Consider the following 72,089-nt stretch of genomic DNA (forward strand, 5'->3'; position numbering starts at 1 on the left):
GTGTACATGCAATATCTATACAGTTCTATCTAATCCTTAGTTATGTACACATTCTTAACCAAAATGCATAGAGTACAAAGTAATGCATTCAGCTCAATAGTGTGTAGAGCTGAATTTTGCTGAAAACTAGTATGTGCTAATGATGTAAACCATGTTCTTTTACTTGCCATATGATTTAGAGTAGTATGCAACCAATTTTATCAGTGTGCTACCAATTTTCCAGGAGTTACGCTCAGTAACTCAACTTTTGTACGCAATGGAACATTAGCGTTTACAGAACTAAACAAAGATAATGGCTGTTCCAGTCTGAATATTATGAGGTAGGTTTCTGAATTCAGCTTGCATTTGAGTATTCTATGGTTCTGAGTAGAAGACATGCAATATCTATACAGTTCCAGCTGATCCTGAGTAGTTATCTACATATCCTTAACCAAAATGCATAGAATAGAAAGTAATGCATCTGTACGTAGTGTAGATTTGAATTTTGCTGAAAACCCTTATGTGCTAATGATGTAAACCATGTTCCTTTACTTGCTATATGATTTAGAGTAGTATACAACCAATTTTATCAGTGTGCTACCAATTTTCCAGGAGTTAGTTTCAGTAACTCAGCTTTTGTACGCAATGGAACATTAGCGTTTACAGAACTAAACAAAGATATTGGCTGTTCCAGTCTGAATATTATGAGGTAGGTTTCTGAATTCAGCTTGCATTTGAGTATTCTATGGTTCTGAGTAGAAGACATGCAATATCTATACAGTTCCAGCTCACTCTGAGTAATGATGCACAGATGTTCAACTCAAAATGCATTGAATGGAAGGTAATGCATTCAGCTCAATAGTGTGTAGAGCTGAATTTTGCTGAAAACTAGTATGTGCTAACTTGATGTAAACCTTATTATTTTACTTACCATACAGAACTAATCAAAGATATTGGCTGTTCCATTCTAAATGTTGTGAGGTAGGTTCCTGAATTCAGCTTGCCTTTGAGAATTCCATTGCTTTATGTAGAAGACATGCAATATTTATACAGTTCCAGCTGATGCTGAGTAGTTATGTACACATCCTTAACCAAAATGCTTAGAATACAAATTAATGCATTCAGCTCAATCGAGTGTAGTGTTGAAATTTGCTGAAAACTACTAGGTGCTAACTTGATGTAATCCTTATTATTTTACTTACCATATGATTTAGAGTAGTATGCAACCAATTTTATCAGTTTGCTATCAATATTCGAGGAGTTACGTTCAGTAACTCACCTTTTCAATTCAATGGAATATTAGCATTTACAGAACTAAACCAAGATGTTGGTTGTTCCATTCTAAATGTTATGCGGTAGGTTTTGAATTCAGCTTGCATTTGAGTATTCCATGGTTCTGAGTAGAAGACATGCAATATCTATACCGTTCCAGCTGATCCTGAGTAGTTATGTACACATCCTTAACCAAAATGCATAGAATAGAAAGTAATGCATCAACTCAGTAGTGTAGATTTGAATTTTGCTGAAAACTCTTATGTGCTAATGATGTAAACCATGATCTTTTACTTGCTATATGATTTATACAACCAATTTTATCAGTGTGCCACCAATATTCCAGGAGTTACTTTCAGTAACTCAACTTTTGTACGCAATGCAACATTAGCGTTTACAGAACTAAACAAAGAAATTGGCAGTTCCTGTCTGAATATTATGAGGTAGTTTTCTGAATTCAGCTTACCTTTGAGTATTCCATTGCTTTTGTAGTGTACATGCAATATCTATACAGTTCTATCTAATCCTTAGTTATGTACACATTCTTAACCAAAATGCATAGAATACAAATTAATGCATTCAGCTCAATCGAGTGTAGTGTTGAAATTTGCTGAAAACTACTAGGTGCTAACTTGATGTAATCCTTATTATTTTACTTACCATATGATTTAGAGTAGTATGCAACCAATTTTATCAGTTTGCTATCAATATTCGAGGAGTTACGTTCAGTAACTCACCTTTTCAATTCAATGGAATATTAGCATTTACAGAACTAAACCAAGATGTTGGTTGTTCCATTCTAAATGTTATGCGGTAGGTTTTGAATTCAGCTTGCATTTGAGTATTCCATGGTTCTGAGTAGAAGACATGCAATATCTATACCGTTCCAGCTGATCCTGAGTAGTTATGTACACATCCTTAACCAAAATGCATAGAATACAAAATAATGCATTTCGCTCAATCGTGTAGTTGAAAATTGCTGAAAACTGTGCTCTTGATGTAATCCATGTTATTTTACTTGACATATGATTTAGAGTTGTATGCAAACAATTTTATCAGTGTGTTACCAATTTTCCATGTTAATTTCAGTAACTCACCTTTTGTACGCATTGGAACATTAGCGTTTACGGAACTAAACAAAGATATTGGCTGTTCCACTCTAAATGTTGTGAGGTAGGTTCCTGAATTCAGCATGCCTTTGAGAATTCCATTGCTTTATGTAGAAGACATGCAATATTTATACAGTTCCAGCTGATCCTGAGTAGTTATGTACACATCCTTAACCAAAATGCATAGAATACAAAATAATGCATTTCGCTCAATCGTGTAGTTGAAAATTGCTGAAAACTGTGCTCTTGATGTAATCCATGTTATTTTACTTGACATATGATTTAGAGTTGTATGCAAACAATTTTATCAGTGTGTTACCAATTTTCCATGTTAATTTCAGTAACTCACCTTTTGTACGCATTGGAACATTAGCGTTTACGGAACTAAACAAAGATATTGGCTGTTCCACTCTAAATGTTGTGAGGTAGGTTCCTGAATTCAGCATGCCTTTGAGAATTCCATTGCTTTATGTAGAAGGCATGCAATATTTATACAGTTCCAGCTGATCCTGAGTACTTATGTACACATCCTTAACCAAAATGCATAGAATACAAAGTAATGCATTTAGTTCAATCGTGTAGTTAAAAACTGTGCTAACTTGATGGAAACCATGTTATTTTACTTGCCATATGATTTAGACTAGAATGCAACCAATTTTATCAGTGTGCTACCAATTTTCCAGAAGTTACGTTCAGTAACTCACCTTTTGGAATATTAGCATTTACAGAACTAAACCAAGATGTTGGTTGTTCCATTCTAAATGTTATGCGGTAGGTTTTGAATTCAGCTTGCATTTGAGTATTCCATGGTTCTGAGTAGAAGACATGCAATATCTATACCGTTCCAGCTGATCCTGAGTAGTTATCTACATATCCTTAACCAAAATGCATAGAATAGAAAGTAATGCATCTGTACGTAGTGTAGATTTGAATTTTGCTGAAAACCCTTATGTGCTAATGATGTAAACCATGTTCCTTTACTTGCTATATGATTTAGAGTAGTATACAACCAATTTTATCAGTGTGCTACCAATTTTCCAGGAGTTAGTTTCAGTAACTCAGCTTTTGTACGCAATGGAACATTAGCGTTTACAGAACTAAACAAAGATATTGGCTGTTCCAGTCTGAATATTATGAGGTAGGTTTCTGAATTCAGCTTGCATTTGAGTATTCTATGGTTCTGAGTAGAAGACATGCAATATCTATACAGTTCCAGCTCACTCTGAGTAATGATGCACAGATGTTCAACTCAAAATGCATTGAATGGAAGGTAATGCATTCAGCTCAATAGTGTGTAGAGCTGAATTTTGCTGAAAACTAGTATGTGCTAACTTGATGTAAACCTTATTATTTTACTTACCATACAGAACTAATCAAAGATATTGGCTGTTCCATTCTAAATGTTGTGAGGTAGGTTCCTGAATTCAGCTTGCCTTTGAGAATTCCATTGCTTTATGTAGAAGACATGCAATATTTATACAGTTCCAGCTGATGCTGAGTAGTTATGTACACATCCTTAACCAAAATGCTTAGAATACAAATTAATGCATTCAGCTCAATCGAGTGTAGTGTTGAAATTTGCTGAAAACTACTAGGTGCTAACTTGATGTAATCCTTATTATTTTACTTACCATATGATTTAGAGTAGTATGCAACCAATTTTATCAGTTTGCTATCAATATTCGAGGAGTTACGTTCAGTAACTCACCTTTTCAATTCAATGGAATATTAGCATTTACAGAACTAAACCAAGATGTTGGTTGTTCCATTCTAAATGTTATGCGGTAGGTTTTGAATTCAGCTTGCATTTGAGTATTCCATGGTTCTGAGTAGAAGACATGCAATATCTATACCGTTCCAGCTGATCCTGAGTAGTTATGTACACATCCTTAACCAAAATGCATAGAATAGAAAGTAATGCATCAACTCAGTAGTGTAGATTTGAATTTTGCTGAAAACTCTTATGTGCTAATGATGTAAACCATGATCTTTTACTTGCTATATGATTTATACAACCAATTTTATCAGTGTGCCACCAATATTCCAGGAGTTACTTTCAGTAACTCAACTTTTGTACGCAATGCAACATTAGCGTTTACAGAACTAAACAAAGAAATTGGCAGTTCCTGTCTGAATATTATGAGGTAGTTTTCTGAATTCAGCTTACCTTTGAGTATTCCATTGCTTTTGTAGTGTACATGCAATATCTATACAGTTCTATCTAATCCTTAGTTATGTACACATTCTTAACCAAAATGCATAGAGTACAAAGTAATGCATTCAGCTCAATAGTGTGTAGAGCTGAATTTTGCTGAAAACTAGTATGTGCTAATGATGTAAACCATGTTCTTTTACTTGCCATATGATTTAGAGTAGTATGCAACCAATTTTATCAGTGTGCTACCAATTTTCCAGGAGTTACGCTCAGTAACTCAACTTTTGTACGCAATGGAACATTAGCGTTTACAGAACTAAACAAAGATAATGGCTGTTCCAGTCTGAATATTATGAGGTAGGTTTCTGAATTCAGCTTGCATTTGAGTATTCTATGGTTCTGAGTAGAAGACATGCAATATCTATACAGTTCCAGCTCACTCTGAGTAATGATGCACAGATGTTCAACTCAAAATGCATTGAATGGAAGGTAATGCATTCAGCTCAATAGTGTGTAGAGCTGAATTTTGCTGAAAACTAGTATGTGCTAACTTGATGTAAACCTTATTATTTTACTTACCATACAGAACTAATCAAAGATATTGGCTGTTCCATTCTAAATGTTGTGAGGTAGGTTCCTGAATTCAGCTTGCCTTTGAGAATTCCATTGCTTTATGTAGAAGACATGCAATATTTATACAGTTCCAGCTGATGCTGAGTAGTTATGTACACATCCTTAACCAAAATGCTTAGAATACAAAGTAATGCATTCAGCTCAATCGAGTGTAGTGTTGAAATTTGCTGAAAACTACTAGGTGCTAACTTGATGTAATCCTTATTATTTTACTTACCATATGATTTAGAGTAGTATGCAACCAATTTTATCAGTTTGCTATCAATATTCGAGGAGTTACGTTCAGTAACTCACCTTTTCAATTCAATGGAATATTAGCATTTACAGAACTAAACCAAGATGTTGGTTATGCGGTAGGTTTTGAATTCAGCTTGCATTTGAGTATTCCATGGTTCTGAGTAGAAGACATGCAATATCTATACCGTTCCAGCTGATCCTGAGTAGTTATGTACACATCCTTAACCAAAATGCATAGAATACAAAATAATGCATTTCGTTCAATCGTGTAGTTGAAAATTGCTGAAAACTGTGCTCTTGATGTAATCCATGTTATTTTACTTGACATATGATTTAGAGTTGTATGCAAACAATTTTATCAGTGTGTTACCAATTTTCCATGTTAATTTCAGTAACTCACCTTTTGTACGCATTGGAACATTAGCGTTTACGGAACTAAACAAAGATATTGGCTGTTCCACTCTAAATGTTGTGAGGTAGGTTCCTGAATTCAGCATGCCTTTGAGAATTCCATTGCTTTATGTAGAAGACATGCAATATTTATACAGTTCCAGCTGATCCTGAGTAGTTATGTACACATCCTTAACCAAAATGCATAGAATACAAAATAATGCATTTCGCTCAATCGTGTAGTTGAAAATTGCTGAAAACTGTGCTCTTGATGTAATCCATGTTATTTTACTTGACATATGATTTAGAGTTGTATGCAAACAATTTTATCAGTGTGTTACCAATTTTCCATGTTAATTTCAGTAACTCTCCTTTTGTACGCATTGGAACATTAGCGTTTACGGAACTAAACAAAGATATTGGCTGTTCCACTCTAAATGTTGTGAGGTAGGTTCCTGAATTCAGCATGCCTTTGAGAATTCCATTGCTTTATGTAGAAGGCATGCAATATTTATACAGTTCCAGCTGATCCTGAGTACTTATGTACACATCCTTAACCAAAATGCATAGAATACAAAGTAATGCATTTAGTTCAATCGTGTAGTTAAAAACTGTGCTAACTTGATGGAAACCATGTTATTTTACTTGCCATATGATTTAGACTAGTATGCAACCAATTTTATCAGTGTGCTACCAATTTTCCAGAAGTTACGTTCAGTAACTCACCTTTTGGAATATTAGCATTTACAGAATTCAACCAAGATGTTAGTTGTTCCATTCTAACTGTTATGCCGTAGGGTCCTAAATTCAGCTTGCATTTCAGTATTCCATGGCTCTGAGTAGAAGACATGCAATATCTATACCGTTCCAGCTGATCCTGAGTAGTTATCTACATATCCTTAACCAAAATGCATAGAATAGAAAGTAATGCATCTGTACGTAGTGTAGATTTGAATTTTGCTGAAAACCCTTATGTGCTAATGATGTAAACCATGTTCCTTTACTTGCTATATGATTTAGAGTAGTATACAACCAATTTTATCAGTGTGCTACCAATTTTCCAGGAGTTAGTTTCAGTAACTCAGCTTTTGTACGCAATGGAACATTAGCGTTTACAGAACTAAACAAAGATATTGGCTGTTCCAGTCTGAATATTATGAGGTAGGTTTCTGAATTCAGCTTGCATTTGAGTATTCTATGGTTCTGAGTAGAAGACATGCAATATCTATACAGTTCCAGCTCACTCTGAGTAATGATGCACAGATGTTCAACTCAAAATGCATTGAATGGAAGGTAATGCATTCAGCTCAATAGTGTGTAGAGCTGAATTTTGCTGAAAACTAGTATGTGCTAACTTGATGTAAACCTTATTATTTTACTTACCATACAGAACTAATCAAAGATATTGGCTGTTCCATTCTAAATGTTGTGAGGTAGGTTCCTGAATTCAGCTTGCCTTTGAGAATTCCATTGCTTTATGTAGAAGACATGCAATATTTATACAGTTCCAGCTGATGCTGAGTAGTTATGTACACATCCTTAACCAAAATGCTTAGAATACAAATTAATGCATTCAGCTCAATCGAGTGTAGTGTTGAAATTTGCTGAAAACTACTAGGTGCTAACTTGATGTAATCCTTATTATTTTACTTACCATATGATTTAGAGTAGTATGCAACCAATTTTATCAGTTTGCTATCAATATTCGAGGAGTTACGTTCAGTAACTCACCTTTTCAATTCAATGGAATATTAGCATTTACAGAACTAAACCAAGATGTTGGTTATGCGGTAGGTTTTGAATTCAGCTTGCATTTGAGTATTCCATGGTTCTGAGTAGAAGACATGCAATATCTATACCGTTCCAGCTGATCCTGAGTAGTTATGTACACATCCTTAACCAAAATGCATAGAATACAAAATAATGCATTTCGCTCAATCGTGTAGTTGAAAATTGCTGAAAACTGTGCTCTTGATGTAATCCATGTTATTTTACTTGACATATGATTTAGAGTTGTATGCAAACAATTTTATCAGTGTGTTACCAATTTTCCATGTTAATTTCAGTAACTCACCTTTTGTACGCATTGGAACATTAGCGTTTACGGAACTAAACAAAGATATTGGCTGTTCCACTCTAAATGTTGTGAGGTAGGTTCCTGAATTCAGCATGCCTTTGAGAATTCCATTGCTTTATGTAGAAGACATGCAATATTTATACAGTTCCAGCTGATCCTGAGTACTTATGTACACATCCTTAACCAAAATGCATAGAATACAAAATAATGCATTTCGCTCAATCGTGTAGTTGAAAATTGCTGAAAACTGTGCTCTTGATGTAATCCATGTTATTTTACTTGACATATGATTTAGAGTTGTATGCAAACAATTTTATCAGTGTGTTACCAATTTTCCATGTTAATTTCAGTAACTCACCTTTTGTACGCATTGGAACATTAGCGTTTACGGAACTAAACAAAGATATTGGCTGTTCCACTCTAAATGTTGTGAGGTAGGTTCCTGAATTCGGCATGCCTTTGAGAATTCCATTGCTTTATGTAGAAGGCATGCAATATTTATACAGTTCCAGCTGATCCTGAGTACTTATGTACACATCCTTAACCAAAATGCATAGAATACAAAGTAATGCATTTAGTTCAATCGTGTAGTTAAAAACTGTGCTAACTTGATGGAAACCATGTTATTTTACTTGCCATATGATTTAGACTAGTATGCAACCAATTTTATCAGTGTGCTACCAATTTTCCAGAAGTTACGTTCAGTAACTCACCTTTTGGAATATTAGCATTTACAGAATTCAACCAAGATGTTAGTTGTTCCATTCTAACTGTTATGCCGTAGGGTCCTAAATTCAGCTTGCATTTCAGTATTCCATGGCTCTGAGTAGAAGACATGCAATATCTATACCGTTCCAGCTGATCCTGAGTAGTTATCTACATATCCTTAACCAAAATGCATAGAATAGAAAGTAATGCATCTGTACGTAGTGTAGATTTGAATTTTGCTGAAAACCCTTATGTGCTAATGATGTAAACCATGTTCCTTTACTTGCTATATGATTTAGAGTAGTATACAACCAATTTTATCAGTGTGCTACCAATTTTCCAGGAGTTAGTTTCAGTAACTCAGCTTTTGTACGCAATGGAACATTAGCGTTTACAGAACTAAACAAAGATATTGGCTGTTCCAGTCTGAATATTATGAGGTAGGTTTCTGAATTCAGCTTGCATTTGAGTATTCTATGGTTCTGAGTAGAAGACATGCAATATCTATACAGTTCCAGCTCACTCTGAGTAATGATGCACAGATGTTCAACTCAAAATGCATTGAATGGAAGGTAATGCATTCAGCTCAATAGTGTGTAGAGCTGAATTTTGCTGAAAACTAGTATGTGCTAACTTGATGTAAACCTTATTATTTTACTTACCATACAGAACTAATCAAAGATATTGGCTGTTCCATTCTAAATGTTGTGAGGTAGGTTCCTGAATTCAGCTTGCCTTTGAGAATTCCATTGCTTTATGTAGAAGACATGCAATATTTATACAGTTCCAGCTGATGCTGAGTAGTTATGTACACATCCTTAACCAAAATGCTTAGAATACAAATTAATGCATTCAGCTCAATCGAGTGTAGTGTTGAAATTTGCTGAAAACTACTAGGTGCTAACTTGATGTAATCCTTATTATTTTACTTACCATATGATTTAGAGTAGTATGCAACCAATTTTATCAGTTTGCTATCAATATTCGAGGAGTTACGTTCAGTAACTCACCTTTTCAATTCAATGGAATATTAGCATTTACAGAACTAAACCAAGATGTTGGTTATGCGGTAGGTTTTGAATTCAGCTTGCATTTGAGTATTCCATGGTTCTGAGTAGAAGACATGCAATATCTATACCGTTCCAGCTGATCCTGAGTAGTTATGTACACATCCTTAACCAAAATGCATAGAATAGAAAGTAATGCATCAACTCAGTAGTGTAGATTTGAATTTTGCTGAAAACTCTTATGTGCTAATGATGTAAACCATGATCTTTTACTTGCTATATGATTTATACAACCAATTTTATCAGTGTGCCACCAATATTCCAGGAGTTACTTTCAGTAACTCAACTTTTGTACGCAATGCAACATTAGCGTTTACAGAACTAAACAAAGAAATTGGCAGTTCCTGTCTGAATATTATGAGGTAGTTTTCTGAATTCAGCTTACCTTTGAGTATTCCATTGCTTTTGTAGTGTACATGCACTATCTATACAGTTCTATCTAATCCTTAGTTATGTACACATTCTTAACCAAAATGCATAGAGTACAAAGTAATGCATTCAGCTCAATAGTGTGTAGAGCTGAATTTTGCTGAAAACTAGTATGTGCTAATGATGTAAACCATGTTCTTTTACTTGCCATATGATTTAGAGTAGTATGCAACCAATTTTATCAGTGTGCTACCAATTTTCCAGGAGTTACGCTCAGTAACTCAACTTTTGTACGCAATGGAACATTAGCGTTTACAGAACTAAACAAAGATAATGGCTGTTCCAGTCTGAATATTATGAGGTAGGTTTCTGAATTCAGCTTGCATTTGAGTATTCTATGGTTCTGAGTAGAAGACATGCAATATCTATACAGTTCCAGCTCACTCTGAGTAATGATGCACAGATGTTCAACTCAAAATGCATTGAATGGAAGGTAATGCATTCAGCTCAATAGTGTGTAGAGCTGAATTTTGCTGAAAACTAGTATGTGCTAACTTGATGTAAACCTTATTATTTTACTTACCATACAGAACTAATCAAAGATATTGGCTGTTCCATTCTAAATGTTGTGAGGTAGGTTCCTGAATTCAGCTTGCCTTTGAGAATTCCATTGCTTTATGTAGAAGACATGCAATATTTATACAGTTCCAGCTGATGCTGAGTAGTTATGTACACATCCTTAACCAAAATGCTTAGAATACAAATTAATGCATTCAGCTCAATCGAGTGTAGTGTTGAAATTTGCTGAAAACTACTAGGTGCTAACTTGATGTAATCCTTATTATTTTACTTACCATATGATTTAGAGTAGTATGCAACCAATTTTATCAGTTTGCTATCAATATTCGAGGAGTTACGTTCAGTAACTCACCTTTTCAATTCAATGGAATATTAGCATTTACAGAACTAAACCAAGATGTTGGTTATGCGGTAGGTTTTGAATTCAGCTTGCATTTGAGTATTCCATGGTTCTGAGTAGAAGACATGCAATATCTATACCGTTCCAGCTGATCCTGAGTAGTTATGTACACATCCTTAACCAAAATGCATAGAATACAAAATAATGCATTTCGTTCAATCGTGTAGTTGAAAATTGCTGAAAACTGTGCTCTTGATGTAATCCATGTTATTTTACTTGACATATGATTTAGAGTTGTATGCAAACAATTTTATCAGTGTGTTACCAATTTTCCATGTTAATTTCAGTAACTCACCTTTTGTACGCATTGGAACATTAGCGTTTACGGAACTAAACAAAGATATTGGCTGTTCCACTCTAAATGTTGTGAGGTAGGTTCCTGAATTCAGCATGCCTTTGAGAATTCCATTGCTTTATGTAGAAGACATGCAATATTTATACAGTTCCAGCTGATCCTGAGTAGTTATGTACACATCCTTAACCAAAATGCATAGAATACAAAATAATGCATTTCGCTCAATCGTGTAGTTGAAAATTGCTGAAAACTGTGCTCTTGATGTAATCCATGTTATTTTACTTGACATATGATTTAGAGTTGTATGCAAACAATTTTATCAGTGTGTTACCAATTTTCCATGTTAATTTCAGTAACTCTCCTTTTGTACGCATTGGAACATTAGCGTTTACGGAACTAAACAAAGATATTGGCTGTTCCACTCTAAATGTTGTGAGGTAGGTTCCTGAATTCAGCATGCCTTGGAGAATTCCATTGCTTTATGTAGAAGGCATGCAATATTTATACAGTTCCAGCTGATCCTGAGTACTTATGTACACATCCTTAACCAAAATGCATAGAATACAAAGTAATGCATTTAGTTCAATCGTGTAGTTAAAAACTGTGCTAACTTGATGGAAACCATGTTATTTTACTTGCCATATGATTTAGACTAGTATGCAACCAATTTTATCAGTGTGCTACCAATTTTCCAGAAGTTACGTTCAGTAACTCACCTTTTGGAATATTAGCATTTACAGAATTCAACCAAGATGTTAGTTGTTCCATTCTAACTGTTATGCCGTAGGGTCCTAAATTCAGCTTGCATTTCAGTATTCCATGGCTCTGAGTAGAAGACATGCAATATCTATACCGTTCCAGCTGATCCTGAGTAGTTATCTACATATCCTTAACCAAAATGCATAGAATAGAAAGTAATGCATCTGTACGTAGTGTAGATTTGAATTTTGCTGAAAACCCTTATGTGCTAATGATGTAAACCATGTTCCTTTACTTGCTATATGATTTAGAGTAGTATACAACCAATTTTATCAGTGTGCTACCAATTTTCCAGGAGTTAGTTTCAGTAACTCAGCTTTTGTACGCAATGGAACATTAGCGTTTACAGAACTAAACAAAGATATTGGCTGTTCCAGTCTGAATATTATGAGGTAGGTTTCTGAATTCAGCTTGCATTTGAGTATTCTATGGTTCTGAGTAGAAGACATGCAATATCTATACAGTTCCAGCTCACTCTGAGTAATGATGCACAGATGTTCAACTCAAAATGCATTGAATGGAAGGTAATGCATTCAGCTCAATAGTGTGTAGAGCTGAATTTTGCTGAAAACTAGTATGTGCTAACTTGATGTAAACCTTATTATTTTACTTACCATACAGAACTAATCAAAGATATTGGCTGTTCCATTCTAAATGTTGTGAGGTAGGTTCCTGAATTCAGCTTGCCTTTGAGAATTCCATTGCTTTATGTAGAAGACATGCAATATTTATACAGTTCCAGCTGATGCTGAGTAGTTATGTACACATCCTTAACCAAAATGCTTAGAATACAAATTAATGCATTCAGCTCAATCGAGTGTAGTGTTGAAATTTGCTGAAAACTACTAGGTGCTAACTTGATGTAATCCTTATTATTTTACTTACCATATGATTTAGAGTAGTATGCAACCAATTTTATCAGTTTGCTATCAATATTCGAGGAGTTACGTTCAGTAACTCACCTTTTCAATTCAATGGAATATTAGCATTTACAGAACTAAACCAAGATGTTGGTTGTTCCATTCTAAATGTTATGCGGTAGGTTTTGAATTCAGCTTGCATTTGAGTATTCCATGGTTCTGAGTAGAAGACATGCAATATCTATACCGTTCCAGCTGATCCTGAGTAGTTATGTACACATCCTTAACCAAAATGCATAGAATAGAAAGTAATGCATCAACTCAGTAGTGTAGATTTGAATTTTGCTGAAAACTCTTATGTGCTAATGATGTAAACCATGATCTTTTACTTGCTATATGATTTATACAACCAATTTTATCAGTGTGCCACCAATATTCCAGGAGTTACTTTCAGTAACTCAACTTTTGTACGCAATGCAACATTAGCGTTTACAGAACTAAACAAAGAAATTGGCAGTTCCTGTCTGAATATTATGAGGTAGTTTTCTGAATTCAGCTTACCTTTGAGTATTCCATTGCTTTTGTAGTGTACATGCACGATCTATACAGTTCTATCTAATCCTTAGTTATGTACACATTCTTAACCAAAATGCATAGAGTACAAAGTAATGCATTCAGCTCAATAGTGTGTAGAGCTGAATTTTGCTGAAAACTAGTATGTGCTAATGATGTAAACCATGTTCTTTTACTTGCCATATGATTTAGAGTAGTATGCAACCAATTTTATCAGTGTGCTACCAATTTTCCAGGAGTTACGCTCAGTAACTCAACTTTTGTACGCAATGGAACATTAGCGTTTACAGAACTAAACAAAGATAATGGCTGTTCCAGTCTGAATATTATGAGGTAGGTTTCTGAATTCAGCTTGCATTTGAGTATTCTATGGTTCTGAGTAGAAGACATGCAATATCTATACAGTTCCAGCTCACTCTGAGTAATGATGCACAGATGTTCAACTCAAAATGCATTGAATGGAAGGTAATGCATTCAGCTCAATAGTGTGTAGAGCTGAATTTTGCTGAAAACTAGTATGTGCTAACTTGATGTAAACCTTATTATTTTACTTACCATACAGAACTAATCAAAGATATTGGCTGTTCCATTCTAAATGTTGTGAGGTAGGTTCCTGAATTCAGCTTGCCTTTGAGAATTCCATTGCTTTATGTAGAAGACATGCAATATTTATACAGTTCCAGCTGATGCTGAGTAGTTATGTACACATCCTTAACCAAAATGCTTAGAATACAAATTAATGCATTCAGCTCAATCGAGTGTAGTGTTGAAATTTGCTGAAAACTACTAGGTGCTAACTTGATGTAATCCTTATTATTTTACTTACCATATGATTTAGAGTAGTATGCAACCAATTTTATCAGTTTGCTATCAATATTCGAGGAGTTACGTTCAGTAACTCACCTTTTCAATTCAATGGAATATTAGCATTTACAGAACTAAACCAAGATGTTGGTTATGCGGTAGGTTTTGAATTCAGCTTGCATTTGAGTATTCCATGGTTCTGAGTAGAAGACATGCAATATCTATACCGTTCCAGCTGATCCTGAGTAGTTATGTACACATCCTTAACCAAAATGCATAGAATACAAAATAATGCATTTCGCTCAATCGTGTAGTTGAAAATTGCTGAAAACTGTGCTCTTGATGTAATCCATGTTATTTTACTTGACATATGATTTAGAGTTGTATGCAAACAATTTTATCAGTGTGTTACCAATTTTCCATGTTAATTTCAGTAACTCACCTTTTCTACGCATTGGAACATTAGCGTTTACGGAACTAAACAAAGATATTGGCTGTTCCACTCTAAATGTTGTGAGGTAGGTTCCTGAATTCAGCATGCCTTTGAGAATTCCATTGCTTTATGTAGAAGGCATGCAATATTTATACAGTTCCAGCTGATCCTGAGTAGTTATGTACACAACCTTAACCAAAATGCATAGAATACAAAGTAATGCATTTAGTTCAATCGTGTAGTTAAAAACTGTGCTAACTTGATGGAAACCATGTTATTTTACTTGCCATATGATTTAGACTAGTATGCAACCAATTTTATCAGTGTGCTACCAATTTTCCAGAAGTTACGTTCAGTAACTCACCTTTTGGAATATTAGCATTTACAGAATTCAACCAAGATGTTAGTTGTTCCATTCTAACTGTTATGCCGTAGGGTCCTAAATTCAGCTTGCATTTCAGTATTCCATGGCTCTGAGTAGAAGACATGCAATATCTATACCGTTCCAGCTGATCCTGAGTAGTTATCTACATATCCTTAACCAAAATGCATAGAATAGAAAGTAATGCATCTGTACGTAGTGTAGATTTGAATTTTGCTGAAAACCCTTATGTGCTAATGATGTAAACCATGTTCCTTTACTTGCTATATGATTTAGAGTAGTATACAACCAATTTTATCAGTGTGCTACCAATTTTCCAGGAGTTAGTTTCAGTAACTCAGCTTTTGTACGCAATGGAACATTAGCGTTTACAGAACTAAACAAAGATATTGGCTGTTCCAGTCTGAATATTATGAGGTAGGTTTCTGAATTCAGCTTGCATTTGAGTATTCTATGGTTCTGAGTAGAAGACATGCAATATCTATACAGTTCCAGCTCACTCTGAGTAATGATGCACAGATGTTCAACTCAAAATGCATTGAATGGAAGGTAATGCATTCAGCTCAATAGTGTGTAGAGCTGAATTTTGCTGAAAACTAGTATGTGCTAACTTGATGTAAACCTTATTATTTTACTTACCATACAGAACTAATCAAAGATATTGGCTGTTCCATTCTAAATGTTGTGAGGTAGGTTCCTGAATTCAGCTTGCCTTTGAGAATTCCATTGCTTTATGTAGAAGACATGCAATATTTATACAGTTCCAGCTGATGCTGAGTAGTTATGTACACATCCTTAACCAAAATGCTTAGAATACAAATTAATGCATTCAGCTCAATCGAGTGTAGTGTTGAAATTTGCTGAAAACTACTAGGTGCTAACTTGATGTAATCCTTATTATTTTACTTACCATATGATTTAGAGTAGTATGCAACCAATTTTATCAGTTTGCTATCAATATTCGAGGAGTTACGTTCAGTAACTCACCTTTTCAATTCAATGGAATATTAGCATTTACAGAACTAAACCAAGATGTTGGTTGTTCCATTCTAAATGTTATGCGGTAGGTTTTGAATTCAGCTTGCATTTGAGTATTCCATGGTTCTGAGTAGAAGACATGCAATATCTATACCGTTCCAGCTGATCCTGAGTAGTTATCTACATATCCTTAACCAAAATGCATAGAATAGAAAGTAATGCATCTGTACGTAGTGTAGATTTGAATTTTGCTGAAAACCCTTATGTGCTAATGATGTAAACCATGTTCCTTTACTTGCTATATGATTTAGAGTAGTATACAACCAATTTTATCAGTGTGCTACCAATTTTCCAGGAGTTAGTTTCAGTAACTCAGCTTTTGTACGCAATGGAACATTAGCGTTTACAGAACTAAACAAAGATATTGGCTGTTCCAGTCTGAATATTATGAGGTAGGTTTCTGAATTCAGCTTGCATTTGAGTATTCTATGGTTCTGAGTAGAAGACATGCAATATCTATACAGTTCCAGCTCACTCTGAGTAATGATGCACAGATGTTCAACTCAAAATGCATTGAATGGAAGGTAATGCATTCAGCTCAATAGTGTGTAGAGCTGAATTTTGCTGAAAACTAGTATGTGCTAACTTGATGTAAACCTTATTATTTTACTTACCATACAGAACTAATCAAAGATATTGGCTGTTCCATTCTAAATGTTGTGAGGTAGGTTCCTGAATTCAGCTTGCCTTTGAGAATTCCATTGCTTTATGTAGAAGACATGCAATATTTATACAGTTCCAGCTGATGCTGAGTAGTTATGTACACATCCTTAACCAAAATGCTTAGAATACAAATTAATGCATTCAGCTCAATCGAGTGTAGTGTTGAAATTTGCTGAAAACTACTAGGTGCTAACTTGATGTAATCCTTATTATTTTACTTACCATATGATTTAGAGTAGTATGCAACCAATTTTATCAGTTTGCTATCAATATTCGAGGAGTTACGTTCAGTAACTCACCTTTTCAATTCAATGGAATATTAGCATTTACAGAACTAAACCAAGATGTTGGTTGTTCCATTCTAAATGTTATGCGGTAGGTTTTGAATTCAGCTTGCATTTGAGTATTCCATGGTTCTGAGTAGAAGACATGCAATATCTATACCGTTCCAGCTGATCCTGAGTAGTTATGTACACATCCTTAACCAAAATGCATAGAATAGAAAGTAATGCATCAACTCAGTAGTGTAGATTTGAATTTTGCTGAAAACTCTTATGTGCTAATGATGTAAACCATGATCTTTTACTTGCTATATGATTTATACAACCAATTTTATCAGTGTGCCACCAATATTCCAGGAGTTACTTTCAGTAACTCAACTTTTGTACGCAATGCAACATTAGCGTTTACAGAACTAAACAAAGAAATTGGCAGTTCCTGTCTGAATATTATGAGGTAGTTTTCTGAATTCAGCTTACCTTTGAGTATTCCATTGCTTTTGTAGTGTACATGCAATATCTATACAGTTCTATCTAATCCTTAGTTATGTACACATTCTTAACCAAAATGCATAGAATACAAATTAATGCATTCAGCTCAATCGAGTGTAGTGTTGAAATTTGCTGAAAACTACTAGGTGCTAACTTGATGTAATCCTTATTATTTTACTTACCATATGATTTAGAGTAGTATGCAACCAATTTTATCAGTTTGCTATCAATATTCGAGGAGTTACGTTCAGTAACTCACCTTTTCAATTCAATGGAATATTAGCATTTACAGAACTAAACCAAGATGTTGGTTATGCGGTAGGTTTTGAATTCAGCTTGCATTTGAGTATTCCATGGTTCTGAGTAGAAGACATGCAATATCTATACCGTTCCAGCTGATCCTGAGTAGTTATGTACACATCCTTAACCAAAATGCATAGAATACAAAATAATGCATTTCGCTCAATCGTGTAGTTGAAAATTGCTGAAAACTGTGCTCTTGATGTAATCCATGTTATTTTACTTGACATATGATTTAGAGTTGTATGCAAACAATTTTATCAGTGTGTTACCAATTTTCCATGTTAATTTCAGTAACTCACCTTTTGTACGCATTGGAACATTAGCGTTTACGGAACTAAACAAAGATATTGGCTGTTCCACTCTAAATGTTGTGAGGTAGGTTCCTGAATTCAGCATGCCTTTGAGAATTCCATTGCTTTATGTAGAAGACATGCAATATTTATACAGTTCCAGCTGATCCTGAGTAGTTATGTACACATCCTTAACCAAAATGCATAGAATACAAAATAATGCATTTCGCTCAATCGTGTAGTTGAAAATTGCTGAAAACTGTGCTCTTGATGTAATCCATGTTATTTTACTTGACATATGATTTAGAGTTGTATGCAAACAATTTTATCAGTGTGTTACCAATTTTCCATGTTAATTTCAGTAACTCACCTTTTGTACGCATTGGAACATTAGCGTTTACGGAACTAAACAAAGATATTGGCTGTTCCACTCTAAATGTTGTGAGGTAGGTTCCTGAATTCAGCATGCCTTTGAGAATTCCATTGCTTTATGTAGAAGGCATGCAATATTTATACAGTTCCAGCTGATCCTGAGTACTTATGTACACATCCTTAACCAAAATGCATAGAATACAAAGTAATGCATTTAGTTCAATCGTGTAGTTAAAAACTGTGCTAACTTGATGGAAACCATGTTATTTTACTTGCCATATGATTTAGACTAGTATGCAACCAATTTTATCAGTGTGCTACCAATTTTCCAGAAGTTACGTTCAGTAACTCACCTTTTGGAATATTAGCATTTACAGAACTAAACCAAGATGTTGGTTGTTCCATTCTAAATGTTATGCGGTAGGTTTTGAATTCAGCTTGCATTTGAGTATTCCATGGTTCTGAGTAGAAGACATGCAATATCTATACCGTTCCAGCTGATCCTGAGTAGTTATCTACATATCCTTAACCAAAATGCATAGAATAGAAAGTAATGCATCTGTACGTAGTGTAGATTTGAATTTTGCTGAAAACCCTTATGTGCTAATGATGTAAACCATGTTCCTTTACTTGCTATATGATTTAGAGTAGTATACAACCAATTTTATCAGTGTGCTACCAATTTTCCAGGAGTTAGTTTCAGTAACTCAGCTTTTGTACGCAATGGAACATTAGCGTTTACAGAACTAAACAAAGATATTGGCTGTTCCAGTCTGAATATTATGAGGTAGGTTTCTGAATTCAGCTTGCATTTGAGTATTCTATGGTTCTGAGTAGAAGACATGCAATATCTATACAGTTCCAGCTCACTCTGAGTAATGATGCACAGATGTTCAACTCAAAATGCATTGAATGGAAGGTAATGCATTCAGCTCAATAGTGTGTAGAGCTGAATTTTGCTGAAAACTAGTATGTGCTAACTTGATGTAAACCTTATTATTTTACTTACCATACAGAACTAATCAAAGATATTGGCTGTTCCATTCTAAATGTTGTGAGGTAGGTTCCTGAATTCAGCTTGCCTTTGAGAATTCCATTGCTTTATGTAGAAGACATGCAATATTTATACAGTTCCAGCTGATGCTGAGTAGTTATGTACACATCCTTAACCAAAATGCTTAGAATACAAATTAATGCATTCAGCTCAATCGAGTGTAGTGTTGAAATTTGCTGAAAACTACTAGGTGCTAACTTGATGTAATCCTTATTATTTTACTTACCATATGATTTAGAGTAGTATGCAACCAATTTTATCAGTTTGCTATCAATATTCGAGGAGTTACGTTCAGTAACTCACCTTTTCAATTCAATGGAATATTAGCATTTACAGAACTAAACCAAGATGTTGGTTGTTCCATTCTAAATGTTATGCGGTAGGTTTTGAATTCAGCTTGCATTTGAGTATTCCATGGTTCTGAGTAGAAGACATGCAATATCTATACCGTTCCAGCTGATCCTGAGTAGTTATGTACACATCCTTAACCAAAATGCATAGAATAGAAAGTAATGCATCAACTCAGTAGTGTAGATTTGAATTTTGCTGAAAACTCTTATGTGCTAATGATGTAAACCATGATCTTTTACTTGCTATATGATTTATACAACCAATTTTATCAGTGTGCCACCAATATTCCAGGAGTTACTTTCAGTAACTCAACTTTTGTACGCAATGCAACATTAGCGTTTACAGAACTAAACAAAGAAATTGGCAGTTCCTGTCTGAATATTATGAGGTAGTTTTCTGAATTCAGCTTACCTTTGAGTATTCCATTGCTTTTGTAGTGTACATGCAATATCTATACAGTTCTATCTAATCCTTAGTTATGTACACATTCTTAACCAAAATGCATAGAGTACAAAGTAATGCATTCAGCTCAATAGTGTGTAGAGCTGAATTTTGCTGAAAACTAGTATGTGCTAATGATGTAAACCATGTTCTTTTACTTGCCATATGATTTAGAGTAGTATGCAACCAATTTTATCAGTGTGCTACCAATTTTCCAGGAGTTACGCTCAGTAACTCAACTTTTGTACGCAATGGAACATTAGCGTTTACAGAACTAAACAAAGATAATGGCTGTTCCAGTCTGAATATTATGAGGTAGGTTTCTGAATTCAGCTTGCATTTGAGTATTCTATGGTTCTGAGTAGAAGACATGCAATATCTATACAGTTCCAGCTGATCCTGAGTAGTTATCTACATATCCTTAACCAAAATGCATAGAATAGAAAGTAATGCATCTGTACGTAGTGTAGATTTGAATTTTGCTGAAAACCCTTATGTGCTAATGATGTAAACCATGTTCCTTTACTTGCTATATGATTTAGAGTAGTATACAACCAATTTTATCAGTGTGCTACCAATTTTCCAGGAGTTAGTTTCAGTAACTCAGCTTTTGTACGCAATGGAACATTAGCGTTTACAGAACTAAACAAAGATATTGGCTGTTCCAGTCTGAATATTATGAGGTAGGTTTCTGAATTCAGCTTGCATTTGAGTATTCTATGGTTCTGAGTAGAAGACATGCAATATCTATACAGTTCCAGCTCACTCTGAGTAATGATGCACAGATGTTCAACTCAAAATGCATTGAATGGAAGGTAATGCATTCAGCTCAATAGTGTGTAGAGCTGAATTTTGCTGAAAACTAGTATGTGCTAACTTGATGTAAACCTTATTATTTTACTTACCATACAGAACTAATCAAAGATATTGGCTGTTCCATTCTAAATGTTGTGAGGTAGGTTCCTGAATTCAGCTTGCCTTTGAGAATTCCATTGCTTTATGTAGAAGACATGCAATATTTATACAGTTCCAGCTGATGCTGAGTAGTTATGTACACATCCTTAACCAAAATGCTTAGAATACAAATTAATGCATTCAGCTCAATCGAGTGTAGTGTTGAAATTTGCTGAAAACTACTAGGTGCTAACTTGATGTAATCCTTATTATTTTACTTACCATATGATTTAGAGTAGTATGCAACCAATTTTATCAGTTTGCTATCAATATTCGAGGAGTTACGTTCAGTAACTCACCTTTTCAATTCAATGGAATATTAGCATTTACAGAACTAAACCAAGATGTTGGTTGTTCCATTCTAAATGTTATGCGGTAGGTTTTGAATTCAGCTTGCATTTGAGTATTCCATGGTTCTGAGTAGAAGACATGCAATATCTATACCGTTCCAGCTGATCCTGAGTAGTTATGTACACATCCTTAACCAAAATGCATAGAATAGAAAGTAATGCATCAACTCAGTAGTGTAGATTTGAATTTTGCTGAAAACTCTTATGTGCTAATGATGTAAACCATGATCTTTTACTTGCTATATGATTTATACAACCAATTTTATCAGTGTGCCACCAATATTCCAGGAGTTACTTTCAGTAACTCAACTTTTGTACGCAATGCAACATTAGCGTTTACAGAACTAAACAAAGAAATTGGCAGTTCCTGTCTGAATATTATGAGGTAGTTTTCTGAATTCAGCTTACCTTTGAGTATTCCATTGCTTTTGTAGTGTACATGCAATATCTATACAGTTCTATCTAATCCTTAGTTATGTACACATTCTTAACCAAAATGCATAGAATACAAATTAATGCATTCAGCTCAATCGAGTGTAGTGTTGAAATTTGCTGAAAACTACTAGGTGCTAACTTGATGTAATCCTTATTATTTTACTTACCATATGATTTAGAGTAGTATGCAACCAATTTTATCAGTTTGCTATCAATATTCGAGGAGTTACGTTCAGTAACTCACCTTTTCAATTCAATGGAATATTAGCATTTACAGAACTAAACCAAGATGTTGGTTGTTCCATTCTAAATGTTATGCGGTAGGTTTTGAATTCAGCTTGCATTTGAGTATTCCATGGTTCTGAGTAGAAGACATGCAATATCTATACCGTTCCAGCTGATCCTGAGTAGTTATGTACACATCCTTAACCAAAATGCATAGAATACAAAATAATGCATTTCGCTCAATCGTGTAGTTGAAAATTGCTGAAAACTGTGCTCTTGATGTAATCCATGTTATTTTACTTGACATATGATTTAGAGTTGTATGCAAACAATTTTATCAGTGTGTTACCAATTTTCCATGTTAATTTCAGTAACTCACCTTTTGTACGCATTGGAACATTAGCGTTTACGGAACTAAACAAAGATATTGGCTGTTCCACTCTAAATGTTGTGAGGTAGGTTCCTGAATTCAGCATGCCTTTGAGAATTCCATTGCTTTATGTAGAAGACATGCAATATTTATACAGTTCCAGCTGATCCTGAGTAGTTATGTACACATCCTTAACCAAAATGCATAGAATACAAAATAATGCATTTCGCTCAATCGTGTAGTTGAAAATTGCTGAAAACTGTGCTCTTGATGTAATCCATGTTATTTTACTTGACATATGATTTAGAGTTGTATGCAAACAATTTTATCAGTGTGTTACCAATTTTCCATGTTAATTTCAGTAACTCACCTTTTGTACGCATTGGAACATTAGCGTTTACGGAACTAAACAAAGATATTGGCTGTTCCACTCTAAATGTTGTGAGGTAGGTTCCTGAATTCAGCATGCCTTTGAGAATTCCATTGCTTTATGTAGAAGGCATGCAATATTTATACAGTTCCAGCTGATCCTGAGTACTTATGTACACATCCTTAACCAAAATGCATAGAATACAAAGTAATGCATTTAGTTCAATCGTGTAGTTAAAAACTGTGCTAACTTGATGGAAACCATGTTATTTTACTTGCCATATGATTTAGACTAGAATGCAACCAATTTTATCAGTGTGCTACCAATTTTCCAGAAGTTACGTTCAGTAACTCACCTTTTGGAATATTAGCATTTACAGAACTAAACCAAGATGTTGGTTGTTCCATTCTAAATGTTATGCGGTAGGTTTTGAATTCAGCTTGCATTTGAGTATTCCATGGTTCTGAGTAGAAGACATGCAATATCTATACCGTTCCAGCTGATCCTGAGTAGTTATCTACATATCCTTAACCAAAATGCATAGAATAGAAAGTAATGCATCTGTACGTAGTGTAGATTTGAATTTTGCTGAAAACCCTTATGTGCTAATGATGTAAACCATGTTCCTTTACTTGCTATATGATTTAGAGTAGTATACAACCAATTTTATCAGTGTGCTACCAATTTTCCAGGAGTTAGTTTCAGTAACTCAGCTTTTGTACGCAATGGAACATTAGCGTTTACAGAACTAAACAAAGATATTGGCTGTTCCAGTCTGAATATTATGAGGTAGGTTTCTGAATTCAGCTTGCATTTGAGTATTCTATGGTTCTGAGTAGAAGACATGCAATATCTATACAGTTCCAGCTCACTCTGAGTAATGATGCACAGATGTTCAACTCAAAATGCATTGAATGGAAGGTAATGCATTCAGCTCAATAGTGTGTAGAGCTGAATTTTGCTGAAAACTAGTATGTGCTAACTTGATGTAAACCTTATTATTTTACTTACCATACAGAACTAATCAAAGATATTGGCTGTTCCATTCTAAATGTTGTGAGGTAGGTTCCTGAATTCAGCTTGCCTTTGAGAATTCCATTGCTTTATGTAGAAGACATGCAATATTTATACAGTTCCAGCTGATGCTGAGTAGTTATGTACACATCCTTAACCAAAATGCTTAGAATACAAATTAATGCATTCAGCTCAATCGAGTGTAGTGTTGAAATTTGCTGAAAACTACTAGGTGCTAACTTGATGTAATCCTTATTATTTTACTTACCATATGATTTAGAGTAGTATGCAACCAATTTTATCAGTTTGCTATCAATATTCGAGGAGTTACGTTCAGTAACTCACCTTTTCAATTCAATGGAATATTAGCATTTACAGAACTAAACCAAGATGTTGGTTGTTCCATTCTAAATGTTATGCGGTAGGTTTTGAATTCAGCTTGCATTTGAGTATTCCATGGTTCTGAGTAGAAGACATGCAATATCTATACCGTTCCAGCTGATCCTGAGTAGTTATGTACACATCCTTAACCAAAATGCATAGAATAGAAAGTAATGCATCAACTCAGTAGTGTAGATTTGAATTTTGCTGAAAACTCTTATGTGCTAATGATGTAAACCATGATCTTTTACTTGCTATATGATTTATACAACCAATTTTATCAGTGTGCCACCAATATTCCAGGAGTTACTTTCAGTAACTCAACTTTTGTACGCAATGCAACATTAGCGTTTACAGAACTAAACAAAGAAATTGGCAGTTCCTGTCTGAATATTATGAGGTAGTTTTCTGAATTCAGCTTACCTTTGAGTATTCCATTGCTTTTGTAGTGTACATGCAATATCTATACAGTTCTATCTAATCCTTAGTTATGTACACATTCTTAACCAAAATGCATAGAGTACAAAGTAATGCATTCAGCTCAATAGTGTGTAGAGCTGAATTTTGCTGAAAACTAGTATGTGCTAATGATGTAAACCATGTTCTTTTACTTGCCATATGATTTAGAGTAGTATGCAACCAATTTTATCAGTGTGCTACCAATTTTCCAGGAGTTACGCTCAGTAACTCAACTTTTGTACGCAATGGAACATTAGCGTTTACAGAACTAAACAAAGATAATGGCTGTTCCAGTCTGAATATTATGAGGTAGGTTTCTGAATTCAGCTTGCATTTGAGTATTCTATGGTTCTGAGTAGAAGACATGCAATATCTATACAGTTCCAGCTCACTCTGAGTAATGATGCACAGATGTTCAACTCAAAATGCATTGAATGGAAGGTAATGCATTCAGCTCAATAGTGTGTAGAGCTGAATTTTGCTGAAAACTAGTATGTGCTAACTTGATGTAAACCTTATTATTTTACTTACCATACAGAACTAATCAAAGATATTGGCTGTTCCATTCTAAATGTTGTGAGGTAGGTTCCTGAATTCAGCTTGCCTTTGAGAATTCCATTGCTTTATGTAGAAGACATGCAATATTTATACAGTTCCAGCTGATGCTGAGTAGTTATGTACACATCCTTAACCAAAATGCTTAGAATACAAAGTAATGCATTCAGCTCAATCGAGTGTAGTGTTGAAATTTGCTGAAAACTACTAGGTGCTAACTTGATGTAATCCTTATTATTTTACTTACCATATGATTTAGAGTAGTATGCAACCAATTTTATCAGTTTGCTATCAATATTCGAGGAGTTACGTTCAGTAACTCACCTTTTCAATTCAATGGAATATTAGCATTTACAGAACTAAACCAAGATGTTGGTTATGCGGTAGGTTTTGAATTCAGCTTGCATTTGAGTATTCCATGGTTCTGAGTAGAAGACATGCAATATCTATACCGTTCCAGCTGATCCTGAGTAGTTATGTACACATCCTTAACCAAAATGCATAGAATACAAAATAATGCATTTCGCTCAATCGTGTAGTTGAAAATTGCTGAAAACTGTGCTCTTGATGTAATCCATGTTATTTTACTTGACATATGATTTAGAGTTGTATGCAAACAATTTTATCAGTGTGTTACCAATTTTCCATGTTAATTTCAGTAACTCACCTTTTGTACGCATTGGAATATTAGCGTTTACGGAACTAAACAAAGATATTGGCTGTTCCACTCTAAATGTTGTGAGGTAGGTTCCTGAATTCAGCATGCCTTTGAGAATTCCATTGCTTTATGTAGAAGACATGCAATATTTATACAGTTCCAGCTGATCCTGAGTACTTATGTACACATCCTTAACCAAAATGCATAGAATACAAAATAATGCATTTCGCTCAATCGTGTAGTTGAAAATTGCTGAAAACTGTGCTCTTGATGTAATCCATGTTATTTTACTTGACATATGATTTAGAGTTGTATGCAAACAATTTTATCAGTGTGTTACCAATTTTCCATGTTAATTTCAGTAACTCACCTTTTGTACGCATTGGAACATTAGCGTTTACGGAACTAAACAAAGATATTGGCTGTTCCACTCTAAATGTTGTGAGGTAGGTTCCTGAATTCAGCATGCCTTTGAGAATTCCATTGCTTTATGTAGAAGGCATGCAATATTTATACAGTTCCAGCTGATCCTGAGTACTTATGTACACATCCTTAACCAAAATGCATAGAACACAAAGTAATGCATTTAGTTCAATCGTGTAGTTAAAAACTGTGCTAACTTGATGGAAACCATGTTATTTTACTTGCCATATGATTTAGACTAGTATGCAACCAATTTTATCAGTGTGCTACCAATTTTCCAGAAGTTACGTTCAGTAACTCACCTTTTGGAATATTAGCATTTACAGAATTCAACCAAGATGTTAGTTGTTCCATTCTAACTGTTATGCCGTAGGGTCCTAAATTCAGCTTGCATTTCAGTATTCCATGGCTCTGAGTAGAAGACATGCAATATCTATACCGTTCCAGCTGATCCTGAGTAGTTATCTACATATCCTTAACCAAAATGCATAGAATAGAAAGTAATGCATCTGTACGTAGTGTAGATTTGAATTTTGCTGAAAACCCTTATGTGCTAATGATGTAAACCATGTTCCTTTACTTGCTATATGATTTAGAGTAGTATACAACCAATTTTATCAGTGTGCTACCAATTTTCCAGGAGTTAGTTTCAGTAACTCAGCTTTTGTACGCAATGGAACATTAGCGTTTACAGAACTAAACAAAGAAATTGGCAGTTCCAGTCTGAATATTATGAGGTAGGTTTCTGAATTCAGCTTGCATTTGAGTATTCTATGGTTCTGAGTAGAAGACATGCAATATCTATACAGTTCCAGCTCACTCTGAGTAATGATGCACAGATGTTCAACTCAAAATGCATTGAATGGAAGGTAATGCATTCAGCTCAATAGTGTGTAGAGCTGAATTTTGCTGAAAACTAGTATGTGCTAACTTGATGTAAACCTTATTATTTTACTTACCATACAGAACTAATCAAAGATATTGGCTGTTCCATTCTAAATGTTGTGAGGTAGGTTCCTGAATTCAGCTTGCCTTTGAGAATTCCATTGCTTTATGTAGAAGACATGCAATATTTATACAGTTCCAGCTGATGCTGAGTAGTTATGTACACATCCTTAACCAAAATGCTTAGAATACAAATTAATGCATTCAGCTCAATCGAGTGTAGTGTTGAAATTTGCTGAAAACTACTAGGTGCTAACTTGATGTAATCCTTATTATTTTACTTACCATATGATTTAGAGTAGTATGCAACCAATTTTATCAGTTTGCTATCAATATTCGAGGAGTTACGTTCAGTAACTCACCTTTTCAATTCAATGGAATATTAGCATTTACAGAACTAAACCAAGATGTTGGTTGTTCCATTCTAAATGTTATGCGGTAGGTTTTGAATTCAGCTTGCATTTGAGTATTCCATGGTTCTGAGTAGAAGACATGCAATATCTATACCGTTCCAGCTGATCCTGAGTAGTTATGTACACATCCTTAACCAAAATGCATAGAATAGAAAGTAATGCATCAACTCAGTAGTGTAGATTTGAATTTTGCTGAAAACTCTTATGTGCTAATGATGTAAACCATGATCTTTTACTTGCTATATGATTTATACAACCAATTTTATCAGTGTGCCACCAATATTCCAGGAGTTACTTTCAGTAACTCAACTTTTGTACGCAATGCAACATTAGCGTTTACAGAACTAAACAAAGAAATTGGCAGTTCCTGTCTGAATATTATGAGGTAGTTTTCTGAATTCAGCTTACCTTTGAGTATTCCATTGCTTTTGTAGTGTACATGCAATATCTATACAGTTCTATCTAATCCTTAGTTATGTACACATTCTTAACCAAAATGCATAGAGTACAAAGTAATGCATTCAGCTCAATAGTGTGTAGAGCTGAATTTTGCTGAAAACTAGTATGTGCTAATGATGTAAACCATGTTCTTTTACTTGCCATATGATTTAGAGTAGTATGCAACCAATTTTATCAGTGTGCTACCAATTTTCCAGGAGTTACGCTCAGTAACTCAACTTTTGTACGCAATGGAACATTAGCGTTTACAGAACTAAACAAAGATAATGGCTGTTCCAGTCTGAATATTATGAGGTAGGTTTCTGAATTCAGCTTGCATTTGAGTATTCTATGGTTCTGAGTAGAAGACATGCAATATCTATACAGTTCCAGCTCACTCTGAGTAATGATGCACAGATGTTCAACTCAAAATGCATTGAATGGAAGGTAATGCATTCAGCTCAATAGTGTGTAGAGCTGAATTTTGCTGAAAACTAGTATGTGCTAACTTGATGTAAACCTTATTATTTTACTTACCATACAGAACTAATCAAAGATATTGGCTGTTCCATTCTAAATGTTGTGAGGTAGGTTCCTGAATTCAGCTTGCCTTTGAGAATTCCATTGCTTTATGTAGAAGACATGCAATATTTATACAGTTCCAGCTGATGCTGAGTAGTTATGTACACATCCTTAACCAAAATGCTTAGAATACAAAGTAATGCATTCAGCTCAATCGAGTGTAGTGTTGAAATTTGCTGAAAACTACTAGGTGCTAACTTGATGTAATCCTTATTATTTTACTTACCATATGATTTAGAGTAGTATGCAACCAATTTTATCAGTTTGCTATCAATATTCGAGGAGTTACGTTCAGTAACTCACCTTTTCAATTCAATGGAATATTAGCATTTACAGAACTAAACCAAGATGTTGGTTATGCGGTAGGTTTTGAATTCAGCTTGCATTTGAGTATTCCATGGTTCTGAGTAGAAGACATGCAATATCTATACCGTTCCAGCTGATCCTGAGTAGTTATGTACACATCCTTAACCAAAATGCATAGAATACAAAATAATGCATTTCGCTCAATCGTGTAGTTGAAAATTGCTGAAAACTGTGCTCTTGATGTAATCCATGTTATTTTACTTGACATATGATTTAGAGTTGTATGCAAACAATTTTATCAGTGTGTTACCAATTTTCCATGTTAATTTCAGTAACTCACCTTTTGTACGCATTGGAACATTAGCGTTTACGGAACTAAACAAAGATATTGGCTGTTCCACTCTAAATGTTGTGAGGTAGGTTCCTGAATTCAGCATGCCTTTGAGAATTCCATTGCTTTATGTAGAAGACATGCAATATTTATACAGTTCCAGCTGATCCTGAGTACTTATGTACACATCCTTAACCAAAATGCATAGAATACAAAATAATGCATTTCGCTCAATCGTGTAGTTGAAAATTGCTGAAAACTGTGCTCTTGATGTAATCCATGTTATTTTACTTGACATATGATTTAGAGTTGTATGCAAACAATTTTATCAGTGTGTTACCAATTTTCCATGTTAATTTCAGTAACTCACCTTTTGTACGCATTGGAACATTAGCGTTTACGGAACTAAACAAAGATATTGGCTGTTCCACTCTAAATGTTGTGAGGTAGGTTCCTGAATTCAGCATGCCTTTGAGAATTCCATTGCTTTATGTAGAAGGCATGCAATATTTATACAGTTCCAGCTGATCCTGAGTACTTATGTACACATCCTTAACCAAAATGCATAGAATACAAAGTAATGCATTTAGTTCAATCGTGTAGTTAAAAACTGTGCTAACTTGATGGAAACCATGTTATTTTACTTGCCATATGATTTAGACTAGTATGCAACCAATTTTATCAGTGTGCTACCAATTTTCCAGAAGTTACGTTCAGTAACTCACCTTTTGGAATATTAGCATTTACAGAATTCAACCAAGATGTTAGTTGTTCCATTCTAACTGTTATGCCGTAGGGTCCTAAATTCAGCTTGCATTTCAGTATTCCATGGCTCTGAGTAGAAGACATGCAATATCTATACCGTTCCAGCTGATCCTGAGTAGTTATCTACATATCCTTAACCAAAATGCATAGAATAGAAAGTAATGCATCTGTACGTAGTGTAGATTTGAATTTTGCTGAAAACCCTTATGTGCTAATGATGTAAACCATGTTCCTTTACTTGCTATATGATTTAGAGTAGTATACAACCAATTTTATCAGTGTGCTACCAATTTTCCAGGAGTTAGTTTCAGTAACTCAGCTTTTGTACGCAATGGAACATTAGCGTTTACAGAACTAAACAAAGATATTGGCTGTTCCAGTCTGAATATTATGAGGTAGGTTTCTGAATTCAGCTTGCATTTGAGTATTCTATGGTTCTGAGTAGAAGACATGCAATATCTATACAGTTCCAGCTCACTCTGAGTAATGATGCACAGATGTTCAACTCAAAATGCATTGAATGGAAGGTAATGCATTCAGCTCAATAGTGTGTAGAGCTGAATTTTGCTGAAAACTAGTATGTGCTAACTTGATGTAAACCTTATTATTTTACTTACCATACAGAACTAATCAAAGATATTGGCTGTTCCATTCTAAATGTTGTGAGGTAGGTTCCTGAATTCAGCTTGCCTTTGAGAATTCCATTGCTTTATGTAGAAGACATGCAATATTTATACAGTTCCAGCTGATGCTGAGTAGTTATGTACACATCCTTAACCAAAATGCTTAGAATACAAATTAATGCATTCAGCTCAATCGAGTGTAGTGTTGAAATTTGCTGAAAACTACTAGGTGCTAACTTGATGTAATCCTTATTATTTTACTTACCATATGATTTAGAGTAGTATGCAACCAATTTTATCAGTTTGCTATCAATATTCGAGGAGTTACGTTCAGTAACTCACCTTTTCAATTCAATGGAATATTAGCATTTACAGAACTAAACCAAGATGTTGGTTGTTCCATTCTAAATGTTATGCGGTAGGTTTTGAATTCAGCTTGCATTTGAGTATTCCATGGTTCTGAGTAGAAGACATGCAATATCTATACCGTTCCAGCTGATCCTGAGTAGTTATGTACACATCCTTAACCAAAATGCATAGAATAGAAAGTAATGCATCAACTCAGTAGTGTAGATTTGAATTTTGCTGAAAACTCTTATGTGCTAATGATGTAAACCATGATCTTTTACTTGCTATATGATTTATACAACCAATTTTATCAGTGTGCCACCAATATTCCAGGAGTTACTTTCAGTAACTCAACTTTTGTACGCAATGCAACATTAGCGTTTACAGAACTAAACAAAGAAATTGGCAGTTCCTGTCTGAATATTATGAGGTAGTTTTCTGAATTCAGCTTACCTTTGAGTATTCCATTGCTTTTGTAGTGTACATGCAATATCTATACAGTTCTATCTAATCCTTAGTTATGTACACATTCTTAACCAAAATGCATAGAGTACAAAGTAATGCATTCAGCTCAATAGTGTGTAGAGCTGAATTTTGCTGAAAACTAGTATGTGCTAATGATGTAAACCATGTTCTTTTACTTGCCATATGATTTAGAGTAGTATGCAACCAATTTTATCAGTGTGCTACCAATTTTCCAGGAGTTACGCTCAGTAACTCAGCTTTTGTACGCAATGGAACATTAGCGTTTACAGAACTAAACAAAGATATTGGCTGTTCCAGTCTGAATATTATGAGGTAGGTTTCTGAATTCAGCTTGCATTTGAGTATTCTATGGTTCTGAGTAGAAGACATGCAATATCTATACAGTTCCAGCTCACTCTGAGTAATGATGCACAGATGTTCAACTCAAAATGCATTGAATGGAAGGTAATGCATTCAGCTCAATAGTGTGTAGAGCTGAATTTTGCTGAAAACTAGTATGTGCTAACTTGATGTAAACCTTATTATTTTACTTACCATACAGAACTAATCAAAGATATTGGCTGTTCCATTCTAAATGTTGTGAGGTAGGTTCCTGAATTCAGCTTGCCTTTGAGAATTCCATTGCTTTATGTAGAAGACATGCAATATTTATACAGTTCCAGCTGATGCTGAGTAGTTATGTACACATCCTTAACCAAAATGCTTAGAATACAAATTAATGCATTCAGCTCAATCGAGTGTAGTGTTGAAATTTGCTGAAAACTACTAGGTGCTAACTTGATGTAATCCTTATTATTTTACTTACCATATGATTTAGAGTAGTATGCAACCAATTTTATCAGTTTGCTATCAATATTCGAGGAGTTACGTTCAGTAACTCACCTTTTCAATTCAATGGAATATTAGCATTTACAGAACTAAACCAAGATGTTGGTTATGCGGTAGGTTTTGAATTCAGCTTGCATTTGAGTATTCCATGGTTCTGAGTAGAAGACATGCAATATCTATACCGTTCCAGCTGATCCTGAGTAGTTATGTACACATCCTTAACCAAAATGCATAGAATACAAAATAATGCATTTCGATCAATCGTGTAGTTGAAAATTGCTGAAAACTGTGCTCTTGATGTAATCCATGTTATTTTACTTGACATATGATTTAGAGTTGTATGCAAACAATTTTATCAGTGTGTTACCAATTTTCCATGTTAATTTCAGTAACTCACCTTTTGTACGCATTGGAACATTAGCGTTTACGGAACTAAACAAAGATATTGGCTGTTCCACTCTAAATGTTGTGAGGTAGGTTCCTGAATTCAGCATGCCTTTGAGAATTCCATTGCTTTATGTAGAAGACATGCAATATTTATACAGTTCCAGCTGATCCTGAGTAGTTATGTACACATCCTTAACCAAAATGCATAGAATACAAAATAATGCATTTCGCTCAATCGTGTAGTTGAAAATTGCTGAAAACTGTGCTCTTGATGTAATCCATGTTATTTTACTTGACATATGATTTAGAGTTGTATGCAAACAATTTTATCAGTGTGTTACCAATTTTCCATGTTAATTTCAGTAACTCACCTTTTGTACGCATTGGAACATTAGCGTTTACGGAACTAAACAAAGATATTGGCTGTTCCACTCTAAATGTTGTGAGGTAGGTTCCTGAATTCAGCATGCCTTTGAGAATTCCATTGCTTTATGTAGAAGGCATGCAATATTTATACAGTTCCAGCTGATCCTGAGTACTTATGTACACATCCTTAACCAAAATGCATAGAATACAAAGTAATGCATTTAGTTCAATCGTGTAGTTAAAAACTGTGCTAACTTGATGGAAACCATGTTATTTTACTTGCCATATGATTTAGACTAGAATGCAACCAATTTTATCAGTGTGCTACCAATTTTCCAGAAGTTACGTTCAGTAACTCACCTTTTGGAATATTAGCATTTACAGAACTAAACCAAGATGTTGGTTGTTCCATTCTAAATGTTATGCGGTAGGTTTTGAATTCAGCTTGCATTTGAGTATTCCATGGTTCTGAGTAGAAGACATGCAATATCTATACCGTTCCAGCTGATCCTGAGTAGTTATCTACATATCCTTAACCAAAATGCATAGAATAGAAAGTAATGCATCTGTACGTAGTGTAGATTTGAATTTTGCTGAAAACCCTTATGTGCTAATGATGTAAACCATGTTCCTTTACTTGCTATATGATTTAGAGTAGTATACAACCAATTTTATCAGTGTGCTACCAATTTTCCAGGAGTTAGTTTCAGTAACTCAGCTTTTGTACGCAATGGAACATTAGCGTTTACAGAACTAAACAAAGATATTGGCTGTTCCAGTCTGAATATTATGAGGTAGGTTTCTGAATTCAGCTTGCATTTGAGTATTCTATGGTTCTGAGTAGAAGACATGCAATATCTATACAGTTCCAGCTCACTCTGAGTAATGATGCACAGATGTTCAACTCAAAATGCATTGAATGGAAGGTAATGCATTCAGCTCAATAGTGTGTAGAGCTGAATTTTGCTGAAAACTAGTATGTGCTAACTTGATGTAAACCTTATTATTTTACTTACCATACAGAACTAATCAAAGATATTGGCTGTTCCATTCTAAATGTTGTGAGGTAGGTTCCTGAATTCAGCTTGCCTTTGAGAATTCCATTGCTTTATGTAGAAGACATGCAATATTTATACAGTTCCAGCTGATGCTGAGTAGTTATGTACACATCCTTAACCAAAATGCTTAGAATACAAATTAATGCATTCAGCTCAATCGAGTGTAGTGTTGAAATTTGCTGAAAACTACTAGGTGCTAACTTGATGTAATCCTTATTATTTTACTTACCATATGATTTAGAGTAGTATGCAACCAATTTTATCAGTTTGCTATCAATATTCGAGGAGTTACGTTCAGTAACTCACCTTTTCAATTCAATGGAATATTAGCATTTACAGAACTAAACCAAGATGTTGGTTGTTCCATTCTAAATGTTATGCGGTAGGTTTTGAATTCAGCTTGCATTTGAGTATTCCATGGTTCTGAGTAGAAGACATGCAATATCTATACCGTTCCAGCTGATCCTGAGTAGTTATGTACACATCCTTAACCAAAATGCATAGAATAGAAAGTAATGCATCAACTCAGTAGTGTAGATTTGAATTTTGCTGAAAACTCTTATGTGCTAATGATGTAAACCATGATCTTTTACTTGCTATATGATTTATACAACCAATTTTATCAGTGTGCCACCAATATTCCAGGAGTTACTTTCAGTAACTCAACTTTTGTACGCAATGCAACATTAGCGTTTACAGAACTAAACAAAGAAATTGGCAGTTCCTGTCTGAATATTATGAGGTAGTTTTCTGAATTCAGCTTACCTTTGAGTATTCCATTGCTTTTGTAGTGTACATGCAATATCTATACAGTTCTATCTAATCCTTAGTTATGTACACATTCTTAACCAAAATGCATAGAGTACAAAGTAATGCATTCAGCTCAATAGTGTGTAGAGCTGAATTTTGCTGAAAACTAGTATGTGCTAATGATGTAAACCATGTTCTTTTACTTGCCATATGATTTAGAGTAGTATGCAACCAATTTTATCAGTGTGCTACCAATTTTCCAGGAGTTACGCTCAGTAACTCAACTTTTGTACGCAATGGAACATTAGCGTTTACAGAACTAAACAAAGATAATGGCTGTTCCAGTCTGAATATTATGAGGTAGGTTTCTGAATTCAGCTTGCATTTGAGTATTCTATGGTTCTGAGTAGAAGACATGCAATATCTATACAGTTCCAGCTCACTCTGAGTAATGATGCACAGATGTTCAACTCAAAATGCATTGAATGGAAGGTAATGCATTCAGCTCAATAGTGTGTAGAGCTGAATTTTGCTGAAAACTAGTATGTGCTAACTTGATGTAAACCTTATTATTTTACTTACCATACAGAACTAATCAAAGATATTGGCTGTTCCATTCTAAATGTTGTGAGGTAGGTTCCTGAATTCAGCTTGCCTTTGAGAATTCCATTGCTTTATGTAGAAGACATGCAATATTTATACAGTTCCAGCTGATGCTGAGTAGTTATGTACACATCCTTAACCAAAATGCTTAGAATACAAAGTAATGCATTCAGCTCAATCGAGTGTAGTGTTGAAATTTGCTGAAAACTACTAGGTGCTAACTTGATGTAATCCTTATTATTTTACTTACCATATGATTTAGAGTAGTATGCAACCAATTTTATCAGTTTGCTATCAATATTCGAGGAGTTACGTTCAGTAACTCACCTTTTCAATTCAATGGAATATTAGCATTTACAGAACTAAACCAAGATGTTGGTTATGCGGTAGGTTTTGAATTCAGCTTGCATTTGAGTATTCCATGGTTCTGAGTAGAAGACATGCAATATCTATACCGTTCCAGCTGATCCTGAGTAGTTATGTACACATCCTTAACCAAAATGCATAGAATACAAAATAATGCATTTCGCTCAATCGTGTAGTTGAAAATTGCTGAAAACTGTGCTCTTGATGTAATCCATGTTATTTTACTTGACATATGATTTAGAGTTGTATGCAAACAATTTTATCAGTGTGTTACCAATTTTCCATGTTAATTTCAGTAACTCACCTTTTGTACGCATTGGAATATTAGCGTTTACGGAACTAAACAAAGATATTGGCTGTTCCACTCTAAATGTTGTGAGGTAGGTTCCTGAATTCAGCATGCCTTTGAGAATTCCATTGCTTTATGTAGAAGACATGCAATATTTATACAGTTCCAGCTGATCCTGAGTACTTATGTACACATCCTTAACCAAAATGCATAGAATACAAAATAATGCATTTCGCTCAATCGTGTAGTTGAAAATTGCTGAAAACTGTGCTCTTGATGTAATCCATGTTATTTTACTTGACATATGATTTAGAGTTGTATGCAAACAATTTTATCAGTGTGTTACCAATTTTCCATGTTAATTTCAGTAACTCACCTTTTGTACGCATTGGAACATTAGCGTTTACGGAACTAAACAAAGATATTGGCTGTTCCACTCTAAATGTTGTGAGGTAGGTTCCTGAATTCAGCATGCCTTTGAGAATTCCATTGCTTTATGTAGAAGGCATGCAATATTTATACAGTTCCAGCTGATCCTGAGTACTTATGTACACATCCTTAACCAAAATGCATAGAATACAAAGTAATGCATTTAGTTCAATCGTGTAGTTAAAAACTGTGCTAACTTGATGGAAACCATGTTATTTTACTTGCCATATGATTTAGACTAGTATGCAACCAATTTTATCAGTGTGCTACCAATTTTCCAGAAGTTACGTTCAGTAACTCACCTTTTGGAATATTAGCATTTACAGAATTCAACCAAGATGTTAGTTGTTCCATTCTAACTGTTATGCCGTAGGGTCCTAAATTCAGCTTGCATTTCAGTATTCCATGGCTCTGAGTAGAAGACATGCAATATCTATACCGTTCCAGCTGATCCTGAGTAGTTATCTACATATCCTTAACCAAAATGCATAGAATAGAAAGTAATGCATCTGTACGTAGTGTAGATTTGAATTTTGCTGAAAACCCTTATGTGCTAATGATGTAAACCATGTTCCTTTACTTGCTATATGATTTAGAGTAGTATACAACCAATTTTATCAGTGTGCTACCAATTTTCCAGGAGTTAGTTTCAGTAACTCAGCTTTTGTACGCAATGGAACATTAGCGTTTACAGAACTAAACAAAGAAATTGGCAGTTCCAGTCTGAATATTATGAGGTAGGTTTCTGAATTCAGCTTGCATTTGAGTATTCTATGGTTCTGAGTAGAAGACATGCAATATCTATACAGTTCCAGCTCACTCTGAGTAATGATGCACAGATGTTCAACTCAAAATGCATTGAATGGAAGGTAATGCATTCAGCTCAATAGTGTGTAGAGCTGAATTTTGCTGAAAACTAGTATGTGCTAACTTGATGTAAACCTTATTATTTTACTTACCATACAGAACTAATCAAAGATATTGGCTGTTCCATTCTAAATGTTGTGAGGTAGGTTCCTGAATTCAGCTTGCCTTTGAGAATTCCATTGCTTTATGTAGAAGACATGCAATATTTATACAGTTCCAGCTGATGCTGAGTAGTTATGTACACATCCTTAACCAAAATGCTTAGAATACAAATTAATGCATTCAGCTCAATCGAGTGTAGTGTTGAAATTTGCTGAAAACTACTAGGTGCTAACTTGATGTAATCCTTATTATTTTACTTACCATATGATTTAGAGTAGTATGCAACCAATTTTATCAGTTTGCTATCAATATTCGAGGAGTTACGTTCAGTAACTCACCTTTTCAATTCAATGGAATATTAGCATTTACAGAACTAAACCAAGATGTTGGTTGTTCCATTCTAAATGTTATGCGGTAGGTTTTGAATTCAGCTTGCATTTGAGTATTCCATGGTTCTGAGTAGAAGACATGCAATATCTATACCGTTCCAGCTGATCCTGAGTAGTTATGTACACATCCTTAACCAAAATGCATAGAATAGAAAGTAATGCATCAACTCAGTAGTGTAGATTTGAATTTTGCTGAAAACTCTTATGTGCTAATGATGTAAACCATGATCTTTTACTTGCTATATGATTTATACAACCAATTTTATCAGTGTGCCACCAATATTCCAGGAGTTACTTTCAGTAACTCAACTTTTGTACGCAATGCAACATTAGCGTTTACAGAACTAAACAAAGAAATTGGCAGTTCCTGTCTGAATATTATGAGGTAGTTTTCTGAATTCAGCTTACCTTTGAGTATTCCATTGCTTTTGTAGTGTACATGCAATATCTATACAGTTCTATCTAATCCTTAGTTATGTACACATTCTTAACCAAAATGCATAGAGTACAAAGTAATGCATTCAGCTCAATAGTGTGTAGAGCTGAATTTTGCTGAAAACTAGTATGTGCTAATGATGTAAACCATGTTCTTTTACTTGCCATATGATTTAGAGTAGTATGCAACCAATTTTATCAGTGTGCTACCAATTTTCCAGGAGTTACGCTCAGTAACTCAACTTTTGTACGCAATGGAACATTAGCGTTTACAGAACTAAACAAAGATAATGGCTGTTCCAGTCTGAATATTATGAGGTAGGTTTCTGAATTCAGCTTGCATTTGAGTATTCTATGGTTCTGAGTAGAAGACATGCAATATCTATACAGTTCCAGCTCACTCTGAGTAATGATGCACAGATGTTCAACTCAAAATGCATTGAATGGAAGGTAATGCATTCAGCTCAATAGTGTGTAGAGCTGAATTTTGCTGAAAACTAGTATGTGCTAACTTGATGTAAACCTTATTATTTTACTTACCATACAGAACTAATCAAAGATATTGGCTGTTCCATTCTAAATGTTGTGAGGTAGGTTCCTGAATTCAGCTTGCCTTTGAGAATTCCATTGCTTTATGTAGAAGACATGCAATATTTATACAGTTCCAGCTGATGCTGAGTAGTTATGTACACATCCTTAACCAAAATGCTTAGAATACAAAGTAATGCATTCAGCTCAATCGAGTGTAGTGTTGAAATTTGCTGAAAACTACTAGGTGCTAACTTGATGTAATCCTTATTATTTTACTTACCATATGATTTAGAGTAGTATGCAACCAATTTTATCAGTTTGCTATCAATATTCGAGGAGTTACGTTCAGTAACTCACCTTTTCAATTCAATGGAATATTAGCATTTACAGAACTAAACCAAGATGTTGGTTATGCGGTAGGTTTTGAATTCAGCTTGCATTTGAGTATTCCATGGTTCTGAGTAGAAGACATGCAATATCTATACCGTTCCAGCTGATCCTGAGTAGTTATGTACACATCCTTAACCAAAATGCATAGAATACAAAATAATGCATTTCGCTCAATCGTGTAGTTGAAAATTGCTGAAAACTGTGCTCTTGATGTAATCCATGTTATTTTACTTGACATATGATTTAGAGTTGTATGCAAACAATTTTATCAGTGTGTTACCAATTTTCCATGTTAATTTCAGTAACTCACCTTTTGTACGCATTGGAACATTAGCGTTTACGGAACTAAACAAAGATATTGGCTGTTCCACTCTAAATGTTGTGAGGTAGGTTCCTGAATTCAGCATGCCTTTGAGAATTCCATTGCTTTATGTAGAAGACATGCAATATTTATACAGTTCCAGCTGATCCTGAGTACTTATGTACACATCCTTAACCAAAATGCATAGAATACAAAATAATGCATTTCGCTCAATCGTGTAGTTGAAAATTGCTGAAAACTGTGCTCTTGATGTAATCCATGTTATTTTACTTGACATATGATTTAGAGTTGTATGCAAACAATTTTATCAGTGTGTTACCAATTTTCCATGTTAATTTCAGTAACTCACCTTTTGTACGCATTGGAACATTAGCGTTTACGGAACTAAACAAAGATATTGGCTGTTCCACTCTAAATGTTGTGAGGTAGGTTCCTGAATTCAGCATGCCTTTGAGAATTCCATTGCTTTATGTAGAAGGCATGCAATATTTATACAGTTCCAGCTGATCCTGAGTACTTATGTACACATCCTTAACCAAAATGCATAGAATACAAAGTAATGCATTTAGTTCAATCGTGTAGTTAAAAACTGTGCTAACTTGATGGAAACCATGTTATTTTACTTGCCATATGATTTAGACTAGTATGCAACCAATTTTATCAGTGTGCTACCAATTTTCCAGAAGTTACGTTCAGTAACTCACCTTTTGGAATATTAGCATTTACAGAATTCAACCAAGATGTTAGTTGTTCCATTCTAACTGTTATGCCGTAGGGTCCTAAATTCAGCTTGCATTTCAGTATTCCATGGCTCTGAGTAGAAGACATGCAATATCTATACCGTTCCAGCTGATCCTGAGTAGTTATCTACATATCCTTAACCAAAATGCATAGAATAGAAAGTAATGCATCTGTACGTAGTGTAGATTTGAATTTTGCTGAAAACCCTTATGTGCTAATGATGTAAACCATGTTCCTTTACTTGCTATATGATTTAGAGTAGTATACAACCAATTTTATCAGTGTGCTACCAATTTTCCAGGAGTTAGTTTCAGTAACTCAGCTTTTGTACGCAATGGAACATTAGCGTTTACAGAACTAAACAAAGATATTGGCTGTTCCAGTCTGAATATTATGAGGTAGGTTTCTGAATTCAGCTTGCATTTGAGTATTCTATGGTTCTGAGTAGAAGACATGCAATATCTATACAGTTCCAGCTCACTCTGAGTAATGATGCACAGATGTTCAACTCAAAATGCATTGAATGGAAGGTAATGCATTCAGCTCAATAGTGTGTAGAGCTGAATTTTGCTGAAAACTAGTATGTGCTAACTTGATGTAAACCTTATTATTTTACTTACCATACAGAACTAATCAAAGATATTGGCTGTTCCATTCTAAATGTTGTGAGGTAGGTTCCTGAATTCAGCTTGCCTTTGAGAATTCCATTGCTTTATGTAGAAGACATGCAATATTTATACAGTTCCAGCTGATGCTGAGTAGTTATGTACACATCCTTAACCAAAATGCTTAGAATACAAATTAATGCATTCAGCTCAATCGAGTGTAGTGTTGAAATTTGCTGAAAACTACTAGGTGCTAACTTGATGTAATCCTTATTATTTTACTTACCATATGATTTAGAGTAGTATGCAACCAATTTTATCAGTTTGCTATCAATATTCGAGGAGTTACGTTCAGTAACTCACCTTTTCAATTCAATGGAATATTAGCATTTACAGAACTAAACCAAGATGTTGGTTGTTCCATTCTAAATGTTATGCGGTAGGTTTTGAATTCAGCTTGCATTTGAGTATTCCATGGTTCTGAGTAGAAGACATGCAATATCTATACCGTTCCAGCTGATCCTGAGTAGTTATGTACACATCCTTAACCAAAATGCATAGAATAGAAAGTAATGCATCAACTCAGTAGTGTAGATTTGAATTTTGCTGAAAACTCTTATGTGCTAATGATGTAAACCATGATCTTTTACTTGCTATATGATTTATACAACCAATTTTATCAGTGTGCCACCAATATTCCAGGAGTTACTTTCAGTAACTCAACTTTTGTACGCAATGCAACATTAGCGTTTACAGAACTAAACAAAGAAATTGGCAGTTCCTGTCTGAATATTATGAGGTAGTTTTCTGAATTCAGCTTACCTTTGAGTATTCCATTGCTTTTGTAGTGTACATGCAATATCTATACAGTTCTATCTAATCCTTAGTTATGTACACATTCTTAACCAAAATGCATAGAGTACAAAGTAATGCATTCAGCTCAATAGTGTGTAGAGCTGAATTTTGCTGAAAACTAGTATGTGCTAATGATGTAAACCATGTTCTTTTACTTGCCATATGATTTAGAGTAGTATACAACCAATTTTATCAGTGTGCTACCAATTTTCCAGGAGTTACGCTCAGTAACTCAACTTTTGTACGCAATGGAACATTAGCGTTTACAGAACTAAACAAAGATAATGGCTGTTCCAGTCTGAATATTATGAGGTAGGTTTCTGAATTCAGCTTGCATTTGAGTATTCTATGGTTCTGAGTAGAAGACATGCAATATCTATACAGTTCCAGCTCACTCTGAGTAATGATGCACAGATGTTCAACTCAAAATGCATTGAATGGAAGGTAATGCATTCAGCTCAATAGTGTGTAGAGCTGAATTTTGCTGAAAACTAGTATGTGCTAACTTGATGTAAACCTTATTATTTTACTTACCATACAGAACTAATCAAAGATATTGGCTGTTCCATTCTAAATGTTGTGAGGTAGGTTCCTGAATTCAGCTTGCCTTTGAGAATTCCATTGCTTTATGTAGAAGACATGCAATATTTATACAGTTCCAGCTGATGCTGAGTAGTTATGTACACATCCTTAACCAAAATGCTTAGAATACAAATTAATGCATTCAGCTCAATCGAGTGTAGTGTTGAAATTTGCTGAAAACTACTAGGTGCTAACTTGATGTAATCCTTATTATTTTACTTACCATATGATTTAGAGTAGTATGCAACCAATTTTATCAGTTTGCTATCAATATTCGAGGAGTTACGTTCAGTAACTCACCTTTTCAATTCAATGGAATATTAGCATTTACAGAACTAAACCAAGATGTTGGTTATGCGGTAGGTTTTGAATTCAGCTTGCATTTGAGTATTCCATGGTTCTGAGTAGAAGACATGCAATATCTATACCGTTCCAGCTGATCCTGAGTAGTTATGTACACATCCTTAACCAAAATGCATAGAATACAAAATAATGCATTTCGATCAATCGTGTAGTTGAAAATTGCTGAAAACTGTGCTCTTGATGTAATCCATGTTATTTTACTTGACATATGATTTAGAGTTGTATGCAAACAATTTTATCAGTGTGTTACCAATTTTCCATGTTAATTTCAGTAACTCACCTTTTGTACGCATTGGAACATTAGCGTTTACGGAACTAAACAAAGATATTGGCTGTTCCACTCTAAATGTTGTGAGGTAGGTTCCTGAATTCAGCATGCCTTTGAGAATTCCATTGCTTTATGTAGAAGACATGCAATATTTATACAGTTCCAGCTGATCCTGAGTAGTTATGTACACATCCTTAACCAAAATGCATAGAATACAAAATAATGCATTTCGCTCAATCGTGTAGTTGAAAATTGCTGAAAACTGTGCTCTTGATGTAATCCATGTTATTTTACTTGACATATGATTTAGAGTTGTATGCAAACAATTTTATCAGTGTGTTACCAATTTTCCATGTTAATTTCAGTAACTCACCTTTTGTACGCATTGGAACATTAGCGTTTACGGAACTAAACAAAGATATTGGCTGTTCCACTCTAAATGTTGTGAGGTAGGTTCCTGAATTCAGCATGCCTTTGAGAATTCCATTGCTTTATGTAGAAGACATGCAATATTTATACAGTTCCAGCTGATCCTGAGTACTTATGTACACATCCTTAACCAAAATGCATAGAATACAAAATAATGCATTTCGCTCAATCGTGTAGTTGAAAATTGCTGAAAACTGTGCTCTTGATGTAATCCATGTTATTTTACTTGACATATGATTTAGAGTTGTATGCAAACAATTTTATCAGTGTGTTACCAATTTTCCATGTTAATTTCAGTAACTCACCTTTTGTACGCATTGGAACATTAGCGTTTACGGAACTAAACAAAGATATTGGCTGTTCCACTCTAAATGTTGTGAGGTAGGTTCCTGAATTCAGCATGCCTTTGAGAATTCCATTGCTTTATGTAGAAGGCATGCAATATTTATACAGTTCCAGCTGATCCTGAGTACTTATGTACACATCCTTAACCAAAATGCATAGAATACAAAGTAATGCATTTAGTTCAATCGTGTAGTTAAAAACTGTGCTAACTTGATGGAAACCATGTTATTTTACTTGCCATATGATTTAGACTAGTATGCAACCAATTTTATCAGTGTGCTACCAATTTTCCAGAAGTTACGTTCAGTAACTCACCTTTTGGAATATTAGCATTTACAGAATTCAACCAAGATGTTAGTTGTTCCATTCTAACTGTTATGCCGTAGGGTCCTAAATTCAGCTTGCATTTCAGTATTCCATGGCTCTGAGTAGAAGACATGCAATATCTATACCGTTCCAGCTGATCCTGAGTAGTTATCTACATATCCTTAACCAAAATGCATAGAATAGAAAGTAATGCATCTGTACGTAGTGTAGATTTGAATTTTGCTGAAAACCCTTATGTGCTAATGATGTAAACCATGTTCCTTTACTTGCTATATGATTTAGAGTAGTATACAACCAATTTTATCAGTGTGCTACCAATTTTCCAGGTGTTAGTTTCAGTAACTCAGCTTTTGTACGCAATGGAACATTAGCGTTTACAGAACTAAACAAAGATATTGGCTGTTCCAGTCTGAATATTATGAGGTAGGTTTCTGAATTCAGCTTGCATTTGAGTATTCTATGGTTCTGAGTAGAAGACATGCAATATCTATACAGTTCCAGCTCACTCTGAGTAATGATGCACAGATGTTCAACTCAAAATGCATTGAATGGAAGGTAATGCATTCAGCTCAATAGTGTGTAGAGCTGAATTTTGCTGAAAACTAGTATGTGCTAACTTGATGTAAACCTTATTATTTTACTTACCATACAGAACTAATCAAAGATATTGGCTGTTCCATTCTAAATTTTGTGAGGTAGGTTCCTGAATTCAGCTTGCCTTTGAGAATTCCATTGCTTTATGTAGAAGACATGCAATATTTATACAGTTCCAGCTGATGCTGAGTAGTTATGTACACATCCTTAACCAAAATGCATAGAATACAAAATAATGCATTTCGCTCAATCGTGTAGTTGAAAATTGCTGAAAACTGTGCTCTTGATGTAATCCATGTTATTTTACTTGACATATGATTTAGAGTTGTATGCAAACAATTTTATCAGTGTGTTACCAATTTTCCATGTTAATTTCAGTAACTCACCTTTTGTACGCATTGGAACATTAGCGTTTACGGAACTAAACAAAGATATTGGCTGTTCCACTCTAAATGTTGTGAGGTAGGTTCCTGAATTCAGCATGCCTTTGAGAATTCCATTGCTTTATGTAGAAGGCATGCAATATTTATACAGTTCCAGCTGATCCTGAGTACTTATGTACACATCCTTAACCAAAATGCATAGAATACAAAGTAATGCATTTAGTTCAATCGTGTAGTTAAAAACTGTGCTAACTTGATGGAAACCATGTTATTTTACTTGCCATATGATTTAGACTAGTATGCAACCAATTTTATCAGTGTGCTACCAATTTTCCAGAAGTTACGTTCAGTAACTCACCTTTTGGAATATTAGCATTTACAGAATTCAACCAAGATGTTAGTTGTTCCATTCTAACTGTTATGCCGTAGGGTCCTAAATTCAGCTTGCATTTCAGTATTCCATGGCTCTGAGTAGAAGACATGCAATATCTATACCGTTCCAGCTGATCCTGAGTAGTTATCTACATATCCTTAACCAAAATGGATAGAGTACAAAGTAATGCATTCAGCTCAATAGTGTGTAGAGCTGAATTTTGCTGAAAACTAGTATGTGCTAATGATGTAAACCATGTTCTTTTACTTGCCATATGATTTAGAGTAGTATGCAACCAATTTTATCAGTGTGCTACCAATTTTCCAGGAGTTACGCTCAGTAACTCAACTTTTGTACGCAATGGAACATTAGCGTTTACAGAACTAAACAAAGATAATGGCTGTTCCAGTCTGAATATTATGAGGTAGGTTTCTGAATTCAGCTTGCATTTGAGTATTCTATGGTTCTGAGTAGAAGACATGCAATATCTATACAGTTCCAGCTCACTCTGAGTAATGATGCACAGATGTTCAACTCAAAATGCATTGAATGGAAGGTAATGCATTCAGCTCAATAGTGTGTAGAGCTGAATTTTGCTGAAAACTAGTATGTGCTAACTTGATGTAAACCTTATTATTTTACTTACCATACAGAACTAATCAAAGATATTGGCTGTTCCATTCTAAATGTTGTGAGGTAGGTTCCTGAATTCAGCTTGCCTTTGAGAATTCCATTGCTTTATGTAGAAGACATGCAATATTTATACAGTTCCAGCTGATGCTGAGTAGTTATGTACACATCCTTAACCAAAATGCTTAGAATACAAATTAATGCATTCAGCTCAATCGAGTGTAGTGTTGAAATTTGCTGAAAACTACTAGGTGCTAACTTGATGTAATCCTTATTATTTTACTTACCATATGATTTAGAGTAGTATGCAACCAATTTTATCAGTTTGCTATCAATATTCGAGGAGTTACGTTCAGTAACTCACCTTTTCAATTCAATGGAATATTAGCATTTACAGAACTAAACCAAGATGTTGGTTGTTCCATTCTAAATGTTATGCGGTAGGTTTTGAATTCAGCTTGCATTTGAGTATTCCATGGTTCTGAGTAGAAGACATGCAATATCTATACCGTTCCAGCTGATCCTGAGTAGTTATGTACACATCCTTAACCAAAATGCATAGAATACAAAATAATGCATTTCGCTCAATCGTGTAGTTGAAAATTGCTGAAAACTGTGCTCTTGATGTAATCCATGTTATTTTACTTGACATATGATTTAGAGTTGTATGCAAACAATTTTATCAGTGTGTTACCAATTTTCCATGTTAATTTCAGTAACTCACCTTTTGTACGCATTGGAACATTAGCGTTTACGGAACTAAACAAAGATATTGGCTGTTCCACTCTAAATGTTGTGAGGTAGGTTCCTGAATTCAGCATGCCTTTGAGAATTCCATTGCTTTATGTAGAAGACATGCAATATTTATACAGTTCCAGCTGATCCTGAGTACTTATGTACACATCCTTAACCAAAATGCATAGAATACAAAATAATGCATTTCGCTCAATCGTGTAGTTGAAAATTGCTGAAAACTGTGCTCTTGATGTAATCCATGTTATTTTACTTGACATATGATTTAGAGTTGTATGCAAACAATTTTATCAGTGTGTTACCAATTGTCCATGTTAATTTCAGTAACTCACCTTTTGTACGCATTGGAACATTAGCGTTTACGGAACTAAACAAAGATATTGGCTGTTCCACTCTAAATGTTGTGAGGTAGGTTCCTGAATTCAGCATGCCTTTGAGAATTCCATTGCTTTATGTAGAAGGCATGCAATATTTATACAGTTCCAGCTGATCCTGAGTACTTATGTACACATCCTTAACCAAAATGCATAGAATACAAAGTAATGCATTTAGTTCAATCGTGTAGTTAAAAACTGTGCTAACTTGATGGAAACCATGTTATTTTACTTGCCATATGATTTAGACTAGTATGCAACCAATTTTATCAGTGTGCTACCAATTTTCCAGAAGTTACGTTCAGTAACTCACCTTTTGGAATATTAGCATTTACAGAATTCAACCAAGATGTTAGTTGTTCCATTCTAACTGTTATGCCGTAGGGTCCTAAATTCAGCTTGCATTTCAGTATTCCATGGCTCTGAGTAGAAGACATGCAATATCTATACCGTTCCAGCTGATCCTGAGTAGTTATCTACATATCCTTAACCAAAATGCATAGAATAGAAAGTAATGCATCTGTACGTAGTGTAGATTTGAATTTTGCTGAAAACCCTTATGTGCTAATGATGTAAACCATGTTCTTTTACTTGCTATATGATTTAGAGTAGTATACAACCAATTTTATCAGTGTGCTACCAATTTTCCAGGAGTTAGTTTCAGTAACTCAGCTTTTGTACGCAATGGAACATTAGCGTTTACAGAACTAAACAAAGATATTGGCTGTTCCAGTCTGAATATTATGAGGTAGGTTTCTGAATTCAGCTTGCATTTGAGTATTCTATGGTTCTGAGTAGAAGACATGCAATATCTATACAGTTCCAGCTCACTCTGAGTAATGATGCACAGATGTTCAACTCAAAATGCATTGAATGGAAGGTAATGCATTCAGCTCAATAGTGTGTAGAGCTGAATTTTGCTGAAAACTAGTATGTGCTAACTTGATGTAAACCTTATTATTTTACTTACCATACAGAACTAATCAAAGATATTGGCTGTTCCATTCTAAATGTTGTGAGGTAGGTTCCTGAATTCAGCTTGCCTTTGAGAATTCCATTGCTTTATGTAGAAGACATGCAATATTTATACAGTTCCAGCTGATCCTGAGTAGTTATGTACACATCCTTAACCAAAATGCATAGAATACAAAATAATGCATTTCGCTCAATCGTGTAGTTGAAAATTGCTGAAAACTGTGCTCTTGATGTAATCCATGTTATTTTACTTGACATATGATTTAGAGTTGTATGCAAACAATTTTATCAGTGTGTTACCAATTTTCCATGTTAATTTCAGTAACTCACCTTTTGACGCATTGGAACATTAGCGTTTACGGAACTAAACAAAGATATTGGCTGTTCCACTCTAAATGTTGTGAGGTAGGTTCCTGAATTCAGCATGCCTTTGAGAATTCCATTGCTTTATGTAGAAGACATGCAATATTTATACAGTTCCAGCTGATGCTGAGTAGTTATGTACACATCCTTAACCAAAATGCTTAGAATACAAATTAATGCATTCAGCTCAATCGAGTGTAGTGTTGAAATTTGCTGAAAACTACTAGGTGCTAACTTGATGTAATCCTTATTATTTTACTTACCATATGATTTAGAGTAGTATACAACCAATTTTATCAGTGTGCCACCAATATTCCAGGAGTTACTTTCAGTAACTCAACTTTTGTACGCAATGCAACATTAGCGTTTACAGAACTAAACAAAGAAATTGGCAGTTCCTGTCTGAATATTATGAGGTAGTTTTCTGAATTCAGCTTACCTTTGAGTATTCCATTGCTTTTGTAGTGTACATGCAATATCTATACAGTTCTATCTAATCCTTAGTTATGTACACATTCTTAACCAAAATGCATAGAGTACAAGTAATGCATTCAGCTCAATAGTGTGTAGAGCTGAATTTTGCTGAAAACTAGTATGTGCTAATGATGTAAACCATGTTCTTTTACTTGCCATATGATTTAGAGTAGTATGCAACCAATTTTATCAGTGTGCTACCAATTTTCCAGGAGTTACGCTCAGTAACTCAACTTTTGTACGCAATGGAACATTAGCGTTTACAGAACTAAACAAAGATAATGGCTGTTCCAGTCTGAATATTATGAGGTAGGTTTCTGAATTCAGCTTGCATTTGAGTATTCTATGGTTCTGAGTAGAAGACATGCAATATCTATACAGTTCCAGCTCACTCTGAGTAATGATGCACAGATGTTCAACTCAAAATGCATTGAATGGAAGGTAATGCATTCAGCTCAATAGTGTGTAGAGCTGAATTTTGCTGAAAACTAGTATGTGCTAACTTGATGTAAACCTTATTATTTTACTTACCATTGTTATGATACCAGCCCCCTCCTTTGTGAAAATCGCAAGAACTCTAGTTAAGGGGGGTCAATGACCCGAGAGAGAGCAAGAGAGAGAGAGAGACAGGCTGAATGGACACAGGAAATGGAAAGACATTCCACTGGGACAAAAGCTGGTGACTGTGGCATTGTTCGCAGGAGACACCTGGGAACTGCAGACGTGCCAACTCGCAGGGACATTGTAAAGCCCTCGGGCAAAGTGGGCTGGTTGAGAGAGATTGCATCACCTGCAACCTGATTGACACCTGAGATCCCGTGAGGCAGTATAAAGAAGGGTCTGAAAGAGGACGACCCTCAGACGCACCAAGGAGACACCAAGAAGCACGATACCGCTTCCCGTGGGAACGGGAAGCCATTTTGAAATAAGCCACGTGCGTTAAATTCCGAATGCGGGGTTTGTGGCTGGAACCAACGGAAGATCGCTTTTAACTAACAACGGGGAAGATCGCTCCCCTGATTCCACGGATGTAAACGGCAAGTTTTTCCGTTTCTCTCTCTCTCTCTCCAACACGTGAAACCAAAAGAGAAAAGCCTGCAGACTTCAGAGTGACTCTTTATATTTCCAATTGGACTCAGTATTATACCCTAGACAACGAAAGAGCTTATTTCTGAGTGATTATTAATGTACCTGCGTTTTAGATTGAGTATTGACGCATGTTATCTGAATGTTTGTCTTAACCTTAATTTTTGTGCCCCTTTATTAATAAAACTTTTGAAAATAGTACCATTGGACTTCAACTGACATATCTATCTTTGCTGGTAAGTGAAACCAGTTACTGGTTTCGTAACAAGTGGGGTTCTCGTCTCGGGATTTGAAACCAAACGGGAGGGTCAGTGAATCGGGCTGTAAGTCCAAACTTAAATCTGGTTTCGCAGGTAGCCAGACAGAAAACCAGCAAAGATGGACGTGTGTGAATTTATGAAAAACGCGACTGTGGCGGCGCTAGAGGTGAGCGCCAAAGCAGACTTGTTAAATTTGGCGAAGGGGTTAGAGGTGGAAAACGAGCAGAATCAAGCTGAGAGGCAAAGACAGCATGAAATTTGGATCAGAGAGTTAGCAGCAGCCGAGAGAGCGGCAGCGGGGAGAGAAAGAGAGAGGGAGGAGCTAAGGAGAGAGCGGTTTAATGTTAGTCGGGAGCTGAAAGTAGTACCTCCGTTCGAAGAGACGGATGTTGATAGTTATTTCATTAATATATACCAGAATCAGAAGTGGCAGGGGGAGCAGTGGGTCGCGTTGTTGCGAAGTGTGTTAGCAGGAGGGAGGACCCGCAGACCAGCGAGTGCGGTGGCCCCGCCCCTGGAGTACCAAAGCTTTCGCGCATGCGCGGTCACTCGCAGCCTGTCGGAAAAAGCGGCTGAGAAAGAGGACAGTTTAAATGAAGCCAGCGGTGATCTGGCCAAGATGTTTTTACCGACCCTGTACCATGAGGGTTCCGAGGGTGGTAAAACAGAAAGCAGTAAAGTAAAAGGGGGTAAGGGAGAGGAAATAGCCCTGCCCTTAGTGAAGAGAAAGGTCCTAGAGGTAGGAACTAAAGTTGAGAAACGGATAAAGTTGTTAAAATGTCCAGAGTTGGACATGGTTAATCTGTCTGGTTTGGCAGAATTGTTTGAAGAAGTTCAGAGTTCTAAAGGTGTTCTCGATGGTCCCGAGAGTGAAATGAGGGCAGTCTTAGAGAGGAAGGGTATCCTTGCTGTGGAGAAGTCAGCTGAAATGGCCGAGGAGGTTGTTTCAGCTCGCAGGGTTGCGCCTTCCCCAACGGGGGGCTGCCTAGAGAGTAGCTGGAAGGATCGGGGGACGTTAGAATTTGAAAAAGGTACGGGTATTGAAAGCCTGGAAGGGGCCAATGTCCCGTTTGAGTGTGTCCAAGATGGGGGCGCACGTGGTGCTGAACCTGGTAACAGAGCTCAGGGGAAGTCTGAGGTGTTTGATTCAGGGGGACGGGGCGGCCGTCTTTGTGGATCAGATAGGGTTGGTTCAGTAGGAAAAGGGTTAACCTTGGTAACCGTGGGAAGTGTGAGTTCCACGGTGTTTGTATTCGAGGGTGGGGCCAAGGTTAATGCCGAATTTAAGGGGGGAATGAGGATTGTTATTGAAGGAAACGGAAAGTCTGTAGTTCCCAAGTCGAAGGAAGAAATTTTAAACCTGGCAGATCGCTCACAGAGTGAGTCGGGAAATAGCGGGGCCCCCCACTCTATTGTTACGCCAGGGTGGGGTGTGAAGAGGTTGCATTCGAAATGCTACCTGAAAGAGGAGTTGGAATTAAAAACAAATAGCCTGAAGGGTCTTGACAGTTTGGGGCATGGTGTTGAAAAAATAGCCCCGATGAACGAGGCGGGCGGGAGTTCACCACGCCAAATTACTCAAAGTCCCAACGGGGGGGACTCGCCAGAAAAGAGGTGACGGTTAATGGGGATGCCATTTTTTTTAAACAGCAAAGCAGGTTTTACGGGTTGCGCCAAAGCCTGTGAATAATAAAGACAGACCTTTGGAGACCTGCCGGCGAAGTAAACCGACCGAAACGATTAGTATTCGCATAAACTTTTGTAGATGCACCTAAGCTAAGATCACACCTCCGCAGTTTTGTGGCTGAAAACAATAAATAAATAGGTGGTTATTGAATTGAAGTCTGATGCTACAAGACTTTAAGATATTAAGATATTAACTAAAGGGGCACTGTACTTGTTAACTGTTTAGATGCTGACTTGAATGTATAACTGTATTACTCTGTAGTGAAAAGAAAAGCTTCTGTATTGTATTAGATTCAAAATTTCTGTAAGACTGTACCACTCTGGGTTTTAACCGCTGGTAAAAACCTTTTTAAGAGGGGAGGTGTTATGATACCAGCCCCCTCCTTTGTGAAAATCGCAAGAACTCTAGTTAAGGGGGGTCAATGACCCGAGAGAGAGCAAGAGAGAGAGAGAGACAGGCTGAATGGACACAGGAAATGGAAAGACATTCCACTGGGACAAAAGCTGGTGACTGTGGCATTGTTCGCAGGAGACACCTGGGAACTGCAGACGTGCCAACTCGCAGGGACATTGTAAAGCCCTCGGGCAAAGTGGGCTGGTTGAGAGAGATTGCATCACCTGCAACCTGATTGACACCTGAGATCCCGTGAGGCAGTATAAAGAAGGGTCTGAAAGAGGACGACCCTCAGACGCACCAAGGAGACACCAAGAAGCACGATACCGCTTCCCGTGGGAACGGGAAGCCATTTTGAAATAAGCCATGTGCGTTAAATTCCGAATGCGGGGTTTGTGGCTGGAACCAACGGAAGATCGCTTTTAACTAACAACGGGGAAGATCGCTCCCCTGATTCCACGGATGTAAACGGCAAGTTTTTCCGTTTCTCTCTCTCTCTCTCCAACACGTGAAACCAAAAGAGAAAAGCCTGCAGACTTCAGAGTGACTCTTTATATTTCCAATTGGACTCAGTATTATACCCTAGACAACGAAAGAGCTTATTTCTGAGTGATTATTAATGTACCTGCGTTTTAGATTGAGTATTGACGCATGTTATCTGAATGTTTGTCTTAACCTTAATTTTTGTGCCCCTTTATTAATAAAACTTTTGAAAATAGTACCATTGGACTTCAACTGACATATCTATCTTTGCTGGTAAGTGAAACCAGTTACTGGTTTCGTAACACCATACAGAACTAATCAAAGATATTGGCTGTTCCATTCTAAATGTTGTGAGGTAGGTTCCTGAATTCAGCTTGCCTTTGAGAATTCCATTGCTTTATGTAGAAGACATGCAATATTTATACAGTTCCAGCTGATGCTGAGTAGTTATGTACACATCCTTAACCAAAATGCTTAGAATACAAATTAATGCATTCAGCTCAATCGAGTGTAGTGTTGAAATTTGCTGAAAACTACTAGGTGCTAACTTGATGTAATCCTTATTATTTTACTTACCATATGATTTAGAGTAGTATGCAACCAATTTTATCAGTTTGCTATCAATATTCGAGGAGTTACGTTCAGTAACTCACCTTTTCAATTCAATGGAATATTAGCATTTACAGAACTAAACCAAGATGTTGGTTATGCGGTAGGTTTTGAATTCAGCTTGCATTTGAGTATTCCATGGTTCTGAGTAGAAGACATGCAATATCTATACCGTTCCAGCTGATCCTGAGTAGTTATGTACACATCCTTAACCAAAATGCATAGAATACAAAATAATGCATTTCGCTCAATCGTGTAGTTGAAAATTGCTGAAAACTGTGCTCTTGATGTAATCCATGTTATTTTACTTGACATATGATTTAGAGTTGTATGCAAACAATTTTATCAGTGTGTTACCAATTTTCCATGTTAATTTCAGTAACTCACCTTTTGTACGCATTGGAACATTAGCGTTTACGGAACTAAACAAAGATATTGGCTGTTCCACTCTAAATGTTGTGAGGTAGGTTCCTGAATTCAGCATGCCTTTGAGAATTCCATTGCTTTATGTAGAAGACATGCAATATTTATACAGTTCCAGCTGATCCTGAGTAGTTATGTACACATCCTTAACCAAAATGCATAGAATACAAAATAATGCATTTCGCTCAATCGTGTAGTTGAAAATTGCTGAAAACTGCTCTTGATGTAATCCATGTTATTTTACTTGACATATGATTTAGAGTTGTATGCAAACAATTTTATCAGTGTGTTACCAATTTTCCATGTTAATTTCAGTAACTCACCTTTTGTACGCATTGGAACATTAGCGTTTACGGAACTAAACAAAGATATTGGCTGTTCCACTCTAAATGTTGTGAGGTAGGTTCCTGAATTCAGCATGCCTTTGAGAATTCCATTGCTTTATGTAGAAGGCATGCAATATTTATACAGTTCCAGCTGATCCTGAGTACTTATGTACACATCCTTAACCAAAATGCATAGAATACAAAGTAATGCATTTAGTTCAATCGTGTAGTTAAAAACTGTGCTAACTTGATGGAAACCATGTTATTTTACTTGCCATATGATTTAGACTAGTATGCAACCAATTTTATCAGTGTGCTACCAATTTTCCAGAAGTTACGTTCAGTAACTCACCTTTTGGAATATTAGCATTTACAGAATTCAACCAAGATGTTAGTTGTTCCATTCTAACTGTTATGCCGTAGGGTCCTAAATTCAGCTTGCATTTCAGTATTCCATGGCTCTGAGTAGAAGACATGCAATATCTATACCGTTCCAGCTGATCCTGAGTAGTTATCTACATATCCTTAACCAAAATGCATAGAATAGAAAGTAATGCATCTGTACGTAGTGTAGATTTGAATTTTGCTGAAAACCCTTATGTGCTAATGATGTAAACCATGTTCCTTTACTTGCTATATGATTTAGAGTAGTATACAACCAATTTTATCAGTGTGCTACCAATTTTCCAGGAGTTAGTTTCAGTAACTCAGCTTTTGTACGCAATGGAACATTAGCGTTTACAGAACTAAACAAAGATATTGGCTGTTCCAGTCTGAATATTATGAGGTAGGTTTCTGAATTCAGCTTGCATTTGAGTATTCTATGGTTCTGAGTAGAAGACATGCAATATCTATACAGTTCCAGCTCACTCTGAGTAATGATGCACAGATGTTCAACTCAAAATGCATTGAATGGAAGGTAATGCATTCAGCTCAATAGTGTGTAGAGCTGAATTTTGCTGAAAACTAGTATGTGCTAACTTGATGTAAACCTTATTATTTTACTTACCATACAGAACTAATCAAAGATATTGGCTGTTCCATTCTAAATGTTGTGAGGTAGGTTCCTGAATTCAGCTTGCCTTTGAGAATTCCATTGCTTTATGTAGAAGACATGCAATATTTATACAGTTCCAGCTGATGCTGAGTAGTTATGTACACATCCTTAACCAAAATGCTTAGAATACAAATTAATGCATTCAGCTCAATCGAGTGTAGTGTTGAAATTTGCTGAAAACTACTAGGTGCTAACTTGATGTAATCCTTATTATTTTACTTACCATATGATTTAGAGTAGTATGCAACCAATTTTATCAGTTTGCTATCAATATTCGAGGAGTTACGTTCAGTAACTCACCTTTTCAATTCAATGGAATATTAGCATTTACAGAACTAAACCAAGATGTTGGTTGTTCCATTCTAAATGTTATGCGGTAGGTTTTGAATTCAGCTTGCATTTGAGTTTTCCATGGTTCTGAGTAGAAGACATGCAATATCTATACCGTTCCAGCTGATCCTGAGTAGTTATGTACACATCCTTAACCAAAATGCATAGAATAGAAAGTAATGCATCAACTCAGTAGTGTAGATTTGAATTTTGCTGAAAACTCTTATGTGCAAATGATGTAAACCATGATCTTTTACTTGCTATATGATTTATACAACCAATTTTATCAGTGTGCCACCAATATTCCAGGAGTTACTTTCAGTAACTCAACTTTTGTACGCAATGCAACATTAGCGTTTACAGAACTAAACAAAGAAATTGGCAGTTCCTGTCTGAATATTATGAGGTAGTTTTCTGAATTCAGCTTACCTTTGAGTATTCCATTGCTTTTGTAGTGTACATGCAATATCTATACAGTTCTATCTAATCCTTAGTTATGTACACATTCTTAACCAAAATGCATAGAGTACAAAGTAATGCATTCAGCTCAATAGTGTGTAGAGCTGAATTTTGCTGAAAACTAGTATGTGCTAATGATGTAAACCATGTTCTTTTACTTGCCATATGATTTAGAGTAGTATGCAACCAATTTTATCAGTGTGCTACCAATTTTCCAGGAGTTACGCTCAGTAACTCAACTTTTGTACGCAATGGAACATTAGCGTTTACAGAACTAAACAAAGATAATGGCTGTTCCAGTCTGAATATTATGAGGTAGGTTTCTGAATTCAGCTTGCATTTGAGTATTCTATGGTTCTGAGTAGAAGACATGCAATATCTATACAGTTCCAGCTCACTCTGAGTAATGATGCACAGATGTTCAACTCAAAATGCATTGAATGGAAGGTAATGCATTCAGCTCAATAGTGTGTAGAGCTGAATTTTGCTGAAAACTAGTATGTGCTAACTTGATGTAAACCTTATTATTTTACTTACCATACAGAACTAATCAAAGATATTGGCTGTTCCATTCTAAATGTTGTGAGGTAGGTTCCTGAATTCAGCTTGCCTTTGAGAATTCCATTGCTTTATGTAGAAGACATGCAATATTTATACAGTTCCAGCTGATGCTGAGTAGTTATGTACACATCCTTAACCAAAATGCTTAGAATACAAATTAATGCATTCAGCTCAATCGAGTGTAGTGTTGAAATTTGCTGAAAACTACTAGGTGCTAACTTGATGTAATCCTTATTATTTTACTTACCATATGATTTAGAGTAGTATGCAACCAATTTTATCAGTTTGCTATCAATATTCGAGGAGTTACGTTCAGTAACTCACCTTTTCAATTCAATGGAATATTAGCATTTACAGAACTAAACCAAGATGTTGGTTATGCGGTAGGTTTTGAATTCAGCTTGCATTTGAGTATTCCATGGTTCTGAGTAGAAGACATGCAATATCTATACCGTTCCAGCTGATCCTGAGTAGTTATGTACACATCCTTAACCAAAATGCATAGAATACAAAATAATGCATTTCGCTCAATCGTGTAGTTGAAAATTGCTGAAAACTGTGCTCTTGATGTAATCCATGTTATTTTACTTGACATATGATTTAGAGTTGTATGCAAACAATTTTATCAGTGTGTTACCAATTTTCCATGTTAATTTCAGTAACTCACCTTTTGTACGCATTGGAACATTAGCGTTTACGGAACTAAACAAAGATATTGGCTGTTCCACTCTAAATGTTGTGAGGTAGGTTCCTGAATTCAGCATGCCTTTGAGAATTCCATTGCTTTATGTAGAAGACATGCAATATTTATACAGTTCCAGCTGATCCTGAGTACTTATGTACACATCCTTAACCAAAATGCATAGAATACAAAATAATGCATTTCGCTCAATCGTGTAGTTGAAAATTGCTGAAAACTGTGCTCTTGATGTAATCCATGTTATTTTACTTGACATATGATTTAGAGTTGTATGCAAACAATTTTATCAGTGTGTTACCAATTTTCCATGTTAATTTCAGTAACTCACCTTTTGTACGCATTGGAACATTAGCGTTTACGGAACTAAACAAAGATATTGGCTGTTCCACTCTAAATGTTGTGAGGTAGGTTCCTGAATTCAGCATGCCTTTGAGAATTCCATTGCTTTATGTAGAAGGCATGCAATATTTATACAGTTCCAGCTGATCCTGAGTACTTATGTACACATCCTTAACCAAAATGCATAGAATACAAAGTAATGCATTTAGTTCAATCGTGTAGTTAAAAACTGTGCTAACTTGATGGAAACCATGTTATTTTACTTGCCATATGATTTAGACTAGTATGCAACCAATTTTATCAGTGTGCTACCAATTTTCCAGAAGTTACGTTCAGTAACTCACCTTTTGGAATATTAGCATTTACAGAATTCAACCAAGATGTTAGTTGTTCCATTCTAACTGTTATGCCGTAGGGTCCTAAATTCAGCTTGCATTTCAGTATTCCATGGCTCTGAGTAGAAGACATGCAATATCTATACCGTTCCAGCTGATCCTGAGTAGTTATCTACATATCCTTAACCAAAATGCATAGAATAGAAAGTAATGCATCTGTACGTAGTGTAGATTTGAATTTTGCTGAAAACCCTTATGTGCTAATGATGTAAACCATGTTCCTTTACTTGCTATATGATTTAGAGTAGTATACAACCAATTTTATCAGTGTGCTACCAATTTTCCAGGAGTTAGTTTCAGTAACTCAGCTTTTGTACGCAATGGAACATTAGCGTTTACAGAACTAAACAAAGATATTGGCTGTTCCAGTCTGAATATTATGAGGTAGGTTTCTGAATTCAGCTTGCATTTGAGTATTCTATGGTTCTGAGTAGAAGACATGCAATATCTATACAGTTCCAGCTCACTCTGAGTAATGATGCACAGATGTTCAACTCAAAATGCATTGAATGGAAGGTAATGCATTCAGCTCAATAGTGTGTAGAGCTGAATTTTGCTGAAAACTAGTATGTGCTAACTTGATGTAAACCTTATTATTTTACTTACCATACAGAACTAATCAAAGATATTGGCTGTTCCATTCTAAATGTTGTGAGGTAGGTTCCTGAATTCAGCTTGCCTTTGAGAATTCCATTGCTTTATGTAGAAGACATGCAATATTTATACAGTTCCAGCTGATGCTGAGTAGTTATGTACACATCCTTAACCAAAATGCTTAGAATACAAATTAATGCATTCAGCTCAATCGAGTGTAGTGTTGAAATTTGCTGAAAACTACTAGGTGCTAACTTGATGTAATCCTTATTATTTTACTTACCATATGATTTAGAGTAGTATGCAACCAATTTTATCAGTTTGCTATCAATATTCGAGGAGTTACGTTCAGTAACTCACCTTTTCAATTCAATGGAATATTAGCATTTACAGAACTAAACCAAGATGTTGGTTGTTCCATTCTAAATGTTATGCGGTAGGTTTTGAATTCAGCTTGCATTTGAGTATTCCATGGTTCTGAGTAGAAGACATGCAATATCTATACCGTTCCAGCTGATCCTGAGTAGTTATGTACACATCCTTAACCAAAATGCATAGAATACAAAATAATGCATTTCGCTCAATCGTGTAGTTGAAAATTGCTGAAAACTGTGCTCTTGATGTAATCCAGGTTATTTTACTTGACATATGATTTAGAGTTGTATGCAAACAATTTTATCAGTGTGTTACCAATTTTCCATGTTAATTTCAGTAACTCACCTTTTGTACGCATTGGAACATTAGCGTTTACGGAACTAAACAAAGATATTGGCTGTTCCACTCTAAATGTTGTGAGGTAGGTTCCTGAATTCAGCATGCCTTTGAGAATTCCATTGCTTTATGTAGAAGACATGCAATATTTATACAGTTCCAGCTGATCCTGAGTACTTATGTACACATCCTTAACCAAAATGCATAGAATACAAAATAATGCATTTCGCTCAATCGTGTAGTTGAAAATTGCTGAAAACTGTGCTCTTGATGTAATCCATGTTATTTTACTTGACATATGATTTAGAGTTGTATGCAAACAATTTTATCAGTGTGTTACCAATTTTCCATGTTAATTTCAGTAACTCACCTTTTGTACGCATTGGAACATTAGCGTTTACGGAACTAAACAAAGATATTGGCTGTTCCACTCTAAATGTTGTGAGGTAGGTTCCTGAATTCAGCATGCCTTTGAGAATTCCATTGCTTTATGTAGAAGGCATGCAATATTTATACAGTTCCAGCTGATCCTGAGTACTTATGTACACATCCTTAACCAAAATGCATAGAATACAAAGTAATGCATTTAGTTCAATCGTGTAGTTAAAAACTGTGCTAACTTGATGGAAACCATGTTATTTTACTTGCCATATGATTTAGACTAGTATGCAACCAATTTTATCAGTGTGCTACCAATTTTCCAGAAGTTACGTTCAGTAACTCACCTTTTGGAATATTAGCATTTACAGAATTCAACCAAGATGTTAGTTGTTCCATTCTAACTGTTATGCCGTAGGGTCCTAAATTCAGCTTGCATTTCAGTATTCCATGGCTCTGAGTAGAAGACATGCAATATCTATACCGTTCCAGCTGATCCTGAGTAGTTATCTACATATCCTTAACCAAAATGCATAGAATAGAAAGTAATGCATCTGTACGTAGTGTAGATTTGAATTTTGCTGAAAACCCTTATGTGCTAATGATGTAAACCATGTTCCTTTACTTGCTATATGATTTAGAGTAGTATACAACCAATTTTATCAGTGTGCTACCAATTTTCCAGGAGTTAGTTTCAGTAACTCAGCTTTTGTACGCAATGGAACATTAGCGTTTACAGAACTAAACAAAGATATTGGCTGTTCCAGTCTGAATATTATGAGGTAGGTTTCTGAATTCAGCTTGCATTTGAGTATTCTATGGTTCTGAGTAGAAGACATGCAATATCTATACAGTTCCAGCTCACTCTGAGTAATGATGCACAGATGTTCAACTCAAAATGCATTGAATGGAAGGTAATGCATTCAGCTCAATAGTGTGTAGAGCTGAATTTTGCTGAAAACTAGTATGTGCTAACTTGATGTAAACCTTATTATTTTACTTACCATACAGAACTAATCAAAGATATTGGCTGTTCCATTCTAAATGTTGTGAGGTAGGTTCCTGAATTCAGCTTGCCTTTGAGAATTCCATTGCTTTATGTAGAAGACATGCAATATTTATACAGTTCCAGCTGATGCTGAGTAGTTATGTACACATCCTTAACCAAAATGCTTAGAATACAAATTAATGCATTCAGCTCAATCGAGTGTAGTGTTGAAATTTGCTGAAAACTACTAGGTGCTAACTTGATGTAATCCTTATTATTTTACTTACCATATGATTTAGAGTAGTATGCAACCAATTTTATCAGTTTGCTATCAATATTCGAGGAGTTACGTTCAGTAACTCACCTTTTCAATTCAATGGAATATTAGCATTTACAGAACTAAACCAAGATGTTGGTTGTTCCATTCTAAATGTTATGCGGTAGGTTTTGAATTCAGCTTGCATTTGAGTATTCCATGGTTCTGAGTAGAAGACATGCAATATCTATACCGTTCCAGCTGATCCTGAGTAGTTATGTACACATCCTTAACCAAAATGCATAGAATAGAAAGTAATGCATCAACTCAGTAGTGTAGATTTGAATTTTGCTGAAAACTCTTATGTGCAAATGATGTAAACCATGATCTTTTACTTGCTATATGATTTATACAACCAATTTTATCAGTGTGCCACCAATATTCCAGGAGTTACTTTCAGTAACTCAACTTTTGTACGCAATGCAACATTAGCGTTTACAGAACTAAACAAAGAAATTGGCAGTTCCTGTCTGAATATTATGAGGTAGTTTTCTGAATTCAGCTTACCTTTGAGTATTCCATTGCTTTATGTAGAAGACATGCAATATTTATACAGTTCCAGCTGATCTTGAGTACTTATGTACACATCCTTAACCAAAATGCATAGAATACAAAGTAATGCATTTAGCTCAATCGTGTAGTTGAAAACTGTGCTAACTTGATGGAAACCATGTTATTTTACTTGCCCTATGATTTAGACTAGTATGCAACCAATTTTATCAGTGTGCTACCAATTTTCCAGAAGTTACGTTCAGTAACTCACCTTTTGGAATATTAGCATTTACAGAATTCAACCAAGATGTTAGTTGTTCCATTCTAACTGTTATGCCGTAGGGTCCTGAATTCAGCTTGCATTTCAGTATTCCATGGCTCTGAGTAGAAGACATGCAATATCTATACAGTTCCATCTGATCCTTAGTTATGTACACATTCTTAACCAAAATGCATAGAGTACAAAATAATGCATTCAGCTCAATAGTGTGTAGAGCGGAATTTTGCTGAAAACTAGTATGTGCTAACTTGATGTAAACCTTATTATTTTACTTACCATACAGAACTAATCAAAGATATTGGCTGTTCCATTCTAAATGTAGTGAGGTAGGTTACTGAATTCAGCTTACCTTTGAGAATTCCATTGCTTTATGTAGAAGACATGCAATATTTATACAGTTCCAGCTGATCCTGAGTACTTATGTACACATCCTTAACCAAAATGCATAGAATACAAAATAATGCATTTCGCTCAATCGTGTAGTTGAAAATTGCTGAAAACTGTGCTCTTGATGTAATCCATGTTATTTTACTTGACATATGATTTAGAGTTGTATGCAAACAATTTTATCAGTGTGTTACCAATTTTCCATGTTAATTTCAGTAACTCACCTTTTGTACGCATTGGAACATTAGCGTTTACGGAACTAAACAAAGATATTGGCTGTTCCACTCTAAATGTTGTGAGGTAGGTTCCTGAATTCAGCATGCCTTTGAGAATTCCATTGCTTTATGTAGAAGACATGCAATATTTATACAGTTCCAGCTGATCCTGAGTACTTATGTACACATCCTTAACCAAAATGCATAGAATACAAAGTAATGCATTTAGTTCAATCGTGTAGTTAAAAACTGTGCTAACTTGATGGAAACCATGTTATTTTACTTGCCATATGATTTAGACTAGTATGCAACCAATTTTATCAGTGTGCTACCAATTTTCCAGAAGTTACGTTCAGTAACTCACCTTTTGGAATATTAGCATTTACAGAATTCAACCAAGATGTTAGTTGTTCCATTCTAACTGTTATGCCGTAGGGTCCTAAATTCAGCTTGCATTTCAGTATTCCATGGCTCTGAGTAGAAGACATGCAGTATCTATAGCGTTCCAGCTGATCCTGAGTAGTTATGTACATATCCTTAACCAAAATGCATAGAGTACAAAGTAATGCATTCAGCTCAATAGTGTGCAGAGCTGAATTTTGCTGAAAACTAGTATGTGCTAATGATGTAAACCATGTTCTTTTACTTGCCATATGATTTAGAGTAGTATGCAACCAATTTTATCAGTGTGCTACCAATTTTCCAGGAGTTACGCTCAGTAACTCAACTTTTGTACGCAATGGAACATTAGCGTTTACAGAACTAAACAAAGATAATGGCTGTTCCAGTCTGAATATTATGAGGTAGGTTTCTGAATTCAGCTTGCATTTGAGTATTCTATGGTTCTGAGTAGAAGACATGCAATATCTATACAGTTCCAGCTCACTCTGAGTAATGATGCACAGATGTTCAACTCAAAATGCATTGAATGGAAGGTAATGCATTCAGCTCAATAGTGTGTAGAGCTGAATTTTGCTGAAAACTAGTATGTGCTAACTTGATGTAAACCTTATTATTTTACTTACCATACAGAACTAATCAAAGATATTGGCTGTTCCATTCTAAATGTTGTGAGGTAGGTTCCTGAATTCAGCTTGCCTTTGAGAATTCCATTGCTTTATGTAGAAGACATGCAATATTTATACAGTTCCAGCTGATCCTGAGTAGTTATGTACACATCCTTAACCAAAATGCTTAGAATACAAAGTAATGCATTCAGCTCAATCGAGTGTAGTGTTGAAATTTGCTGAAAACTACTAGGTGCTAACTTGATGTAATCCTTATTATTTTACTTACCATATTATTTAGAGTAGTATGCAACCAATTTTATCAGTTTGCTATCAATATTCGAGGAGTTACGTTCAGTAACTCACCTTTTCAATTCAATGGAATATTAGCATTTACAGAACTAAACCAAGATGTTGGTTGTTCCATTCTAAATGTTATGCGGTAGGTTTTGAATTCAGCTTGCATTTGAGTATTCCATGGTTCTGAGTAGAAGACATGCAATATCTATACCGTTCCAGCTGATCCTGAGTAGTTATGTACACATCCTTAACCAAAATGCATAGAATAGAAAGTAATGCATCAACTCAGTAGTGTAGATTTGAATTTTGCTGAAAACTCTTATGTGCTAATGATGTAAACCATGATCTTTTACTTGCTATATGATTTATACAACCAATTTTATCAGTGTGCCACCAATATTCCAGGAGTTACTTTCAGTAACTCAACTTTTGTACGCAATGCAACATTAGCGTTTACAGAACTAAACAAAGAAATTGGCAGTTCCTGTCTGAATATTATGAGGTAGTTTTCTGAATTCAGCTTACCTTTGAGTATTCCATTGCTTTATGTAGAAGACATGCAATATTTATACAGTTCCAGCTGATCTTGAGTACTTATGTACACATCCTTAACCAAAATGCATAGAATACAAAGTAATGCATTTAGCTCAATCGTGTAGTTGAAAACTGTGCTAACTTGATGGAAACCATGTTATTTTACTTGCCATATGATTTAGACTAGTATGCAACCAATTTTATCAGTGTGCTACCAATGTTCCAGAAGTTACGTTCAGTAACTCACCTTTTGGAATATTAGCATTTACAGAATTCAACCAAGATGTTAGTTGTTCCATTCTAACTGTTATGCCGTAGGGTCCTGAATTCAGCTTGCATTTCAGTATTCCATGGCTCTGAGTAGAAGACATGCAATATCTATAGCGTTCCAGCTGATCCTGAGTAGTTATGTACATATCCTTAACCAAAATGCATAGAGTACAAAGTAATGCATTCAGCTCAATAGTGTGCAGAGCTGAATTTTGCTGAAAACTAGTATGTGCTAATGATGTAAACCATGTTCTTTTACTTGCCATATGATTTAGAGTAGTATGCAACCAATTTTATCAGTGTGCTACCAATTTTCCAGGAGTTACGCTCAGTAACTCAACTTTTGTACGCAATGGAACATTAGCGTTTACAGAACTAAACAAAGATAATGGCTGTTCCAGTCTGAATATTATGAGGTAGGTTTCTGAATTCAGCTTGCATTTGAGTATTCTATGGTTCTGAGTAGAAGACATGCAATATCTATACAGTTCCAGCTCACTCTGAGTAATGATGCACAGATGTTCAACTCAAAATGCATTGAATGGAAGGTAATGCATTCAGCTCAATAGTGTGTAGAGCTGAATTTTGCTGAAAACTAGTATGTGCTAACTTGATGTAAACCTTATTATTTTACTTACCATACAGAACTAATCAAAGATATTGGCTGTTCCATTCTAAATGTTGTGAGGTAGGTTCCTGAATTCAGCTTGCCTTTGAGAATTCCATTGCTTTATGTAGAAGACATGCAATATTTATACAGTTCCAGCTGATGCTGAGTAGTTATGTACACATCCTTAACCAAAATGCTTAGAATACAAATTAATGCATTCAGCTCAATCGAGTGTAGTGTTGAATTTTGCTGAAAACTGTGCTAACTTGATGTAATCCTTATTATTTTACTTACCATATGATTTAGAGTAGTATGCAACCAATTTTATCAGTGTGCTACCAATGTTCCAGAAGTTACGTTCAGTAACTCACCTTTTGGAATATTAGCATTTACAGAATTCAACCAAGATGTTAGTTGTTCCATTCTAACTGTTATGCCGTAGGGTCCTGAATTCAGCTTGCATTTCAGTATTCCATGGCTCTGAGTAGAAGACATGCAATATCTATAGCGTTCCAGCTGATCCTGAGTAGTTATGTACACATCCTTAACCAAAATGCATAGAATAGAAAGTAATGCATCAGCTCAGTAGTGTAGATTTGAATTTTGCTGAAAACTAGTATGTGCTAACTTGATGTAAACCTTATTATTTTACTTACCATACAGAACTAATCAAAGATATTGGCTGTTCCATTCTAAATGTAGTGAGGTAGGTTACTGAATTCAGCTTGCCTTTGAGAATTCCATTGCTTTATGTAGAAGACATGCAATATTTATACAGTTTCAGCTGATCCTGAGTAGTTATGTACACATCCTTAACCAAAATGCATAGAATTCAAAGTAATGCATTTAGCTCAATCGTGTAGTTGAAAACTGTGCTAACGTCTTGGAAACCATGTTATTCTACTTGCCATATGATTTAGACTAGTATGCAACCAATTTTCTCAGTATGCTACCAATTTTCCAGAAGTTCCAGAAGTTACGTTCAGAGCTGTTGCCTTGACGTCACACGTGATGAAGACCATGGAGAGGCTGATAATACAGAATCTGAGGCCACAAACTAGGCACGCCCAGGATCCTCTTCAGTTTGCGTATAAGGAGAAGGTGGGAGTGGAGGATGCTATCACGTATTTGCTGCACAAATCTCTCACCTAGATGGGGTCAGTTGTGCTGTGAGGATTACATTCCTCGACTTCTCTAGTGCCTTTCACACCATCCAGCCCAAGATCTTAAGGCACAAACTAACGGAGATGGGAGTAGACTCTCACATGGTGGATTGGACAGTGGACTACTTGACAGATAGACCTCAGTATGTGCGGTTGGGAGACTGTAGGTCTGACACGGTGGTCAGCAGCACAGGAGCGCCGCAGGGGACCGTGCTCTCTCCGGTCCTGTTCACCCTGTACACATCAGACTTCCAATATAACTCGGAGTCCTGCCATGTGCAGAAGTTCGCTGATGACACGGCCATAGTGGGGTGTGTCAGGAATGGACAGGAGGAGGAGTATAGGAAACTGATACAGGACTTTGTGATATGGTGCGACTCAAACTACCTGCGTCTCAATATCACCAAGACCAAGGAGATGGTGGTGGACTTTAGGAGATCTAGGCCTCATATGGAGCCAGTGATCATTAATGGAGAATGTGTGGAGCAGGTTAAGACCTACCAGTATCTGGGAGTACAGTTAGACGAGAAGCTAGACTGGACTGCCAACACAGATGCCTTGTGCAGGAAGGCACAGAGTCGACTGTACTTCCTTAGAAGGTTGGCGTCATTCAATGTCTGTAGTGAGATGCTGAAGATGTTCTATAGGTCAGTTGTGGAGAGCGCCCTCTTCTTTGTGGTGGCGTGTTGGGGAGGAAGCATTAAGAAGAGGGACGCCTCACGTCTTAATAAGCTGGTAAGGAAGGTGGGCTCTGTCGTGGGCAAAGTACTGGAGAGTTTAACATCGGTAGCTGAGCGAAGGGCACTGAGTAGGCTACGGTCAATTATGGAAAACTCTGAACATCCTCTACATAGCACCATCCAGAGACAGAGAAGCAGTTTCAGTGACAGGTAACTATCGATGCAATGCTCCTCAGACAGGATGAAGAGGTCAATACTCCCCAATGCCATTAGGCTTTACAATTCAACCGCCAGGACTTAAGAACTTTTTAAAAGCTATTATAAATGCTTTTTGAGATATTGATTTAGATGCATATCATTTTTTTTACTGAGTTAAGTATTGTATGTAATTAGTTTTGCTACAACAAGTGTATGGGACATTGGAAAAAAAGTTGAATTTCCCCATGGGGATGAATAAAGTATCTATCTATCTATCTATCTAACTCACCTTTTCTACTCAATGGAATATTAGCATTTACAGAATTCAACCAAGATGTTAGTTGTTCCATTCTAACTGTTATGCCGTAGGGTCCTGAATTCAGCTTGCATTTCAGTATTCCATGGCTCTGAGTAGAAGACATGCAATATCTATACCGTTCCAGCTGATCCTGAGTAGTTATGTACATATCCTTAACCAAAATGCATAGAATAGAAAGTAATGCATCAGCTCAGTAGTGTAGATTTGAATTTTGCTGAAAACTCTTATGTGCTAATGATGTAAACCATGTTCTTTTACTTGCTATATGATTTAGAGTAGTATACAACCAATTTTATCAGTGTGCTACCAATTTTCCAGGAGTTAGTTTCAGTAACTCAGCTTTTGTACGCAATGGAACATTAGCGTTTACAGAACTAAACAAAGATATTGGCTGTTCCAGTCTGAATATTATGAGGTAGGTTTCTGAATTCAGCTTGCATTTGAGTATTCTATGGTTCTGAGTAGAAGACATGCAATATCTATACAGTTCCAGCTCACTCTGAGTAATGATGCACAGATGTTCAACTCAAAATGCATTGAATGGAAGGTAATGCATTCAGCTCAATAGTGTGTAGAGCTGAATTTTGCTGAAAACTAGTATGTGCTAACTTGATGTAAACCTTATTATTTTACTTACCATACAGAACTAATCAAAGATATTGGCCGTTCCATTCTAAATGTTGTGAGGTAGGTTCCTGAATTCAGCTTGCCTTTGAGAATTCCATTGCTTTATGTAGAAGACATGCAATATTTATACAGTTCCAGCTGATCCTGAGTAGTTATGTACACATCCTTAACCAAAATGCATAGAATACAAAGTAATGCATTCAGCTCAATAGTGTGTAGAGCTGAATTTTGCTGAAAACTCTTATGTGCTAATGATGTAAACCATGTTCTTTTACTTGCCATATGATTTAGAGTAGTATGCAACCAATTTTATCAGTGTGCTACCAATTTTCCAGGAGTTACGCTCAGTAACTCAACTTTTGTACGCAATGGAACATTAGCGTTTACAGAACTAAACAAAGATATTGGCAGTTCCAGTCTCAATATTATGAGGTAGGTTTCTGAATGCAGCTTGCATTTGAGTATTCCATGGTTCTGAGTAGAAGACATGCAATATCTATACCGTTCCAGCTGATCCTGAGTGGTTACGTACTCATCCATATCCCAAAATGCATAGAATAGAAAGTAATGCATCAGCTCAATCGAGTGTAGTGTTGAATTTTTCTGAAAACTACTATGTGCTAACTTGATGTAATCCTTATTATTTTACTTACCATATGATTTAGAGTAATATGCAACCAATTTTATCAGTTTGCTATCAATATTCGAGGAGTTACGTTCAGTAACTCACCTTTTCTACTCAATGGAACATTACCGTTTACAGAACTAAACCAAGATGTTGGTTGTTCCATTCTAAATGTTATGCGGTAGGTTCTTGAATTCAGCTTGCATTTGAGTATTCCATTGCTCTGAGTAGAAGACATGCAATATCTATACAATTCCAGCTGATCCTGAGCAGTTATGTACAGATCCATATCTCAAAATGCATAGAATAGAAAATAATGCATTCAGCTCAATAACGTAGAGTTGAATTTTGCAGAAAACTACTATATGTAAACCATGTTATTTTACTTGCCATATGATTTAGTGTAGAATGCAACCAATTTTATCAGTGCGCTACCAATATCAGTGTGCTAGCCCATCCTCCATAGCACCTCAGACATCACCACTCAAAACTCTGCAGCCCAGCCTCACCCAGCCAAACATATACATCCACCAGCCCAACACTCAAACCTAATCGTAAAGTCCAAAAGGGACAGACACCCCCACAAATCCTCGGCACTTCCCGATTAACCCCAGCTTCAGCCCCACATGCCGATTAACCCTTGCTAAACCCCCACAAACCGGATATCCTATGTCAAGAGGGGCAAGATTCAACAAAGGCAAGTGTTGGACCTGGTTAATGAAGGCGTGGGCCAGATCAAAGTGGCAGGGGCGCGTGAAACTGAATCTCAAGTGACGAGATCAAAAAGCACAAGAGGGCCGATTCGCCCACTGCCCGCATTATCTCAACCTAACCTTACAGTGACACGCTCTTCATTCTCCCGGTCTATGAAGTGCCAGTAAGAAAGCCCAGATACATACAAGGCGAGAGAGAACCAGTAAATTAAACCCAAGATGGGACGACAGACAAGTCAGTGCTAAACTCAGGTGCAGTTCTGCTGAAAGCCCAATAAACACACTCAATTTCACCCATGCAATCCCAGGCATACAGATGCCAGGTAATGATGTTTTAAAAATATCATTACCCTCAGAGTTACATGCCTCTCATTATCTTGGTCCCTGGGAAAAACACAAGCAGTGTCTGAGCCACAGAATGTTGGGCCACTTCGGGGAGGATGTATAGTGTTTAAAGGCCCGAAACACCTGACGATCCGAGGATGCATTACTGACGATGTGTCCCAGTGCACACCCGGTTCGTTGAACCAAGTGGTGTCGGACCACGATAATGAAAGGTATGGGCCAGATTAACCTGGCTTCACCATACTAGCCCATCCTCCATAGCACCTCAGACATCACCACTCAAAACTCTGCAGCCCAGCCTCACCCAGCCAAACATATACATCAACCAGCCCAACACTCAAACCTAATCCTAAAGTCCAAAAGGGGCACACACCCCCACAAACCCCAGGCACTTCCCGATTAACCCTGGCTTCAGCCCCACAAACTCTAAACACACCCCGATTAACCCTTGCTAAACCTCCACAAACCCGATGTCCTATGTCAGGAAGGGCAAGATTCAACAAAGGCAAGTGTTGGACCTGGTTAATGAAGGCGTGGGCCACATCAAAGTGGCAGGGTCGCGTGAAACTGAATCCCAAGTGATGAGATCGGAAAGCACAAGAGGGCTGATTCGCCCACTGCCCGCATAATCTCAACCTAACCCTGACCCTTACTTTAACGATGTGGAGGAGTAATGAGGGGGGGGGAGGGGGAGAGAGGGAGAGAGGGAGAGAGGGAGAGAGGGAGAGAGGGAGAGAGGGAGAGAGGGAGAGAGGGAGAGAGGGAGAGAGGGAGAGAGGGAGAGAGGGAGAGAGGGAGAGAGGGAGAGAGGGAGAGAGGGAGAGAGGGAGAGAGGGACCTAACACGTGGGCGAGTGAATGACCCTGGTTACTACCGAAACCCCGGTATTCCGAGGGATTTCTTCTCAACCACGGTGAGATTAATTTATAAAATAGTCCAGACTCTCCATCACATGAAAATTCTGGAAAAACAGATCCAACCACCGAAGGGAATCATTAAGCAAGCCCACAGACTAACCAAATTTGTTAGGCCTGCGAACCCTTCGCAAGAAACGCTTCGTAAAATTGCTGCGAATGCGGACGCTTGGGCTAAAGAAACGAGACGAATTTTATTTGGGATTACCAGAGTAGCCTGCAAGAATTGGAACTAAAATTTATTGAATCGAATTTGACTGATCGCCGACAAGAAGCAGTCGCCAAAGCTGTAACCTGGAACAAACGAAATTTAAAAGACAAATTTCAAATCAAATTGGAGATGGCCCAGAAACATACTTTCGATCTGGTCTCGGGACCTGGGCCGGAACGGCAGGCCGCTGCGGATCGGACCCACGGGGGGCCCCAGGCCTTCCCACTGACCACAGAGACCGCATCCCAGGGGCAGGAGGAGAACGGACCCTCGACCTCCAGGGACGGTTTCTGGGTTAGCCATGACCGAACCCGTGTCACACCCGAGCCCCGGGGAAAGACCGCCCGGGCTGCACCTTGTCTGTCGGCACTGGGTAAAGCGAACCGGAGCCCAGTGGTTGTACTGCGGGACGTTTTGGGACAGGCACGCCTGCAGAGCAACACGTGCAGTGGCAGTACCGACACTGTCCACCCGAGGGCGCTGGAGCTCATTAACCCTCGTGACGCCGATGCGGCCCCACTGCCCCTGCCGCAGAGACGGAGAAGTGGCCGGGGGCGCCCCTCCCCACCCACGAGCCCCTCTGAGAGGACGCAATCCAACCTAGCACCGCAGGAGCCCCAGCCCGCCACCCCCATGACTTCCCCGACCCAGGACTCCGGAGAATCGGCACCCCATCCCACACCCGTACGAATGGAAGGACAGACAAGGGGAGCTAGGGCACAAGGACCGAGCAGGTCTTCCACCCCAGCCCGAGAGTCGCAGGA

The sequence above is a fragment of the Hemitrygon akajei genome, chromosome 29 (assembly GCF_048418815.1).
Source record: "Hemitrygon akajei chromosome 29, sHemAka1.3, whole genome shotgun sequence".
Taxonomy (NCBI): domain Eukaryota; kingdom Metazoa; phylum Chordata; class Chondrichthyes; order Myliobatiformes; family Dasyatidae; genus Hemitrygon; species Hemitrygon akajei.